At 42.5% G+C, this 72089-nt stretch overlaps 2 protein-coding genes and 1 pseudogene across 5 annotated transcripts in view; 2 read left to right on the top strand and 1 right to left on the bottom strand.

Annotated features, from left to right (window-relative positions):
• The first annotated feature begins 29206 nt into the window (after window positions 1–29206).
• LOC113605806 (up-regulated during skeletal muscle growth protein 5 pseudogene) lies at window positions 29207–29905 on the top strand (annotated as a pseudogene).
• A 10491-nt stretch (window positions 29906–40396) lies between these two features.
• HEBP2 (heme binding protein 2) lies at window positions 40397–46102 on the top strand. The gene is made up of 4 exons (XM_027085241.1): window positions 40397–40530; window positions 41101–41236; window positions 41981–42161; window positions 45568–46102. The coding sequence occupies exons 1-4, from the start codon at window positions 40432–40434 to the stop codon at window positions 45764–45766; spliced, it is 615 nt and encodes a 204-aa protein (XP_026941042.1). The 5' UTR covers window positions 40397–40431; the 3' UTR covers window positions 45767–46102.
• Window positions 46103–58603: 12501 nt separating this feature from the next.
• The window catches only part of NHSL1 (NHS like 1), a 238658-nt gene continuing 225172 nt past the window's right edge, over window positions 58604–72089 (bottom strand). For 2 of the 4 annotated variants that reach the window (XM_027085198.1, XM_027085219.1), the window contains 3 exons: window positions 66653–69901; window positions 65986–66118; window positions 58604–61385 (listed from right to left, as the gene is read on the bottom strand). In XM_027085198.1, the coding sequence (XP_026940999.1) occupies window positions 60650–61385; window positions 65986–66118; window positions 66653–69901 (4118 nt within the window). In that variant the 3' untranslated portion in view covers window positions 58604–60649. Of the gene's footprint in view, window positions 61386–62982; window positions 63084–65985; window positions 66119–66652; window positions 69932–72089 lie in introns of all 4 variants that reach the window. The other 2 variants (XM_027085228.1, XM_027085210.1) reach the window with 2 other exon arrangements.

Genomic DNA, 72089 nt, shown 5'->3' with positions numbered 1-72089 from the left:
TTGTATAGTAATGGGGACTTAAGCTATTTTCCAGAAACTTGGAGTCAGCTCTTGTCCAGTTTGGGCCAGCTAAGACTGGTTGGAACCACTAGCCCTAAAACTGGGCCTGTGTAGGCATCCACTGAATGACCTTTTGATGTCAGAGGGCCAAATACTCCACCCTCAGATCATGCGAAACATCTCCATTTTTGAACATGCATCCCGTTAAGAAGCATATAACACAGATACACTTGGGCAGAACAGTGATTACCTCATCCTTCCCTACCTATAATCACCTTTCCCCACACCAAAGTCTACCCTGCTTCTTTACTGCATAAACATATCAAGCCCCTCACCTTCAGGGCGGCAAATCTGAGATTTCTCCAGTCGCCTCACTTGGCTGCCTTATGAATAAACCCTTTCTCTGCTGCGAATCTCAGTGTCTCGGTTTTTGACTTGCTGTACCTCTGGAAAACAAACCTGGTTTGTAACATAACTAGCATACATATCTGCAGATCCTCTTAATATGAGGGTCACACCAGACACCCAAGTTTCTGCTCCATACTAGCCAGATACCATTCAGTGTCACAACCCACAGAACTTAAAGCAGATGTGGCTCAATCCCACATGGGTCCATCAGCACCACTGGGAGGAGGGAAGGTCTATGAGGTCTCCAGTCTCTCTTTAGAACACATACTTCTCTCAAGAGTTGAGACCAACAACAAGAAGAGTATTATGACCCAAGAGCTCTCAGGGTTAAATTTCTGTTAAATTTTCTAATTCTCCTTTAACAATAGAAATAGCGTTTCCTATCATCACAGTAGCTGACGTTGAGCACTTACTAAGTATGAAGGATTTTATATTAACTTTTTCATATAATCCTCATGACAGCTCTAAGCTAGGCATTATCCCTATTTTACAGAAGGAGAACCTGAGGTTTAAAGACATTACCTAATTCGCCATTCATGTTTAAACAGTGGATGTAGGATTCAAACCAGTCTTCCCCAGAGCCTGTGCCTTTTACTACTGGCCTATAAGCCTATTCATAAACCTACAGAGTAGAATAGCCTGAAAACATATAAAGTTTATCAAGCAACTGTATCCAAGTAGTATTTATGCATAAATTTTTAAAATTTATGTTAATCTAGAATAGGTAAAAGCCAGTGGGATATAGTAATTGAATATTTAATTCTCATAATGGCACTGGACGGTCTTAAGACTTTCCAAATCAGCAACAAATTAAAGTTTTCTATTAAATAGTCTATTTTATGCATAGATCCAAAATCTAAAAAAAAAAAAAAAAAAAAACAAAACTTGAGTTATCCCTATATACTGTATGTTTGTGTCCCACCAAAATTCTTGTGTTGAAACCTATTTCCATAGTGGGAAGCTGCTGCATAGCACAGGGAGATCAGCTTGATGCTTTGTGACCACCTAGAGGAGTGGGATAGGGAGGGTGGGAGGGAGGCTCAAGAAGGAGGAGATATGGGCATATATGTACACATATAGGTGATTCACTTTGTTGTACAGCAGAAACTAACACAACATTGTAAAGCAATTATACTCCAGTAAAGATGTTAAGAAAAAACAAACTTATTCCCAATGTTATAGTGTTTGGAGGTGGGGTTTGGGGGAGGTAATTAGATTATGGGGTGGGGCTCTCATGAATGGGATTAGAAACCTTATAAAAGAGATGCCGGAATACTCCCTTACCCTTTCTACCATGTGAAGACACAACAAGAAGATGGAGGTCTACGAACAGGAGTGAATCGGCCAGTGCCTTGATCTTGGACTTCTGAGTCTCCAGACAGTGAGAAAAAGTTTCTGTTGCTTATGAGCCATCCAGCCTATGGTATTTTGTTATAGCTGCCTGAACAGACAGTTATCTTCTAGAGTTGTACTTATATTGCTTTTGATCCAGTTATGATGGTAATCTATAATTGCTCTCTTATCAGTAAACTCCCCTTCTTTGCCAATTCTTTTCTAGACAACTCCCTCACCTTAAACAAAACAGTTTTTCCTTGATAATTCCACATTTCTTTTATTTTTAATATATTTATTTATTTTTGGCTGCGTTGGGTCTTCGTTGCTGCACACGGGCTTTCTCTAGTTGCGGCAAGCGGGGGCTACTCTTCGTTGCGGTGCACAGGCTTCTCATTGCGGTGGCTTCTCTCACTGCAGAGCACGGGCTCTAGGGCGCGGGCTTCAGTAGTTGTGGCATGCAGCCTCACTAGTTGTGGTGCACAGGTTTAGTTGCTCTGCGGCATGCGGGATCTTCCTGGACCAGGGATTGAACCCGTGCTCACTGTATTGGCAGGCGATTCTTAACGATTGCGACACCAGGGAAGTCTCAATTCCACATTTCTAAAAGTCAGGCTGGAAGAAGTATAGGACGACTCTAGGCTCCCCACCATCTGCTTCCACACCATTGTCCTGACTCATATCAACCCCCTCCTTTGAAAACTGTTGATCCACTTTGTTCTGTATGTTGTTGTCATTTTTCTCTTGTCATTTAATGTTTATTCCATTTTCTGTCCCAGGATTGAGACATATATGTCTTTGTGTGAACATATGTTCTTATTGCTTGGATAAATGCCCAGTAGTAGCTTTGCTGGATCTTAGGGCAAATGTAGGTTTTCCTTTTTTAAAAGCCAGTGAAACTTTTTTCCAAAGTGGTGATACTATTCAGCATGCCCAGCAGCTAGTATGAGAATTCTAGCTTCTCCATATTCCTGTCAACATCTGTATTGTCAGGGAGATTAACATCTTGTTAATCTCATCCATTCTAGGGAGATATTTGGTAACAGCTCATTGTATCAACAGTTTTAATTTGCATTCCCCTATTGACTATGATGTTGAGGATCTGTTCATGTGTTTATTTTCCACTTCTATATCTCTGTTTTACTCATTTAAAAATTATTGGTTTTCTTACTGTGTCGTAAATGTTCTTTTTAGATTATGGATACAGTCCTTTATCAGATATAGTTTTTGTAAATCACAGACTGTGTCTTGTCTTTTCATTTTCTTAACAGTAAATTTTGAAAAGCAAAAGTTTTAATTTTGATGAAATCACATTTATCACTTTTAATTTTTGGTAGGTCATGATTTTTGCATCTAAGAAATCTTTGCTTAAGTTCATTAAAAAAATTGTCCTGTGTTTTCTTCTAGCAGTTTTTTTATTGTTTTATTTTGTTTTGCTATCACTCTTAGTTTAATTCAGTGATACATTTTCTGTTACCTGTGTTTAATTTACTCCTTTTTTTTCAGCTTAAGGTGGCATTCAGTTCAAAATATTTAATTTGCCTTGTGATTTTTCTTTAATCTTGCTTTATTGAAGAGTGTGTTGTTTAATTTCTAAATATTTGGATATTTTTCAGATGTTTCCATTGATTTCCAATTTAAATCCCAGAGAACATGATTTCAACACTTTTCAGTTTATTAAGGACTTTTATGGCCCAAAATATGGTTTGTCTTATTGACCATATAACATGGTCATGTGTTCTATGTATACCTAAGGAATGCATATTCTACTGTTGTTGGGTGGAATGTTCTATAAACATTAACTAAGTCAATTATACTGAAAGGGAATGTTAAAATCTCCAACTATAATTGTGCACGTGTCTATTTTTTTTTAAATTTCTTCTGTTTTGCTTCATGTATCAAAGCTCTGTTGTTAACTTTTGAACTATTATATCATCTTAACAAATTGACCCTGTTAATACTCCTTATGTTGATATCAATTTATCTGATATTAATATTAATGATATTAATCATTTGGTTAATGATTGCACAGTATATTTTTTTCTATTCTTTTCCATCCAATATATTTGGAGCCTTATATTTAAAGTTGATTTTTTGATCTAGAAACAATAAATGCTGGAGACGGTGTGGAGAAAAGGGAACACTCTTGCACTGCTGGTGGGAATGTGAATTGGTACAGCCACTATGGAGAACAGTATGGAGGTTCCTTAAAAAACTACAAATAGAACTACCATATGACCCAGCAATGCCAGTACTGGGCATATACCCTGAGAAAACCATAATTCAAAAAGAGTCATGTACCAAAATGTTCATTGCAGCTTTACTGACAATAGCCCGGAGATGGAAACAACCTAAGTGTCCATCATAGGATGAATGGATAAAGATGTGGCACATACATACAATGGAATAAAAAGAAACGAAATTGAGCTATTTGTAATGAGGTGGATAGACCTAGAGTCTGTCATACAGAGTGAAGTAAGTCAGAAAGGGAAAGACAAATACCGTATGCTAACACATATATATGGAATTTAAGAAAAAAATAAATGTCATGAAGAACCTAGGGGTAAGACAGGAATATAGACACAGACCTACTAGAGAACGGACTTGAGGATATGGGGAGGGGGAAGGGTAAGCTGTGACAAAGCGAGAGAGAGGCATGGACATATATACTATCAAACGTAAGGTAGATAGCTAGTGGGAAGCAGCCGCATAGCACAGGGAGATCAGCTCGCTGCTTTGTGACCGCCTGGAGGGGTGGGATAGGGAGGGTGGGAGGGAAGGAGACGCAAGAGGGAAGAGATATGGGAACATATGTATATGTATAACTGATTCACTTTGTTATGAAGCAGAAACTAACATGCCATTGTAAAGCAATTATACTCCAATAAAGATGTAAAATTAATAAATAAATAGGTAAATAAATAAATAAGTAAATAAATAAATAAAGTTGATTTTTTGGAGAGAGTTTACCATGGGACCAATCAATGGGCAAAAACAAGCCTGTGGCAGAGTTGCTTACAAAGAAGCCTGAGAAACAACAACCAGACTAGTGGAGAACAGTGTTAACCAAGTTGACTAAACGAGCACTTCAGAAAGAGAGCTTTCAGCAAGAATATTAAGTGGGATGAAGACTGGAAATAGGGCTTTCCTGGTGGCGCAGTGGTTGGGAGTCCGCCTGCCGGTGCAGGGGACACGGGTTCGTGCCCCAGTCCGGGAGGATCCCACAGGCCGTGGAGCAGCTAGGCCCGTGAGCTATGGCCGCTGGGCCTGCGCGTCCGGAGCCTGTGCTCCGCACCACGAGGGGCCACGGCGGTGAGAGGCCCGCGTGCCGCAAGGGGGAAAAAAAAAAAAGACTGGAAATAATCTACAGTCTATTTGACGACTGTGATAACTTTCATTAGACCAATCACAGGGCAAAGGTGAGGGCAGAAGCCACACTGTAGAGAGAAGAGCAATTGGAGAAAGTAAGACATGAACAATGACCATTTTAAATTGTGGAGGTAAGGAAGGCAAGAAGGAACAAGGGCCAAGGAAAACAGTTTTTGTTTTGTTTATTTCAAGATGGGAGATAATCTAATGCTTATGGACTGAGCAGAAATCATTTGAAAGAGAGAGGCTAGACAGTCACTATCTGCTTGGGATGGGGGTGGGGTGGATGTGGTATCTTGTGGTATGAGAGAAGGGGACAGGATAGAGAGGGAGAGGAAGAGAGAGACAGAGGAAGAGGAAGAGAGCAACAAAGTGAGCACGAGAGTGAGCGAGTTGGAGAAAGCAAACAGGATCCCAGGAGGGAGGAGGCTGGGTTGGATGATGGGTTGGAGATGGACCTGGGCAGACAGAAGCTGCTTTGGATGAAAAGGACAGCTCTTCCACAGCAACCCCCCCAGCATGGTGGATGAGAAAAGATGAGGAAGGTTAACGAAAGTGAGAATGGACAGAGTCTTGCTTAATAGTTATTTCAGAGAGAAAAAAATGAGCCCAGGAGAAAAGAGGGGAGGTTGGCATAGGGTTTAAAGAGAGTGGTGAATGTTTGGAAGGAGTAAGAAAAGAGTTAATTGCGTATTTATCCCAGAAGACCGGTCCTCACATCCCTATTAGGTTTAGTTGTCCTCTTCAAGGTTTCCGATTGCTCTTTGGGTATACAGATGCCCAAATGCTTCACACTGACCTCTAAATGTTCATTTGCTTGTCTGTCTTACACACAGTTACAAGTTTCTTTGGGCAGGGACTGCTTTATACGTACACATCATAATGCCTAGAATTTAACAGATACCCAATAGAAATGCTTGCTCAATAAATGACAAAAATATTGCCAAGTAGTAAAAGATCTATGCCATTTGCTTGGTGGTTAATTCCGAATCTGAGGCCCTTAACTTAGACTCCACCACCTAAGAATCCTTCAAACTCCAGTATTCTATAATTCAGTCAGTGACGGACAAAGAGTTTCAAATTTCAATTCAGTACTAACTGCTTATTATAACAATGGTAACAAATATCTATTTGCAGGGAGAACTACCAGTAGGGGTATTAAAAATATGTGTAGGGCTTCCCTGGTGGCGCAGTGGTTGAGAGTCCGCCTGCCAATGCAGGGGACACGGGTTCGTGCCCCAGTCTGGGAAGATCCCACATGCTGCGGAGCGGCTGGGCCCGTGAGCCATGGCCGCCGAGCCTGCGCGTCCAGAGCCTGTGCTCCGCAACGGGAGAGGCCACAACAGTGAGAGGCCCGCGTACCGCAAAAAAAAAAAATGTGTAAAGTATAAGCAAAATATATAATGGTAAGAAATTGAAATATAAGATTCAGCAAACTTTTTAGTTACAAATACTATTTTTAAGGCATGAGACTTAAAATGGGAATACAGATTAAAGTTGGCATTTCAAATCTGATGTCCCAAAATTAAATCACCGGTATTCCAATTGTATATCAAAGAACAGGACTGTTAAATAATGCACATTTCAATTCAAAGGCTTTCATCTGGATAAATTGGGCCATGAACTTACTTGTTAATGCCTTGCCCCTCTGTATTTCAACAGCAATACCCTAGAGTATATAAATATCTTTCTAAATCACCTAGCCTAATTATTGGGAAACTACACAGGGTATTCTCCAACCAAGCACAATACCTATCATAACATCACCCCCCTCCCCCAAAAAAATCCTCTCTCCAAAAAGAATCTAAGATTTTACTGATATATTTTAACAAATATCTGTCCCAAGATAGTCATTCTTAGAAACATGTCTAATGCTGAGACATGTCACATACATTCTACTTATGGAATTTTTCAGGGTTAGAAAGCACACTAGTTTTATGACGTAAAGGATTTTCCCCTGGTTCTAACGTCGATTCTTTGTGAAACACTGGATAAGTCACATAGCTTCAGTTTCCTCACCTATAAAATGAAGGTGTTGAACTAGAACTGCATTGCTCAAGGAATGTTCATTGGAAAACTAGATCTGAAAATAAGTCCCCCCACCCCCCCAAAAAAAACCCTCCATGATCAAATAATATTAAAAAATGCTCTATCCTCAACAACAAAAAAACAAACAACCCAATCAAAAAATGGGCAGAAGACCTAAATAGTCATTTCTCCAAAGACATACAGATGGCCAACAGGCACATGAAAAGATGTTCAACATTGCTAATGATTAGAGAAATGCAAATCAAAACTACAATGAGGTACCACCTCATGCCAGTCAGAATAGCCATCATTAAAAAGTCTACAAATAACAAATGATGGAGAGGGTGTGGAGAAAACAGAACCCTCCTACACTGTTGGTGGGAATGTAAGTTGGTGCGGCCACTATGGAGAACAGTATGGAGAGTCCTCAGAAAACTAAAAATAGAATTACCATACGATCCAGCAATCCCACTCCAGGCATATATCCAGACAAAACTATATTTCAAAAAGATACATGCACCCCTATGTTCATAGCAGCACTATTCAAAATAGCCAAGACATGGAAACAACCTAAATGTCCATCAACAGGTGAATGGATAAAATATACAATGGAATACTACTCAGCCATAAAAAAGAAAAAATGCCATTTGCGGCAATATGGATGGACCTGGATATTTTCATACTAAGTGAAGTAAGTCAGAAAGAGAAAGAGAAAGACCATATGATATCACTTATATGTGGAATATAAAATATGGCACAAATGAACCTACCTACAAAACAGAAACAGACTCAGACTCACAGATACAGAGAAAAGACTTGTGGTTGCCAAGGGGAAGGGGGGGTGGGAGAGGAATGGACTGGGAATTTGGGGTTAGTAGATGCAGACTGTTACATATAAAATGAATAAACAACAAGGTCCTAATGTATAGCACAGGGAACTATATTCAATTTCCTGTGATAAACCATAATGGAAAAAATATTTAAAAACGAATGTATATATGTGTAAAACTGAGTCACTCTGATGTACAGAAATTAACATTTTAAATCAACTATACTTCAATAAAATTTTTTTTAAAGAATTTTAAAAAAGAAATTCTCTATCCTATAGCAATGCACAGAAGGATACTCAAGAATCTGACAGGCAGGGTGAGGTGAAGCTGAAACCAGAGAAAAGAGCAGCAAGGTAGACTTGCCTCTGTCACCATGGAATTAAAAGACTGAACCTGGGGCTTCCAACAAGGTGGACAAAAGCTGAATCTGCAACTCCCATTTTTAATCCTGAATCCTTAAGTGTGGCTAAAGTGTTATCCCAGGGTGGTGTTGGCCCCATCAGTACTAAATGCAAATCGTTTCTAGGGAAAGCATCTTCAATTTAGTATCTCAGGATTCCCATAGATCACGTTCAACCAAATATGAGCTCACAATTTTAAAAGTTACCAAACACACAGGAAAAAATCCATTCTCAGTCTCCTGGGAGAGATTAAGAAAAAATAAACAGACTTTAACCTTAAAGGACATAGACATTTAAATGATGAGATAAAGAAATGAAGTTTTAAGAAATATTTAAAGAAATAAATAATAGGTTACAAAAAAATAAAGGATTCTAGGAATAGACTATGAAAATTTGCCAACCAATTTTGAGGGGAAAAAACCCTAAAGCACCTAGAAATGAAAATTATTGTTAAAATGTAAAACTCAAGAATGAATGTGTTTCGCAGCTGATTAGACTTGGTGGAGGAATTACTAATCAGTTGATAAATGCAAAACACAGCACAGATTTGAAGACATGCAACATGAAAAGAGAAGAGACACTGAGGACACAGCATAAAAAGGTCAAATACATTTAGTAACAAACTCAAAGGGAATGAAAGAAAGGCAATAGGATAGTAATTCGAAATTTTCCAACAGCTAATGAAAGACAAGGACCCACAAATGTATAAAACACAACTTATAAGATTTAAATAAAATGTTATCTTCACCTTTAATTTCACAATGATATTAAAGACCAAAAACAAAAAGAAACTCTTTAAATGCAGCCAGGTAGAAGAGCTAGATCAGTTAGTTACAAGGGTATAGACATTACAGTTATAACTAACTCTTCAACAACAGATATTGAAGACAGCAGCATATCATCTTCAAAATGCTGATAAAAATATCTGTCAATCTGCAAATATTTGCTCAGAAAAGCTATCTCAACAATGAGAGTAAAATAAATGTATTTTGTGTTTTTAAGAGTGCTTTTATTCCTTCGTGAAAGTAAGATGAATAATGATTGCTAAAGGAAAATTTGATGCAAGAAGGATAGTAAGCCAAGAAATTTGTAAATATGTAGGTAAATCTAAACAAGAATTACCTAAAATGAGAGTGTCTTGTTTTCAGACTCAAAAAAACCAAACAAACAAAAAAACACCCAGAATTGAAATGAGCTATGGAGCCATGAAAAGACACGGAGGAAACTTAACTGCATGTTGCTAAGTGAAAGAAGGCAATCTGAAAAGGCCACACACTGTATGATTCCAACTGTATGACATTCTAGAAGAGGCAAATATGAACAGTAAAAAGATCAAGGATTTGTGGGGAGGAGGAAAGGAATAAATAGGTGAATGGCAGGGGATTTTTAAGGCAGTGAAACTATTATTTCATATGGTACTATAATGATGAATACATGTTATTATACATTTGTCAAGACCTGTAGTACAATAGAATGAACCCTAATATTAAACTATGAACTAATAGTAATGCATTAATATTGGTTCATTGATTATAACAAATCTACCTCACTAACGTAAGGTGTTAAAAATATGGTTAATTGGGGGTGGGGTAAAAAGGAATATGGGAACTCTATACATTTTGCTCAGTATTTTCTGTAAGCCTAAAACTATCCACCCCCCCAAAATTAATAAATTAAATTTAAAAAAACAGAACTATAATATCAGATCATTCAAGTTGGGGGTGGGGCTAGGGCTAAGGTGATCCAAGTTCTTTGTATTATTTGAAAAAAATGATTAAGATCTGATTAAAATATTCAGAACCTTAAAGTCAACACTTAGAGAACAGTCATGGTTTTTAACCACACATGGAACACTTAATAAAAACCAACCACATATTTTTATTGTGCTATAAAATTTTAAAGAACTGGTTTCATACAAATATGTTCTCTGAAAACAATCAAGCTTATTTATAAATCAAAAACAAGTGTAAATGAACAATCCTGACAGGTAGGAATTAAATGCATATCTAAATAAGTCTTAGGTCAAACAAAAATATTTGAAATCTATAAATACTCAGAACTAAATAATGAAAGTTATACATATAAAAACTTGGTGGGTGCAGCTAAAGCAATATTTAGAGGGTTATTTACAGCCCTAAAATGCTCATATTAGGAAAAAAGACTAAAAATTTCCAGAGTTAAGCATTCATCAAGAAATTTAGAATAATCAGAGCAGCAAAATAAATTAAAAGAAGGTAGAAAAAACATTTTAGAGTGGAAATTAATAAAATAGAAAACAAAGATAGAATCAAGAAGCCCAATATTGTCTTTAGAAAAGATTAATAAAATTGACAAATCTGTATAATCTTGTTAAAGATGAAAAATATTACAAGGCACAAATAAAACTGGGGATGAAAAAAAAGAACTTAACCATAGACACAGGTGTGATTTTTAAATAATATCAATGATGACAATAAATTTGAAAACATAAAATCGGTCAACTTAGAGAAAAATAAAAATTTCTGAATATGTGAGACATTACCAAGATTCTAAGAGTCAGAGAGATACAAAGAGGTATAATCAGAGAAGTATTGCTCCCTCCTATCCCTATTGCCACGTTCTCATTCCTCCATCCATAGAGATGCTCCTTATTCTTTTCTACAGCTGCAGAGTGTGCTTTTGTAGGGACACATCACAGTTTATTCAAACATTCTGCTGTATATGGGCATTTATGTTGTTTCAGATCCTATAATTTCTCATAAAATTCCAAAAAGAGAATGAGTTTTCAATTGTTATTCAAAAGCTGATTACCCAGATTTTGAATCCTTTATATCCTTTGTTATCCTTTAAACTTTTATTTTTCCTCTTGGTTAAAATCTCAAAAGAGAGAGCATGATCAGGAAATGAAATGTGATTGGGCCATGTATAAGCTCTCCTGGGAAACTGTTGCCTTATTAGAACTCTAAGTGGAATAGTACGCTGGCCATGCAAAGGTAACAGGTTAAGTGTCATTTACATCCATTTCTGATATTAAAGAGATTCTAGTGAAAATGACTGCTTTGATTATTTCCCTATGTTTATATTTTGATTGAGAATGAGTCTCTCAATGCATTATTTGTGCTTATATTTTGATTATAAAGAACAGATAGATTAAAATTAATTGTGATAAACTAGAGTAAAAGAAAAAAAGCAGAGGTAAAGGCCTTGGAGCAGGCAATGGTGGCCTACGTAAACAGAAGCTTCTCATTTCTGGTTAGCTTGACACCTGATTAATTTATTGCCAAAAGAAAATACATCCTCAAATTGTTTAAATCTTTCTATATAATATTATTTAGAATAAACAGGACAACATTTAAGACAACAATCCAAAAGGTCCCTCGACGTAATTTTTATAGAATGGACGTTCCATAATTCTGCCTGTAATCACAAATCCAACAAAGATTTTGTTCTGTTAGCATAAGTGTGTGTGTTTGCAGGGGCATGGACGGGGTGTTTAGCTTTTATTCTTATTTGGACAAACTCATAATTATTGACTGATGTCTATAGGGGAAAGAGTATCAGGAACTTATACGTTGTGACTTTAATAATATAACTATTTCAAAAATGTTGAAATGTTTGTTGAAGGAAGAAATTTTGTGTCAATTATCAGGCTGCACATAGTCAAGATGTATTTGGAATTCATTTCTCTTTGATTTTGAATCGTGAAGTCAAATCTGTCAAGCATTTTCCTATGATAATATTTCTAAACTGATGAGAAGAGTTTAATGTAAAAAAGGACTTCAAAATACGTACTTAAATCAGAGTTATGAATGTTCTAATCCTTCTTTTCTATGTCTAAGATTAGCTCCTGCTTATTCATAAACTGTACTCGACCTAACATATGCCAGTTATGGTATTTGTTCTATTCCAAACTACTTGCTAAATTCCCTGTTCAGATTAAAATTCTCCTGAGAATATTTTTGGATATTTTAAGTGACAACTGCTTAAACTTATTAGCAACATCTTTGGGGGGATTCTGACAAGCTCAAGTAAATGGCAGGACAGTGCGTAGGCCCACTGATTAAGTTCCAGCAACAGTTGAGTTTGAATAAGCAGAGACCACAGAGGAAGGCACTGGCCCAGAGGCTAGACATAGTTTCAGCAGCTGACAGGACAACCCCCAGGGTCCCCTCACATACTGCAGGTGCATGCAATCCACTAAGAGCCTCTCTCTGGTGAGGTCTTCTTCCTGACAGCATTCCAAAGAGTAATATAGATCACACATAAAATGAGACACCAGCACTTCATTCTTTCCAAAGCATTCACATGCCTATGAGATGTCAGGCCTCAACTGAGCTTTAGGAGAATATAACTTAAAAGATAATTCTTTGTCTTCTACCAGTGAAGTAAAGAAAGACAGTCACACAATTTCAACATAAAATATAGCATGTGAGCTAATGAAAGCATGTACATGGCACAGAAGCAGTCCAGAGGAGGTGGTAGTTGATTGTGCCTGGTGATAGAGGCAAGTCAGGGAGGTGTCAAAACAGGGAGGCGTCAAAAAATAACTGATGCTAAAGAAAGAATAGGAGTTCTAATTTTTTCTATGAGGCTCGTATTTATGGTCATACCACATTTGCCATCTATAGGATTGTACACCAAATATAAGGCCGCTACATCTGTTAAAAGAGGAACGGCCTTCTTTGTCATATAAACTTCCTTTGCTTCACAGACAGTGAGGCATTAGATATATCCAGACCTGGCTCCTGGAATTGTATCATCTTGGAAAACCTTGGAAATTTTTTCCCCAAGTTTGCTCAATTCAAATTAACTTCCTAATCTGCAAAATTAGGAAAAATTCTTATAACAAGAGTTATTATAAGAAAAATATATAATATGATAATATATGACAATTTAAGTATCAAATAAATAATGAGGTTTTTCCACCCTGTCTAACCCACTCCCTGTCGTATATATGAATAAAAAAAACTATACATAAATTACATGAGAAATTTTAATCTAAATGTACCTACCTACTAGTTCCTGTTTTAAATTCATCAATTTGATTTCCATACATTTGTGATCATTTTCTATTTTAAATATGCTTAGATTTTCCGTGATTCCAAGTATAGAAAACCAAAGGCCAAATGTTTGAAAATACTCAAGTTCATAACCAGAGAACACAGTAAGCTTATACATTTCATATCCTGCTCCCTGATTTTTCTGAAGGATTGAGATTTTAAAAATACTCTTCCATTGTAGACAGAAATTTTAAAATAGTTGACTGCAGAAGGAGGGAAATTTCTGGGGTGATGGAAATGTTTTATATCTTGTTTTAGGTAGTGATTATAGGAGTGAATAAAACTGTCAAAATTAATCAAACTGAACACAGAAGATCTTTGTGTTCTGTTTTATATTATTCCCTCATAAAAAGTTTTTTTTAAAATCTTCTGTTCAAACCTCCCTTTCCGTAAGTGCTCATATTCTTCCAAAGTAAACGTCATATCAATTTCTTTTTTTATTGTCATACTTGTTGGTTTAAAAAAATCATTCTGGGGTAGCTTCTTTTTTCAGTCCATATTGTTAGTGGATTTAGTCAAACTGTTTATGTCTTTCCTTCCAGATTATCAGGGCCAAAGTTGAACAAAAACCAAGGCCAGATCTGCTGACCCTTAGGTGAACCCCTGGGCCTCCACCGGCTCTGATGCAGGCAGTGATTCGTCACAGTACTGCCTGCCATCTGCTGATTCGTTTTTCAGTCATCCTAATCCAATATGTTTATTTAATTCTTATAATAGCATCTTGAGAAAGTGCAGTGACCAGTTGGCTAAAATTCAAATGTATTTACTAGCTTAGAAATTAAATGTAAAAAAAAAAAAAACCCTACCATTTTACAGGCATCTTTCGCTTAATTCCATCTTCCCTGACCTTGAGTTTTCAAGGACTTTTTCTCCATTACTGACCCAGGAGATGAAATGTGTAACACAACAAAGTCAAACTCCCTTAAGTTCCACAAATCAGGAGAAAACCAAGAAGTCTTGGTAGTTCCTGAAAATAAAAATGGAAAATTTATAATGTTGAGTTCAAGGGAATTAAGAAAGAATAGATCAAATGGTTGAAGACAAGTCAATTTCAAAAGAGAGAGAGGGAGAAGGAAAAGAATTAAGTAGAGCATGGAAAAACTCTTCTCTCCTCAGTTCTAAAATACTTAGAGAAGTTTTAGAAATAGCTAATCAAACTTTCAGACTAATTGTGTCAGCGTTTATAATTAAAATCAAGCTATAAAAGTCCTAAACAGAAAAATCTTAGCTAAAAGCCTACTGAAATAACAGGAAGTGTTCTGCCTTTTAGTGTGGAGAAAAAAAGAAAAGAAAAAGATCATCTACTATGGAGTTGTAAAAAAAAAAACACTTTGATTGCTAAAATCCACACAGGTATAACTTTCTAGAGTTAAATACGACAGCATTTCTGTAAGCAGTTATAGTAAATTCAGGCTATTGGCTCTCTAGGCTAAGCATATCCCAATAAATTGAAGTCATACCAGAGAACATTATTTTATACAACTCTTCAGTGAGCCCCTTTCTGAGTCAACTAACAATTTCCTAACTTATTTTTGAAATACAAAGCTGACTTAAATAAGTGTTATAATATTGGAATAACTGTGGGAATTCAGAGAACATTGTAATTCATTCCTAATTCAGGTGGAGGGCAGGCAATTGCAGGATATTACAACAGGGTGGCTTTCACGTGGGCCTCCAAAGATGGGCAGATCTTGAAACTATTTTGTCTTGCTTGTGTAACACATTCATGAACAATTACAAAGTGTGGATCAGCAAAAAGAAGACCCCTAGTCCCATAAGAAACAACTCAATCCCACTAATTAGAAAAATTACCACTGTTAACACTGACTTTTTTCTATAAGCAGAGACATGGAAATTTATAATAAACATGCAGTTTTCTGACAAGTTTCTCTTAATGCATGGTAAGCATGTTTACATCTTTCTGGTATTTAGTTTCGGGTGATAAGATGTGTTTACCTTAATTTATTAACCAATTATCATTTTGTAGAATTTTAAAAATTTCTAGTTGTTTGTTACTATAGACATCTAAGATTTGTTAAAGCATTTTTCAACAGTATATATATATATCTTTGAGTAGTCATCAAATTCTTTCTTTAGGAAAAATTCCTAGAAGTGGAATTGCTGACATATACTGATATGTTCTTTTCTGTATAATCTATTAACTTGCTCTGTTTTACTGTGTAACCCTCTTGATCTTACTTCTCTGTCCAACTACTGGATCATTTCTTTGATCCCCTTTCAAGCAACGTAACTCAAGAGCTGTTGATATTCACCACATCCAATTCTTCTTCTTTTTCTCTCTCATAACCATTCCAATCAGGCTTTTCCCCAATCACTCCACCAAAACTGCTCTTATCCAAACAACCCATGACACTCCTTCCCTCCATTTTGTTAAATCCCAGAGTAAATCTCATTCATCATCTTACTTGATCACACAGAGGCTTCTGAGATAGATAATCATTCCCTCCTTATAGAAACTTTTTCTTCCCTTAGATCCAGGACATCACACGCTCTTGGTTTCTCTTCTCCCTCACTGGCCACTCACTCTGTCCCCCCATCCTACTGACCCTCATTCTCTTGGTGATCTCATTACATCTCATAGTTTTAAATACAATCTCCCTGCCAATGGATTGCAGCTATTATCTGTGGTCTAGTTCTCACTCCTAAACTCCAAAGTCAAATACACAAACTCACACACATTGCAAACTTACCATGCCCAAAACTCAACGCCTGATCTTTACTCATCTTGCCTAAAAAACAAAACAACCTGCCCCATCCTGTCTTTCCCCTTCAGTGGTCATACTTCTTATTACTCAAGTCTAAAACAGTAATCCTCCTTCCTCCTTGATCTTTTTTCAATCTTATACCACCTTTAGTTCATGAAATCTTATTGACTCTCAGTCTAAAATATATCTAGAACCTCACCACCTCCACTTCTGCTAGTCTGGTCCATTATTTCTCCCCTGATTTAAAGAGCCCCAACTGGTCTCTCTACTTTTGCCCTTAATCCCTGTAACTATTTCCAACGCAGAGGACCGAGTGATTCTTTTAAAATGGAAGTCAGATCTTGTCACTCCTCTGCTTCACCGTTTGACTCAGAATAAAAGCCAAATTCCTACAATGCTCTATAAATCCTGCACTCTGTGCTGCCCGACCACCTCCCACCCATGTATCCTCCCCAACCTTGTCTTCTGTCTTCTACTTTTTTCCTGGCTCACTGCTCCAGCCCCCCTGACCTACTAGCCATTCTGAGAACTTATCAGGCACATGACTGCCTCAGGGCCTTTGCACTGGCTATTCCCTTTGTCTGCAGTGCTCTTCCTTCTGATACCTTCATGGGTCAGTCCCTTGAATCCTTTAGCTTTTTACACAAATATCACTTTCCCTGTGAGATCCTAATTGACTTCGCACTTTAAAAATGCCTCCCCCTTTCAGCGTTCACTCTGCTCCTTCTCTGCTTTTTCTCCACATCATCTATCACCTTCTGATGTATTACATATGTTATTTATGTAATATGTTTCTTTTTCTTGGTCCCCCCCAAAATGTATCCATAAAAGCAGTAATTTTTTCCTGATTCATTCAATGCTGGAGGAGGGTCAACGTTACAGATTCACATTTAATGCTTTTGATCCATATTTCCAACTTGCTTATTTGCTTCTCAAGAAAAGAAAGTAAATAAGTAGATAAGATGGAGAAGGAGGGGCTTCCCTGGTGGCACAGTGGTTAAGAATCCGCCTGACAATGCAGGAGACAAGGGTTCGAGCCCTGGTCCAGGAAGATCCCACATACCGCAGAGCAGCTAAGTCCGTGTGCCACAACTACTGAGCCTGTGCTCTAGAGCCCACGAGCCACAACTACTGAGCCCACGTGCCACAACTACTGAAGCTCACGCGCCTAGAGCCTTTGCTCTGCAACAAGAGAAGCCACGACAATGAGAAGCCCGTGCACCGCAACAGAGTAGCCCCCACTCACCACAACTAGAGAAAGCCTGTGTGCAGCAACGAAGACCCAATGCAGCCAAAGATAAATAAATAAATTTATTAAAAAAAAAAAAAAGATGGAGAAGGAGTTGAGGGCATAGTATTGGCAAAACCACTGACATGCAAAAAAGCAAAATAGTGCACTGGTCTCCAGGTGCTCCTGATGTTTCAAAGTGGGGATACAGGATTGACTTAAAATAGTAACACATCCATGGAACAAAGCAACATGTTAACCGAAAGCACAAAATCAACTCATTCCACATGAAGAACGGAAAGGATGAAATGACAAAGGTGTTCCACACTAGGATACTGATTGAGGCACTGGGACACTTAGTGAAAATTTTTTTTATCACAAATAAGTTTGACAAAGTGCCAAAGTGTATTGGGGAGGGCAGCTGTCTTTGAAAAGGTAATGAAAACTATGGATCCTCCCACGAAAATTAGATGTACCTAAAAGTTTAGAGAGTTCACCACCCTCCCCAAAACCTATCCATAGACCACCATGGGCCAAAGATTGAGAATCCTAATTAAGAGAAAAGAATCCCACTTAACAATCATAACAATCACTTGAATGAAAAGGATGCCTGGATAAAAACATGGGTAGTTGCAATTCTGAGCTGTAACATTTTGAGTAAATATTTGAAGCTAAAGTTTACTCTACTAAAAGAAAGGCTCCAACTGTCATGTCTTAAATGTCCAGTAGAATTAAACATCCCGAAGTTACCTCAGTGAATGTGTAAACTGAAAGTTTCTTATTGCTTGATATAAATAATTTTATAAAGTTCACAAGGTAATCAGAACTAAGACTATGAAAACAGCAAACATTCCATGCAAACAGTCGGAGCTATTGTCTCTCTGGCTTGTGTATAATTTTATCATTTAGTGTCTTTCATCTAAATAATTCACAAAAATGATATTAATGAGTCTTGCTTCACTACCAAATACTCCTTCTCTCTGTACCACAGAATCCAGAAATAATTACAGGAAATTCAGCTTGCGTAGTTCTTGCTCAGCTATATGTCTGGAGAGGGATATGGTAAGGGAAGGGAGAGGGTCGTATTTACATCTAAATACAAACAGCTCTTTATTCACTGAGACCATTCGCGACACTATAATAACACGAATGCGAAGAACTCCTCTGTCTGAAATCTATTCCATATCCGACATCTGATGCCAATCCTTACAGTGATAAAGGCCACAAAAGCAAACCCAGAGGCACTGAATTTAAATATAGTCCTGAAAGGTCTCTCTGGTTGGTTTCTTTTCCCTGTTGACACTCAGAACAAATTTCCCAACAGCCATCAGCCGAATTCATCCAAGCTGGATACAGGCCAAGAAGCAGCAGTATTGTTGAAATCTGGGCAGCGAGGGGGAAGGGTGCCTGGCACATCAGTCGGGTGAAAACATGCGGGAACTGATGGGCAGCAGCTGGAAGAAGTTTGGCCACGCTGGCAGGGGGACATACGAGTGGTTAACCAGTGAACCGAGCCTACCTCTTCCGGAAACCCACCTGCAGGTTTGTACCTATGACTTATGCCTTTTCTTCCCCAAAGTATCTTTGTTAGCTTTAAAACCAACAATGCCTACATTTTTAGGAAAACTTAGTGGCAACATTTTGTATTACAGGTGTGACAAAAATATGAATTCACTGAATGGCTTGGTCTAAGGAACTACCTTGAAAGTTGGTATCTTTTGACAATGATAAACTCAAGTAAAACTTGTCACAAATATATTCTAAGAACGCTTGATATAGCAAATATATCAAAGAACACCGAAGCTAGAAGTCAACAAATTTTTATGCCTTGGTATGACAACTTTGTTCTTTGCTCAGTCTACATTAAAAAAAAAAAAAGAGAGAGAGAGAGAGACTCCCTTTGGCTCTCCAGCTGTTTCTAAGAGTTAGCAGAAGCGAAGGATCTTACTTCAGGAAGGGCAGCAGAGGGTTAAGGACGCTTTGCCTCTCACTAAGAAATGCAGCAGCTGTTTTGCTTTACCTGGGAAATCCCCAAAGAAGTCTCAATCTGAGGCGTCGTTAAGGAAAAATATTGGTAGAAACCTAAAAACTCAGAATTAATTTTACGATCAGCAGGGAAATGTGTGATACTACTGTCCCACCAGAAAGGGGGAAACAAACCTATTTTCTTGTTTTCTGGAAAATCGAGTGGTGAGATTGGTATTTAAATTCTCTAAAACCACTTTTAACAGAAATAAATTATACACATATATATGATATATCCTGCAGCAGTTACACTTTCTATTGGTTATTTCTTTAAAGTATTCCCTGAACAGCAAAGTCCTTGAGAAATATTAAAAGTTTAAAAACCACGTTGAGGGTAGTGAAACAATTAGAATATTTGACTAAAAAAAGACATCCTGGAAGGGTAAGCTGGGACAAAGTGAGAGAGTGGCATATACATATATATACACTACCAAATGTAAGACCGATAGCTAGTGGGAAGCAGCCGCATAGCACAGGGAGATCAGCTCGGTGCTTTGTGACCACCTAGAGGGGTGGGATAGGGAGGGTGGGAGGGAGGGAGAGGCAAGAGGGAAGAGATATGGGGATATATGTATAGCTGATTCACTTTGTTATAAAGCAGAAACTAACACACCATTGTAAAGCAATTATACGCCAATAAAGATGTTAAAAAAGAAAAAGACATCCTTTCTGCATTAACAAAATCCACAATTTGAACCAATATACCATGAATCATTAAATAAGCGAATTAAGGATACCATCATAAATTTGTTCATAGCTCTGTGATCTCTTAACTAGGAAGAAAGAAGAGTTCTTTATCTTAAGAAATTGTCCTAATCTGCGGTATTAAATAAGCTTTTCAGTGCCACTCAATATTTGGACAAAATAACCAATGGACGTACCAATTACAGAAGGGGACTGTAGCATCTCTGTTTTCACAAATTTTTGCAACTAATAGCATTAATAGCATAATGGTAAGCAAGAGGGTCTATTACAGAAAAACTTTTAAATAGAATATTAAGTATCTTCATATTCTATGCATACTGAAGTTAGAGGGTTTAAATAGAGTATTTAAAATTTGATGCCCACAACTGTTTAGAAACTATTATCATCCACGTTACTGAAGAAGAATGAAGGAAAAATCCGTTATGCAAAATGCCTCGTTTATCAAGGCTGAAGAGTGATTAAGTATTAAGAGATAATAGCTTTAACATTTTAAATGATTCATCTAGTGGAAGAAAATAAACATATTTAAATTGCTTTTTCAGTCCAACTTGATTTTTAAATAACTGCAGTAAATTTATTTGAGTTCTTATCGCTTTTATAATCAAAGTCCTTGTTACAGCACAGCAGATTTTTAGTTAACAGTTCTGATAAACTAGATTATGTGTGAGAAAACAGAAAGAATTCATAGTTCATTGATTCATTAAATTCTCATGCCAACCCTCCAAAAAAGATGTTCTTATTCTCATTTCATAGAGAAGAAAAAGTAGACACAGAAGGGGCAAGTGAATGGTTCATGGTCACGCAGGTATCAGAAGGTCATATTGGAATTCAAGACCACAGCTGTCAAAGCCCAAAGACGATGTTCTGCTTCCCAAGAACACCTTTAATTGTATGCACTTTAAGTTAAAATATCTTAATTCATATCTGAGAAAACAAAATATTTAGCAGTGTAACTATTAAATAAACCATCTAATTTTGAGTCAGAATTAACAACATAGTTGTAAATTCTTTAGGAATTAAAAAAGATTATACGAACAACACTAGATAAGTCAGTCTCTTAACAGGTCAAGACCAGCAAAACATTTGTTATTTCCACCAAAATCAAGGCAAAAACCTCAGCTTTCATAGTTTTATTACTATAAGTTTTATTTTAAATCAGTAGACAAAGATCTTAAGATTTTGTTTTTTAAACACAATTATAAGGCTTTACACTGTTTTCTTTTCCTCTGTAGTAGTGTATACTAACATTCACATGTGTTGTGAATGAACAGAGAAGCTTGTTAATACTTCATTATTTCTCAGTAGCTTTGTGTAAAGCAATGTCTATGCAATTTGGAACAGGACTTAGTTTTTCATATGGCTTTTCTACCTTGCCATTGGAGTATCATTTCATGCTTATTATTTACTCCATCAAGAACCATCATTATTGTGATCTGACACAATAAAATCAATACCTTTTAGGTTGCTTAAGAATGAATTTATCTGCAATTCTTGGGCTTCCCTGGTGGCACAGTGGTTAAGAATCCACCTGCCAATGCAGGGGACACGGGTTTGAGCCCTGGCCCGGGAAGATCCCACATGCCGCAGAGCAACTCAGCCCGTGTGCCACAATTACTGAGGCTGTGCTCTAGAGCCCGCGAGCCACAACTACTGAGCCTGTGTGCCACAACTACTGAAGCCTGCACACCTAGAGCCCGTGCTCCACAACAAGAGAAGCCACTGCAATGAGAAGCTCGTGCACCGCAACGAAGAGTAGCCCCCCACTCACCACAACCAGAGAAGAGCCACGCACAGCAACAAAGACCCAACACAGCCAAAAATAAATAAATAAATTTATCTGCAATTCTTTTTCTTGAGAGAATTCCAAATTTCCATATTTATCTTACAAATATTGCAAAAACACATTGAGGAAATTTCAAAATCTCAATCATCATAAGCATCAGCTATCCAATCGGATTTCAAATGTTGATTACATGAGTATTGAGCACATAACAATGTCAGATTTTACTCCAGAATTAAAGAAGTCAGTTCCATATAATCCTTCTGTGGCAATAAAACATCATCGGTCTAATTCTAAACAAAATAAGTACATAAATAGTAAGCGTTCTCATTCAAAGAATGAGTGATGGACCTGCCAACTGAAACTTATCCTAATATTTTTACTTCAGTGGAAATAGTGTAGGGTACCCTTGTGTACTTTTGACATTCTGAATTTATACTTTATCACGGAAGTACACCTTACTTCATGCAGGCTCAAGCTCATTGGCATAAATGAATGATTAGAGTGATTTTTACAGTCAGTAAATGATAAGGAGAATACAAGACGAAGACAGAGATCAGCCTTAGAAATGCAGCGCTCTTCTTTCCCCATCTTCTAACTCAATTCCGTTCCCTAACTCCAGGGCACCCAGAAGATAAGTTCCACCAAGGAAGATGTGGAGCCCTTCCTGTGCATCCTTCTTCCAGCCACTGTCCTGCTCTTCCTGGCCTTTTTGCTGCTTTTCCTGCATCGCCACTGCCAGGCCTCTCGGCCCCAGGGGCAGGTTTCCAGCCTCGACCTTCCAGAGCACCCGCCTGCAGGAGAGGTGACCGACTTCCTGCCAGGCTTACTCTGGAGCAGCGAGCAGACCTTCCCTTACTCCCCACTGCCCGGGGAGGCAGCCCTTCTCTCGTGTTCACCACCCTCCTATGAAGAGGCCACCAGGAACGCCCCTGGAGGAGAGGCCCTGGATGCAGGCCTTCAGTATAAAGCGGGTTCACCTGGACTGGATGTGCCACTATAAACCGCTCTTGTAACCATTAAAACAGCTCTCCACCCTTCAATGAGCCCGCCTGAGCAGGGGGACAAGGGCCTCTGGACCTAAGAAGCTGCAATTCACTGGCCAACACCTGGATGAATGGGGATGGAGGGAGCTTGACAAACGTCAATCTTGTTAATGCATTTTCAAGTTCCTTAGGGAAAAGTCTCCCCAGGTCGTTCTAAAGATGACTGGGCTCTTTTATAACATATAACGGCCCTGAGAAAAACAAGAAAGTTCCATGTGAAGAAAAAGAATTACTAGTGAATATAGGAAGGAAAAGGAGGAAGAAAAAGAATTACTAGTGAACATAGGAAGGAAAAGGAGGAAGAAAAAGAATTACTAGTGAACACAGGAAATAGCCCTGAAAAGAAAAACAGAAAAATGTTGATAAGCCAAAGATAACTGCTTTTGCCACCAAAATAAAACTTTTCTTCCCTCACAAGTTTTTCAGGGCCTCATCATTTCACTTCTGTGTGAAGATGCATGGAGAGTTCTAGAAGGTGAGAGAAACACCTCTAGAGCTGTAGTAGTAAATAATGGTGAAATGTTTCAATATTAATAATAAAGAACAGACAGTTGCAAACATTTTAGTTTAAAAAAAAAAAGCTCTCCGAAATTCTCTCCTCTGTAGTGCTGCTCTTGCTTACTTTCTGATTTGCTTCCTAGAATGAGAGGATTGGCTTAGTTACATGTGAATGTCTCACACTAGAATACTGTGGGTTGTCTGTGCTGAACAAAGGGTAGCTGCTCTGACACATTATCTTGGGGGACACAGTGACAGTGTGTGTCCTCACCAAGCAGCAGGAACAAGAATAGAAATCAGTTTAACATTGGAAGGGAAAAGTCGAAATCTTGGATCCCATGGTAAAGAGAAACACAGGTAAGCTAACAGGAATCTTATACATCGCATAGTTCAAACTCTTGCCTTGCCGATGTCAAAACTGGAGTTCAGAGCTTCCCTGGTGGTGCAGTGGTTGAGAGTCCGCCTGCCGATGCAGGGGACGCGGGGTCGTGCCCCTGTCCGAGAAGATCGCACGTGCCGCGGAGCGGCTGGGCCCGTGAGCCATGGCCGCTGAGCCTGCGTGTCCGGAGCCTGTGCTCCGCAACAGGAGAGGCCACAACAGTGAGAGGCCCGCGTACCGCAAAAAAAACCACCACCAACAAAAAAAACTAGAGTTCAGAGAGGTTAAGTAACTTGTCCAGTGTTAAATACCACCTAAGAGGCAGAGCTGGGCCCAGAAGCCTGGCCTCTCCATCCTGGGCCAGAGCAGCTTCCACGGTGCCAGCTGGTCTCCCAAGAAATTGCAAATGTGTAATTTCAGTCCCCGCTCCTGAATGGGGGTCAGCACTCATAACAGGATGGATATAGCTCTGAGTTTGGAATGGGATACAAATCTCCCTCCATGATTTTCAAATGGGGAGGTAGAGGTGGGTCATGTACCACTTGGGGGCTGTATCAGGATGCCCATAGGGGTGGGTATCAGGATAAGAACCACACATGGTTTTTAAACTCGTACTCATTGCTGTAATTTCAGGGGGGAAAACTATTTTTAGTGTTTTCACAGTATAAACTACAAAACTAAACAACCTTTTGATGGTTCAAAATGAACAACAAGTGACTCTTTAAAGCTTTTTTTTTTTCCGGTACGCGGGCCTCTCACTGTTGTGGCCTCTCCCGTTGCGGAGCACAGGCTCCGGACGCGCAGGCTCAGCGGCCATGGCTCATGGACCCAGCCGCTCCGCGGCATGTGGGATCTTCCCGGACCGGGGCACGAACCCGTGTCCCCTGCATCGGCAGGCGAACTCTCAACCACTGCGCCACCAGGGAAGCCCCTTTAAAGCTTTTTTGACATGAACATTTTTATGCTAGATATGCAACGTGGTACAGTTTTAGAAAAATAAAGTAGGATGCGTTACTTTTCAAACATAATCTGACAGAAATAAAGTAATTTCTTTGAGGGCTGAAGCAAAATATAATCTATTTGAGTGAAAAAAATCAATAATATTTCTTTCAGGAAAATTGTACTGAACAATTCTCTAATGGCCTTTAAGGGAAGTAAATAAACAAATGGAAATGAAAAGCTCAGCAGACAGCCGCCTTTTTTTAATCCTAAGAATCTAGTTCTCTTGGGAGACTCTGTTGAGTCTTTCCCAACTGCCATTTCTTCCTCTTCCCTTGCTAACAGAACCCTGGTTTGGTTCTGGGATCCTGGAACCACCGGTGAGAGGCAGACCAGATCCCGCCCGATGACAGGGGATGCATCACGATAATTAATTATGGTGATCTCAATTCCTTCACTGGTGGCTGATTTGGTCTTTGGGACTGAAGGAGAGATCTACACAGGAGGTGAGGCTTGGTCTAAAAAAGATTGCCTCGTATTAAAAATAAACGCGTGGAAGGAGATACTCTTCCTCTTTGCTGGATGTTATGTATCTGCATATGATGCTTAGAGCTGCAGCAGCCATCTTGCAACCATGAGGCAAGACATCAGCCAGGACTAGTATTGAGGATAGTAGAGTAGAAAGATGGAAAACACCTGGGTTGATGATTGTCAAGCAGCTGAATAACCCTGCAGCTATCTATATTTTAATGAGAGAATACCTTCCCTACTGCTTAAAGCCATTTAAGCCATGCTTGTTACTTGTAGACAAAAGCATCCCAATTGCCACAATTTCAAAGGCTACTCAGGAAATACATTGCCATGTTTAAAAATGTTCTGATAGACTTATTTGAAATAAGTAGTCAATGTTAGGACTCATTGAAGATGTTGTCAATGATGTAGCTAAGGAAACATTTTCTCTTGTGGAACCAAACTGAAGAATTGAAGAAAATAAACTACAGCTGAACTATTGCCAAACTACAGTCCCCTAGGCCAAATCCCACTTGCAACCTGTTAATTGTACATCCTGAGACAAGACTGATGTTTACCGTTTTTAATAGTTTAAAAAAAATCAAAAGAAAAATATTTCATGACACATGAAAACTATATGAATTAGAATTTTGGCAGCTAGAAATAAAGTTATTGGAACCCAGTCACGCCCACTGCTACATCAAGAGTTGGGTAGTTACAACAGAGACTATATGACCTTCAAAGCCTAAAATATTTACTATCGGTTCCTTTAGCGAAAAAGTTTGCTGAAACCTGCTGCACACCAGTGGACTCCAACCCTAGTTCCATGGTAGAATTACTCGAGGAACTGCTAGAAATACTGATACCAAGACCCATCTGGACCAATTAAACAGAAATAAAGCCAGTGATTCTAATACGAAAGCAAGGCTGAAAGTCCTTTCTCTAGGTAATGTGGGTGGGTACAAAATACAGGTGAGCTTCCATGTGGACAGATGTACGGTAACAGGTTTAGAGAAAACTAGATCTGTAAATCTAGCTTTGAACCATCATTTATAACCCAGCGTTCTCTGTAAACCCCTTCCTGAAGCCGTCAGCCTAATGTGCATCTGCCACCAATTCAATTCACAAAGCAGGACTTGCCAGCAGAATATTAGAAACAACAGTGTCAACAGTGCATCCTTGTGTAAATGTTGACACAACTGGCACCCATGGGTAGTACTAGCTGTTAGCACTCCGAGACAGAGAGTGGAATTAAAAAAAAAAATCCAGGGATGAAAGAACTAGACCTTTAACAGCTAAAAAGTATTTGGGGAAGCAATAATTGTAGCCAGAAAAGATTAAGAATGGGAGGGAGTATAACAGGAACAGTGACCAGTATGTGGACATTTTCACTAAGTTCTACACGGGACGAGAAAATATCACTCAGGTAACATTTTATACAAAGGAAAAGGAGTCCCGTTTCTGGTCTGGCATGAAAAGAGCTTGAAAGTCATTCCTCCATCCTAACAACAAGAAAACGCTGAACAAACTGAAAAATCAACAACTCTTCTTAAATCCCTCAGAGAACTGAGGTCACAAACCGCTGTCCCCCAAATTAGGCAGAAAGCAGATACAAAGAATCACAACTTACCTGAGCAGAAATCCGCAAGCAGAAACGTCCTCAGGGACCAGCGCCAGGGTGGGGAAAGCTGAACTGTAATCGAAAGATTGCTGGAGGCTCAGAGTACACAAATCTGAGAATTAAAAACTCCAGAGGGGCCCAAACTCAGTTACTCTTGCCTCTAGGAGCCCTACCAGATTCTCACAGTGGAGCTCTGGGAAGAAAACCTTCCGTGCTTCCAGCAGGAGGAGAAGAGGAACCATTTTGAGATACCTCAGAACGCGCCGATCTTCTTAACGAGGTCTGCCCTCAGGAGAAACTACTTCACCAGGCCCTAGCCTGCTGGGGTTTTATCAGAGCCTAACTCCCCTGGGGGGAGGGAAATTCCCAGCCCCAGCTGGTTCTAGTCTTACTCTGCGGAAGGGAAATACCCAACTCCAGCCCTGCTAGTTATCTTGTTCCAATTAATGGGGGAAAAGAAAAAGCAACAGAGAAGCACTTGTGAAGTTCACAGCCCAGCGGCATAGGCTCACTACAAAACTGAGACCTAATCATAAAACTATAAAACGTTTTCCCTTGCCCCACACCAAACTACCAGCCACCACATTATTAAAGGCCTATTTACTGCAGTCCCTTTTACCTAGTACGTTGAGTTTACCTTTCAAGAAAAAATTGTAAGTCATACTAAAAAGCAAAAAACACAGTTTGAAGAGACAGAGCAAGCATCAGAAACAGATTCAGAGATAGCAGGAATGTTGTTGGAATGATCATACCAGGAATGTAAAATAAATATGATTAATATGCAAAGGGCTCTAATGGAAAAAAAATAGACAACATGCAAGAACAGATGGGCAATGCCTGCAGAGAGATGGAAATTCTAAGAAAGAACCAAAAAGAAATGCTAGAAACCAAAAGCACTGTAACAGAAATGAAGAATGCCTTTGATGGGCTTATCAGTAGACTGGACACAGCTGAAGAAAGAATCTCTGAGCTTAAGGAAATGTTAATAGACACTTCCAAAATGGAAAAGCAAAGGGAAAAAAAACTGAAAAAAAAAATCAAAGCAGAATATACAAGGACTGTGACAACTACAAAAGGGTTACATACAAGTAACGGGAATCCCAGAAAGTGACAAGAAAGAAAAGAACAGGAGAAATATCTGAAGCAACAATGGTGGCAAATTAACCTACATTAATGTCAAACCACAGATCCAGGAAACTCAGAGAATATCAAGCAGGAATAATGCCAAAAACAAAGCAAAACAAACAAAAACTACACCTAGGCACATCATATTCACACTGCAGAAAATCAAAAATAAAGAAAAAGTCTTGAAAGAAGCTGGCGGGGGGTGGGGGGAGAGAACCTTACCTATAGAAGAGGAAAGATGAGAATTACACACAACTGTTCCTCAGAAACCATGTGGTCCCAAAGACCAAATCAGCCCCTGGTAAAGGAACTGAGATCACCATCTTCTGATGTTAGAATAAGGTATCATAAGCATCAACAAACTCTTAAGCCCCACCGTATTCTTAGTGCAGTGCAGGGCTCTCAATGTAGAGTTAAAACTTACCTTCTCCTTCTCCAATTCCCCAGCGTTTTCAGACAATACACAGAGTTGGATGTTTTGAAGGGCCAACATTAGCATTCATCTTCTCCATCTGGATTCGGAACAAGGTGAGGCCAAAGTTAAATTTTCTCACTTCAAACACTGAATCTTCTTGGTTCTAAATTATTCATTAGTTACTCCTTTATCACATTCATAAGACCTGTCTCAGAGGGTTGTTAGAAGGATACAATGTTAAAACACACATCTGCCAAAAAGGCAGAGTCAGTACTAGTGCCTTTCTGTATTTATCATCCCCTATAATACATCATGTGTTCTTACCCTCTTGTAGGGAAACTAAGACATCAGGGCCTGCCTGTCCATTAGCCTCACCTGGCACCATGCTTAGAGCTCACATTATTTTTAGGGGCCCATAAAAATATTTTAATTTCTTTTACAATCAGAATTTTAAAAGTTAACTTTGGGGGTCAAAGATTATATTCATCTTTATACCAGCACAGTCGTAAAATATAATTTTTGTATTTTTCTACAGAGGAAGGGACCCACCAAGGCAAAAGTACCTTGGGCCCGTCACAGTTATAATGCAGCCCTGGGAGAGAGGCTATCCCAGTTCAAAGCAAGCCAGCTTCAGGCAAGAGAAGAGAGATCTGAATTTTTTCAGAGGAAACACCTGTGCTCTCTGTCTCCTCCCTACACAAACCCAATGGTTCTAGCCACAATTTCCCTCCCTCTCTCCTCTCATTTTGTTAACGTCATCATAAAAGTAAACAAGTAAGTGATTTCAATAAGTTTTCTCCTATAGGCAGAATGTATAAGAACGCAATATGTGTGTTCGATAAGCAAGGGATCAGGTGAGTTCAAAGAACCAATTTCAGTTCCTAATGAACAGGTCCAGAGTTTTTACTCACAAAAGACCATACTAATAACTACTATTTATCAGGATACAACATGCAAAACATTGGGCTAAGAGATAAACAGGCATTATCTCTTGGAATCCTCAAAAATCATATGAGGTGAATACCATCCATTTGTACAAATAAAGAAACAGATTCAATAAGGCTGAACCACATGCCCAAGGTCACACACCAGGAAGTAGGAGAGCTGGGATGGAAAGCCAGACTCTTAAATCTTGAAGGAGACACCTTCTTCTGATCTGGTGGAGGGATGGCTTTATATGTTGAAGGACGCAAGCTATAGAATTCATGACTATGGCAGGATTGAAGCCATCGTAGGCCCAGAAACTGACACCCAATTCCAGTTCACTGGTATTAAAAAAAAAAATGTCAACACTTACACTCTCACAAGTAGAATGAACCATGTACAGACCACATATGCAGGCTTTGCTTTGGTTATCCTGTATTTCAAGTGCAGGTCCAAAAGAGTTGCAGATGTGAAAGCAACATTTATGGAGTCCAACCTGTCTCTACTGCATCCATTATGTTCTCAGCCCTAGAGAAGCTAATATCAACTCATCAAATGATATTCCATTTGTACAATAAATATGAACCTGGAAAAATTCCCCATGTTTCTAAACATTAAATAAATAATAAAAAACAAACTAAAACACAAAATGTATGTAATATATTTAAATATGAATTTATATTAATTTCTTTTAAGAGCTTTTTGAGAACATTGGCTACCTAGTTGTGGTGTATTTGGTTGTCTACTTTTACTTCAACGCATGAACCTTTTAAAATCAGTGTGGATATCCCTCTCTGTTTTTACAAACACCACAGTCTCAGAAGTTATATCAGCCTCACATTGATTAGAATTTATGTTTTAATTTTTAAAGACATTCCCAGCTTTAGACCTTAGCTTTCTTACCCTCAACCCCACATTCAATCAATGCCTCTTCATTTTCTGTGGCCCATGAGAAAGGCGGTTCACAAGTGCTTCTAAAGACACTCGATCACCGTCTGTGTCTGATAAATTCGGACTGGCATTCATTCAACATTTATCAAGCAATTACGTGTCAGGCACTGAGCAAAGTGCTAAGTGTAAATGGAGCTTTGTGGGTTGTTTTGTGTCTAAATAATGGATGAGTATTAAAATTCTCACCAAAGCTAAAGAAGAAACCAAGCAAAACAAAACATTACATTTTCTGTTAGAATACCAAGCTGCTACCCATTTTATAGTTATCATATTTGAGATCATGGTAACTATAAAAAGACCAATTATTTAATTACATTGTGGGTACAAGAATGGCCTCAGTTTAAACAATGACCTGAATGTAATATGTGGAGACTAGGACCAAATTTTATACACTTCTAAAACCCACGAACACCTACTACAGCACTATACACAGATGATACGTATAACTCTTCCAGTTATTATTCCTGAAAAAATGTCACCTCAAACAGAGTGGCATAAAAAATAACCATTTTATTAGATTCTGTGGATACTGCTTGTGTCTGCCCCATGACCCCTGAGGCCTCAGCTTGGAAGAATGGAGGCTGTCTGGAGGACAGGGAGTTGGAGCCATCTGAACCCTTGGTCACTCACACGTGTGGTGGTTGATGCCACCTGTCAGTCAGGACATCAGCTAGGAACCTATACATAGCTCTCTGTGGAGCTGCTTGGGCTTCCCTTCAGCATGGTTGCTGAATTTCTAAGAGTAGGTGTCCTTAGAACTAGGTGGAGGTCTTTAATGACCTAGCCTCAGAAGTCACACAGTCTGCCCAGTTTCAAGGAAAGGGAGCAGAGACCTCATTCTGTCAATGGGAGGTGCGTCAAAGTCCCATAATAAGAACAGCATGTTGGATGGGAGATAATGCTGCAACTATCTTCAGGAACTAAAATCTGCCACAAGTATGGAATAATCAATGAATGACCAGACGATATCTTCAGCAATTGGCATCAGTACTTCTCTCAAATATTTGAAATCTTCTTTGACGACACAGTGTGATTGCGCTTTCACACCCCCTTGAAGTCAGTTAAGGCCCGATGACTTGCTTTGGTCAATGAAATATGAATGGAAGTGACTAATATAACTTAGTGCAGGAAGCATTTACAGTCAATCCTCATTAATCACAGATTCCATATTTACAAATTCACCTACTTACTGATATATATTTGTAACCCCCAAATCAATACAGCACTTTCTGGATCTCAGGTGGATATGTGCGTGCGTAGAGTGTTGAAAAAGCTGAGCCACTGCTGCACGTTCCCAGCTGAGGTCGAGCAAGGCTAAGCTCTGCCTTCTACTTCGAGGTCTTATACGGTAAACGAGTGTCCTTTTCACAGTTTATTTAGTGCCATATTTTTCACATTTTTGTGCTTCTTGTTGGTGATTTTGCTATTTTAAATGCGCCCCAAGCAGTGCTGAAGTGCCATCTAGTGCTCCTAAGTGCAAAAAGGCTGGGATGTGCCTTTCAGAGAAGATATATGTTATATACACTTCATTAAGGCGTAAGTTACAGTGTTGTTTTTTGTGAGTTCAATGTTAGTGAATTAACGGTATATATTAAATGAGTTATCTTTATACAATAACACACATAAAATGAGGTTATATATTGATCTGTTGATGAAAATGTTGTAACCAGAGGCTCACAGGAGCCTAAGTCTGTATTTCTTCTAGAAGCGATGGTTCAGTATTGACTAGTTCAATGTCCGTGGTGATCTTATAGAACATATATACCTGCCGTGAATAATAAGAACCAGCTGGAATTCCTGCTGCAGTATTCTCCCGTGCTTGCTCCCTGCTGGCAAGAACTTGGAGGCCCCTGGTGATACAAAGGTGCCACAAGTGCTGTAAATCTTCAAATATCTTCATAATGTCACATAAACATCAATTAAATATGAGCTGATAGAAAGAAAAATTTTACCTTAATTAATCAACAAGAAAACTAGCTAGATTATTTGACACGAGTATAAAACTTGAGCCTTCTGAATTTCATTGTTTGTTCTAACTGAAATTATATTAGTTTAAAATAAATCCTTTTCTTTCCTTCCTTCTTTTATATGACTAATTATCACCTTGTAAATATAGATAATTCAGCTTAGTCACCTGCTGTTACCTTCATTAATTGTATATTCCACACCCTATAAAATGAATGTCTCCAAATTTAGCCTCAGTTTTTCTACAAATAAAATGCTCTTGCCGTCAAAAAGCATCAATAACTGTAAAAGGTGGTGCAGTTGAAAAAGAACAACAGATTTCTTAAGCAACAGTGTAAATTACTTCTCTTTCCTCTTTAAAAAAAAGAAAACCTTTCTGTAAAGTAAAATTGTATTCTTAGCTTTGCAAAGTTACCTACACAATGGATCACATCTGTTACATAAGTTAAAATAATAAGGCTATTTAAAAAAATAAGTCAAAATTCACTATTAAGCCTTCACTAAATAATTCAAATTTAGCTCAGCATAATAATAGATTTGCTGTAACACTAGAAAGTATCAGGTATCTGCAGGCCACAGCATACCTGTTTGGGCCAGGAAGGGGAAGGAAAGGTAAAAACATCAATTGCTTTAAAAGCAGGAGGCCCATACAACAGGGTACTATTCAGCAATAAAAAGGAATGAAGTACTGATACATGCTACAACATGGATGACTCTTGAAAACATTACACTAAGTGAAAGAAGCCAGTCACCAAAGATCACATATTATATATAATTCCATTTATATAAAATGTCCAGAATTGGCAAATCCATAGAGACAGAAAGTAGATTAGTGATTGCCAGAGGCCAGGAGGTTGGGAGTGACTACTAAATTGTACAGGGCTTCTTCCTGGAGTGACAGAATGCTCTGCAATTAGTGATGATGCCTGTATAACATAGTGAATATACTGAAAAACAATGAACTGTATACTTTAAAATGGTGACTTTTATGTTATGTGAATTATATATCAAAACAAAAAAATGTAAAGCACTAGGCATACCCACTAGGATGGCTATAATAATAAAGCCAGGTAATAAGAAGTGTTGGTAAGGATGTGGAGAAACTGCCCATACCCCACTGGTGAAAATGTAAAACCACTTTATTTACTTTACATTATTTTTTAAATTTTATTTTCTGGCTGCACCATGTGGCTTGTGGGATCTTAGTTCCCCAACCCGGTCCCTGGCAGTGGAAGAGTAGAGTCCTAACCACTGGACCGCCAGGGAATTCCCATGGTGCAGACACTTTAAAACCCAGTTTGGCAGTTCCTCAAAAAGTTAAATATACAGTTAGCATTTAACCTAGCAATTCCACTCCTAGGTATTTACCCAAGAGAAAGAAAACGTGTGTCCATATAGAAACCTGTATACAAGTGTGTAGAACAGTATTGCTACTCATAATAGCCAAAAGTTTGAAACAATTCAAATGTTCATCAGCTGATGAATGAATAACAAAATGTTTATCCAACTGAATATTTTTCAGCCATTAAAAGGTATGAAGTACTGATACATGCTACAACATGGATGAACCTTGAAAACATTTTGCTAAGCAAAAGTAGCTAGTCATAAAAGACCACGTTCTATATGCTATGTTTGTGTCCTCCAAGATTCGTATGTTGAAATCCTGATGCCCAATGTGATGGCACTGAGGTGGGGCCTTTGGGAGGTGATTAAGTCACGAGGGCAGACCACTCACAAATGGGATTAGCGCCCTTATAAGAGACCAGGGAAAGCTCCTTGCCTCTTCCACCATGTGAGGAGACCATAAGTAGTCCCACCAGGAAGAAGGCCCTCACCTGACCTTGCTGGCACCCTGATCCTGGACTTCCAGCCTCCAGAAGTGTAAGAAGCACATTTCTGTTGTTTATAAGCTACCCAGTCTGCAGTGTTTTGTTATAGCAGCCCAATGTATTGAGATACTGCATGATCCCATTTATAGGAAATGTCCAGAATAGAAATAAGGAGCAGATTAGCAGTTGCCTAGGACTGGGTGGTGGAGGATTGAAGAATGATGGCTAAAGGGGCATTTCTTTTGGGGGGTTGGCATTTCTTTTGGGGGGTTGAAATGGCATTTCTTTTGGGGGGTTGAAAATGATGACAATGTTCTAAAATTCATTGTGGTTGATGGTTACACAACTGTGAATATACACTAAAAACCACTGAATGGTATGCCTTAAGTGGTTGAATTATATGGTAAGTGAATTTTATCTCAATAATTAAGTGGGTGAATTACATGGTAAGTGAATTAAGTGGGTGAATTATATGGTAAGTGAATTTTATCTCAATAATTCTCTTAGAAAAAAATACAGAATAAATCTAACCAAAAACTTTCAAAATCACTAGGGTCTGGCCACTGTCCCTTCTCTCTCTCCCATCCCACCTTCCCAGCCTGTTAGGTCTGGTGGGATGACTCAGAGGCGTGGGGGTCATTTGGGTGGAAGAGGACAAGAAACCAGTACAGTTGAAGATTTTCTCCAGGCGGGACTGTGGTCCCGCCCACTTCCTCTCCCTAGGGTCCCTGACGGCTATTTGGGCCCTAAGCTGCCGTCTAGGTGTGAGTGGGGCTGCCCACTCGCCCCGGGCTGGGTCCCCGGATCCAACCCGCGCACGAGCATTCGGCCCACCAGGGTGCGGACTGGGGCGGCCAAGATCAGAGTCAGTAGGAGCATTCCCCCTCCCCGCCCCCACTCCCACCTTTCACTGAAGGCACCCAGAGGGCGGGCCTTGCTCACTTCCCTTCCCAGGAGTAGACGGTCAGCAGAACCAGTTCCAAGCGGGTGGGGCCGTGGGAGAGGTTCCCGGACTGGTTACACCAGAAACCCCACTGGCCCCCTGCCTGGTCCTCTGCCTCCGGCTCCCAGAGTGGAAGCCTCTGTGTACCTGTTAATTAAAAAACAAGGGCGGGCCCACGCTCAAAAGTCACCCCCCACCCACCTAGGTCCGCCCCACCCAAAACCTCACCCTTGCTTATGGTCCACCCCCGTGCCTAAACTCTGCCCCCACAGCCAAGGTTTTTTTTTTTTTTTCTCTTTTAGATTGGGGTTCTGTTTTACCTTGCTGATTCATTGTTGATTCTTTTATATTTTTATTTTTTCTAATAAATCTTTTATTTTTCTAACTTTATTTTATTCTTTATACTTTGTTAGTGATCTCTCCTTTAGGCTTGTTCCCCCACCCCCTTTTTTATTCTTTTTTCTGTTGTGGTTTTATTTTACCTTGTTGCAGTTGTTTCAATTATAGTTTTATTTTTCCTAATACATATTTTTTACCTTTCTAATTTTATTTTGTTTTTTATGCTTTTATATTGTACTGCTCCTCTTTTTCTTTCTTTCTTCTTCTTTTTTTTTTTTTGTATTTTTTTTTACCGTGCCATGAAGCTTGCGGGATCTTGGTTCCCAGGCCAGAGATCGGGCCCGAGCTCCTGTGGTGGGAGCACCAAGTCCAAACCACTGGACTAACAGAGAACCTCAGAACCCAGGGAATATCAATTGGAGTGAGGCCTCCCAGAGGCCCTCATCTCAGCACCAAGACCCAGCTCTATCCAGCTGCTTACAAACTCCAGGGCTGGATGTCTCAGGCCAAACAACCAGTAAAACAAGAATACAGCAGCTCCCATAAAAAAAAAAAATGAAATGACAAAAAAATTTGTTACAGATGGTGGAGCAAGGTAAAAACCTACAAGACCAAATAAATGAAGACGAAATAGGCAACCTCTGAAAAAGAATTCAGAGTAATTATAGTAAAGATGATCCAGAATCTTGGAAAGAGAATGGAGAAAATATATTAAATAAATGTTAAAGCAACATTTAACAATGCTCTAGAAGAACTAAACAGCCATAAATGTTAAAGAATAAACAGCCATAAAAGGGGAAATTGAAAGTAACACAACTATAGTAGGGGACTTTAACACCTCACTTTCACCAATGGACAGATCATCCAAAATGAAAATAAATAAGGAAACACAACCTTTAAATGACACATTAAACAAGATGGACTTAATTGATATTTACAGGACATTCCATCCAAAAACAACAGAATACACTTTCTTCTCAAGTGCTCATGGAACATTCTCCAGGATAGATCATATCTTGGGTCACAAATCAAGCCTTGGTAAATTTAAGAAAATTGAAATTGTATCAAGTATCTCTTCTGACCACAATGCTATGAGATTAGATAGCAATTACAGAAAAAAAACTGTAAAATATACAAACACATGGAGGCTAAACAATATGATACTGAACAACCAAGAGATCACTGAAGAAATCAAAAAAATACCTAGAAACAAATGACAACAAAAACACAATGACCCAAAACTTATGGAATGCAACAAAAGCAGTTCTAAGATGGAAGTTTATAGCAATACAATCCTACCTCAAGAAAGAAGAAATATCTTACATAAACAACCTAACCTTACACCTAAAGCAATTAGAGAAAGAAGAACAAAAAAACCCCCAAAGTTAGCAGAAGGAAAGAAATCATAAGATCAGATCAGAAATAAATGAAAAAGAAATGAAAGAAACAATAGCAAAGATCAGTAAAACTAAAAGCTGGTTCTTTGAGAAGATAAACAAAATTGATAAACCATTATCCAAACTCATCAAGAAAAAAAGGGAGGAGACTCAAATCAACCGAATTATAAATGAAAAAGAAGTAACAACTGACATTGCAGAAATACAAAGGATCATGAGAGATTACTACAAGCAACTATATGCCAATAAAATGGACAACCTGGAAGAAATGGACAAATTCTTAGAAAAGCACAACTTTCCAAGGCTGAACCAAGAAGAAATAGAAAATATAAAGAGACCAATCACAAGCACTGAAATTGAAAGTGTGATTAAAAGTCTTCCAACAAACAAAAGCCCAGGACCAGATGGCTTCACAAATGAATTCTATCAAACATTTAGAGAAGAGCTAACACCTATCTTCCTCAAACTTTTCCAAAATATAGCAGAGAGAGGAACACTCCCAAACTCATTCTACAAGGCCAACATCACCCTGACACCAAAACCAGACAAAGATGTCACAAAATAACACTACAGACCAATATCTCTGATGAACGTAGATGCAAAAATCCTTAGCAAAATACTAGCAAATAGAATCCAACAGCACATTAAAAGGATCATACACCACGAACAAGTGGCGTTTATCCCATAAATGCAAGGATTCTTCAATATACACAAATCAATGTGATACACCATATTCACAAACTGAAGGATAAAAACCATATGATCATCTCAATAGATGCAGAAAAACTTTTGACAAAATTCAACACCCACTTATGATAAAAACTCTCCAGAAAGTAGGAATAGAGGGAACCTACCTCAACATAATAAAGACCATATATGACAAACCCACAGCCAACATTGTTCTCAGTGGTGAAAAACTGAAACCATTTCCTCTAAGATCAGGAACAAGACAAGGTTGCCCACTGTCACCACTATTACTCAACATAGTTTTGGAAGTCCTAGCCACAGCAATCAGAGAAGAAAAAGAAATAAAAGGAATCTAAATCAGAAAAGCAGAAGTAAAACTGTCACTGTTTGCAGATGACATGATACTATACATAGAGAATCCTAAAGATGCTACCAGAAAACTACTAGAGCTAATCAATGAATCCTGTAGAGTAGCAGGAACCAAAATTAATGCACAGAAATCTCTTGCATTCCTATACAATAATGATGAAAATTCTGAAAGAGAAATTAAGGAAACACTCCCATTTACCATTGCAACAAAAAGAATAAAATACCGAGGGATAAGCCTACCTAAGGAGACAAAAGACCTGTATGCAGAAAACTATAAGATACTGATGAAAGAAATTAAAGATGATACCAACAGATGGAGAGATATACCATGTTCTTGGATTGGAAGAATCAACATTGTGAAAATGACTATACTACCCAAAGCAATCTACAGATTCAGTGCAATCCCCTCAAACTACCAATGGCATTTTTCACAGAACTAGAACAAAAAATTTCACAATTTGTATGGAAACACAAAAGACCCTGAATACCCAAAACAATCTTGAGAAAGAAAAACGGAGCTGGAGGAATCAGGCTTCCGGACTTCAGACTATACTACAAAGCTACAGTAATCAAGACAGTATGGAACTGGCACAAAAACAGAAATATAGATCAGTGGAAAAGGATACAAGGCCCAGAGATAAACCCACACACATACGGTCACCTTATCTTTGATAAGGGAGGCAAGAGTATACAATGGAGAAAAGACAGCCTCTTCAATAAGTGGTGCTGGGAAAACTGGACAGCTACATGTAAAAGAATGAAATTAGAACCCTTCCTAACACAAACACAAAAATAAACTCAAAATGGATTACAGACATAAATGTAAGGACAGACACTATAAAACTCTTAGAGGAAAACATAGGCAGAACACTCTGTGACATAAATCATAGCAAGATCCTTTTTGACCCACCTCCTAGAGTAATGGAAATAAAAACAAAATTAAACAAATGGGACCTAATGAAACTTAAAAGCTTTTGCACAGCAAAGGAAACCATAAAAAAGATGAAATGACAACCCTCAGAATGGAAGAAAATATTTGCAAATGAAGCAACTGACAAAGGATTAATCTCCAAAATTTACAAGCAGCTCATGCAGCTCAATAACAAAAAACCCAATCCAAAAATGGGCAAAAGACCTAAACAGACATTTCTCCAAACAATATATCCAGATTGCCAACAAACACATGAAAGGATGCTCAATATCACTAATCATTAGAGAAATGCAAATCAAAACTACAATGAGGGGCTTCCCTGGTGGCGCAGTGGTTGAGAGTCTGCCTGCCGATGCAGGGGACACGGGTTCCTGCCCCGGTCCGGGAAGATCCCACATGCCGCGGAGCAGCTGGGCCCGTGAGCCATGTCCGCTGAGCCTGTGCATCAGGAGCCTGTGCTCCGCAACGGGAGAGGCCACAACAGTGAGAGGTCTGCGTACCGCAAAAAAAAAAAACAACTACAATGAGGTATCACCTCACACTGGTCAGAATGCCCATCATCAAAAAATCTACAAACAATAAATGCTGGGGAGGGTGTGGAGAAAAGGGAACCCTCTTGCACTATTGGTGGGAATGTAAATTGGTACAGCCACTATGGAAAACAGTATGGAGGTTCCTTAATAAACTAAAAATAGTACTACCATATGACCCAGCAATCCCACTACAGGGCATATACCCTGAGAAAACCATGATTCAAAAAGAGACATGTACCACAGTGTTCTTTGCAGCACTATTTACAATAGCCAGGACACGGAAGCAACCTAAGTGTCCATCGACAGATGAATGGATAAAGAAGATGTGGCACATATATACAATGGAATATCACTCAGCCATAAAAAGAAACGAAATTCAGTTATTTGTGATGAGGTGGATGGACCTAGAGTCTATCATACAGAGTGAAGTAAATCAGAAAGACAAAAACAAATACCGTATGCTAACACATATATATGGAATCTTAAAAAAAAAATTGTTCTTATAAACCTAGGGGCAGGACAGGAATAAAGACACAGACGTAGAGAATGGACTTGAGGGCACAGGCAGGGGGAAGGGTAAGCTGGGACGAAGTAAGAGAGTAGCATGGACATATATATACTACCAAATGTAAAATAGATAGCTAGTGGGAAGCAGCTGCATGGCACTGGGAGAACAGCTGGGTGCTTTGTGACCACCTAGAGAGGTGGGATAGGGAGGGTGGGAGGGAGACAGAAGAGGGAGGGTATATGGAGATATTCCTATGCATATAGCTGATTCACTTTGTTATACGTTAGAAACTAACACAACACTGTAAAGCAATTATACTCCAATAACGATGTTAAAAAAAAGAAAAAGAAAAAGAAAACAAGGGTGGGGAAGGGAGAACGCCCCCCGAAGAAAGCCTGGCCAAGCAGACCCTGCCATCGGGTCTCCTGGGGGACCCGCATGGGAGCGGCCGGCCAGGGTTGGGATCGCGGTAGCAGCGCCCCCTCCCGGCCTGGGCCCCGCAGTGCCCCGCGGACTCGGGGCTCCTGCAGTGTGTAGAGGGGGCCGGGCGTCTACGGGGCGGGGACTCGGGGACACGCAGGCGGGGCGGTCCCGAGTGGCCCCCTTCCGGCGCAGCTCACCGGCCTCTTTCTCGGAGTGTCGGCGCTGCCCATGGCCGAGGTGCTGGAGCCCGATCCCGGGGCAGCCGAGGGCTCGGAGGCTCTCGCAGAGACGCCGGGCTGGGAAGCCCCGGAGGACGCGAGTCCCCAGGTAGGCTCCACCCGCGGGCGCGAAGAGTGAGGGCCGGGGGGGGTGGGCAGCGTGGGGCTGTCCTCGAGGTGATCTTCAATGCGGCCGGAGGGTCCCATAGGTTTAACTTAAAAGCACATTTTTAAAAATGGTCAGAGTCCCTAGCTCCATTCCTGCACAAACGGGAAGATGCGGTCGGTAAGCCGTAGTTACCCCCAGGCACTGGCCACATCTCAATTTCTTTTCTTTGTGGTTAAAAAAAAAAAAAAAATCGACCACGTCCCAAAACCTGCGATGGGACCCTCCGGGCGGGGGCGGAACAGTTGCTTGCTTTTAACCCGAATCGAGCCGACTCTCCCTACCCGTGCTTGTGGGGCAGAGGCCGCCTGCGTCTCTAACCCAAAGATGGGAGCCGCGGGGGAGGAGCCCTGCCCGGTGCTGGGAAGCCAGAACCTCCGGCCGGACCCCAGGGGAGCGCAGCCCCTGGACTGGCTGTCCCAGGTGGACCCGAGATCAAGGTACCTGTACTGTTGCATCTCACGTTCTGCCTTCTTAGAATTGCTTCCCCAAGTTCCCCCTGTTCCATCTTAGCCTGGAAGTTATGAGATCCGACACTACAGACCTGCGAAGTGGGTCAGCACTTCGGTTGAGTCTATGGACTGGGATTCGGCCATGCAGACTGGCTTCACAAGGCTGAACGGCTACATTCAAGGCAAAAACGAGAAAGGTGAAGGCACTTTACCTTGTAATTATACACACTATTGTGGTTGAGTGCCCTGGCTTATTGAGTTTTCGCTGATTAAATAAATACCTTTTAGAATAGAAAAATAACCAGATCGTCAAAGACTTAATGTTTGAAGAGGAGGACTCTGCTCAGGACCCGGGGCGTCTAGAGGAGTGTAGTACTGGGCAGTGCTTTTTAGCCTCTGTTCTCCTTGTTTGTGGTTCTGCTGGATGAACTGGGCCTCTGTGTAAGTAAGCATTAAGGCCTTTTCATGGCTAATGCTTTGAGATAATTTGGTGACTGACTGGTAGAGTAAGAGACATTAGGAGGCAGGAAGGGTCAAAGAACACAAGAGCCAGGGTGTCAAGATATATCTTCTGGTTTGGCTCTCATGCTATTTATGTTTTAGCAGGTCACTTAGCCAATGGGACCTCTGTTTCTGAATTGTAAAAGTAAAGAATGAACTGGACTATGTTATCTCTCATTTCCCCTTCTATCCCTAAAACTATGGAATTTATTAACGAAAAATATTAATAATACAGAAAGTGTTTAATGTGGGCAGTGGATAATTGTCATTTTGCCCTTATTATTTTTTTTAAGATGAAAATTATCTTAAAGTTTAAATATTTATGTCAAGTAAATCAAGAAACTCAGGTCAAAAAATAAGTTTTTAAATGTAGTCATAAATACACTAAATCTGCTTTCACGGTCTCCTTTGCATTTAAATATATATTTTTTGTGGCACAGAGATGAAAATAAAGATGACCGCTCCAGTGACAAGCTACGTGGAGCCCGGTTCAGGTCCTTTTAGCGAGTCTACCATTACCATTTCCCTGTATATCCCCTCTGAACAGCAATCTGATCCCCCCAGGCCTTCAGAGTCAGATGTCTTCATTGAAGACAGAGCTGAAATGACGGTGTTTGTACGGTAAGTGGTAGATAATTTATAGCCTTTCTGACTGTTGGTTTTACTTGCGGGCACTCATAGTTTAGCTCCTGTGCAGCTTAGCTCCTATGCTTTTCCCCCTTCCATAAAAACAGGTCTAATGCATTTTGTGGTGTTTTCCTAGTGACTTAGTTTTCTACGTTACTAAGGGTCCTTCACAAGAAATAACTTGTATTTTATTTATCAGAAGGCTGACGCACACCTTCCACAGATAAGACGCAATACAAACATACACCGGACCTTCCCCCACAAAAGCAAAAGACTGTCCTTACCTGCCCTCTAGTTAAATTTGGAGAAAAATACCTTAAAACAATGCATGGTACCCCTCCTCTCAGCTAGTAGCTTCTGATAGCCTCAAACTCTTCCCTTTGTTCCCCAGCCCAAAGGATGGCAGCTGCTTCCCGCAGTGACTGCCTCTGTTGGTTGGTTTACTGGTTCCTTACTCTGACCTTACAGTGCCCGTCTCAGTAAAGCGACTAATCAGCCTGCCGGCCTCCCCAGCAAGGACTGTCGTAGCCATCGGCAGCACACTCAGCCCCTGAATCTGGCCCATTCGCCTTAGAAAGGGGCGTGATTCCGTTCCCTTCCTCCCCACTGTTACTTGCTCGGGCCCTCACCTTACAGGGACCGCAGCTGAGTCCTCTTTGCTACCCCAGTGCTCGGCACATGCCTGACACTCACCAGATACTCCGACGTTTTTCAGTCTCAGGTTCCACTTCGAGAGCCTCCCAGCTGTTCTCTCTGCCCACCAGTCTCCTCTCCCTGGCCCTCCACTCTGGAACGCCGATCGTTCTCACAACGACAGCAACAAAACCCCAACCTGTTACTGTGTTTAAACATCTGTTGGCTTTGCCTCTTGCTTCCGCGTGACATTCAGACCGTTCCCCGTACTGCATCACCTGCAACACGCGGCCCAACCTGTCTCCCTGACAACTCCCCCCCCACCTCCCGCCCTTCACTGAGTAGGCTGAGTTCCTCCACGTCTCTGTACCTTTGACCTTAGGCGAGTTACTGAGACTTTGCTTGACAAAAATCTCATCTGTAAAATGTGTCTAATCACAGTACCTACCTACTATCTCACAGGGTTGCCATGAAGATCAGATGAGTTAATTTACCTAAAATACTTAGAACATGAGCATGATATTACTACCAGCTCCAGCTCCCTCTTTCTTCTCTTCCTGGAGAGCCTACTTTCATCCTTCAGGACTTAGATCAATTGGTACCTTGTCTGTGATGCCTTCCTCAGTTTCTCCAGTCAGCCAGCCTCTCGGTGCTATGATTCTAAATTCTAATGACCTACTGATAGACTGTAATTTCCTCAAGAATACAGCAACACGTTACTCTGCCCATATCCTTCGGCTGCTGGTGAGGCAGGTGCGTGTGGGGAGGCTCAGTATATGTCTGTGTCCTGAATAAAGCCGTGGATAGATCATTGTAGAACAACGTGTATTCAGAGGACAAAAGATGATTTCTAAGTAAGAGGCTCAAGATTTGATTTCAAGGAAGAAGTGGAATCTGAAACAGATTCCCTTTAGGCAGAACATTCCTTAAGGAAATAAATAATAAATTTAGGAGCAGAAATGTTTCCTAACACATGGTTCAGAATTATCATCATCAGTCAACATGATGGAAATTATAGAACAGATTTATCAATTTATCTTCAACGTTTTGTTTTATATACATGTGCATACACAGATTCCTCTACTTACTCAACTGGAATTTAAAAGGTACTGCAGGCCAGGAATGACTAGGTGCCTGGTAGACATTGTGGAACAGAACAGGCCTGGTTCATACCCTCGAGACCTTACATCTTATCTGAAGAATGGTAGGAATGATCTTTTCCACTGGCAAATTGATAATAAACCTTATTTATGCTAAAGAAGGCATATTAGGAATGTTTTTGTGTCTGTTTTTCCTATTCTCAGCCTTCAAATTCATCATGTTTACATTTCAGCAACTCAGCTAGGTCGGTGTGCTGTCATGATTTAATTTAGGGTATTTTTGTTTATATACTTTAAAATCTACACTTAAACTTCTATTTTCCTACTTTTTATGCAAATCTTTTGACTGTCTTTTCATCCCCATCCTCTTAGCAACCTCCTAACTGGCTCCTTCTCTCCAATCTAGTTTCCATCTCTCTGCCTATATTCTTACCCAGATCTAATCAAGTTACTTTTCTGCTTTTCCAACATCCTTTGGAATAATCTCAAAAGGCCTTAGGATGATGTACAAGGTTCCTCCTTCCAGCTCTGACTCACCTTTCTTTCTTTCTTTCTTTTATTAATTAATTTATTTATTTTTGGCTGTGTTGGGTCTTCGTTGCTGCACGCGGGCTTTCTCTAGTTGCGGCGAGCAGGGGCTAGTCTTCGTTGTGGTGCGCGGGCTTCTCATTGCAGTGGCTTCTCTTGTTGCGGAGCACGTGCTCTAGGCACGTGGGCTCAGTATTTGTGGCATGTGGGCTCAGTAGTTGTGGCATGTGGGTTCTAGAACGTAGGCTCGGTAGTTGTGGCGCACGGGCCCAGCCGCTCCGCGGCATGTGGGATCTTCCCGGACCAGGGCTCGAACCCGTGTCCCCTGCCTTGGCAGGCGGATTCTCAACCACTGCGCCACCAGGGAAGTCCTGACTCACCTTTCTGACCTCATTTTATGCCTCACTATGAAATTGCTTTGTATTTCTGGACTTTTGTTCTTTTCTTATCCCTCCCCTTTCTCTGCCCAGCAAAACTATCCTCCATTCCAGGCCCCACTCAGAGACACACCTTGCCCCGATGTAATCATATCCTCAGTGTTCCCAAGCACTTTGATTCTGTCTCTGTTAAAGCTTTTCTCAGACTGTATAGAGCTGCCAAAATGCCCATCTCTTCCATATAGGGTCAAAACTTATGTTCATCTGTAATACAGTGCCTGCCCTTTTTCTAAGGAGAAAAAGGAAGGGGAAATGTTCGATAGAAAATGGAAAGACTGAAAGGGAGGCTGCTAAGGGGGATTCATTGTGGCTCTCTGACCGGGAGCATCAGTAGTACAGGAGACTGTTGGAAATGCAGGCTCTTGGGCCCCAGCCCAGACCTCCTGAACCTGCATTTTCCCAGGCGACTCTCATGCACATTAGAGCTTGAGAAGCACAGAGTTAGAGCACAAGATGGCATAACTTCCAAATCTGCCCAACAGCTGGGACGTATTGCCTCCTCCTGGGTCCCTTCAGTGCGTGTGAGGTCACACTGAGCCTGGGAACCAGAGGAAGGGGACAGTCAGTTCAGCTGCCTAGAGGGAGGGGCTTTGAAACCGCACTCCATCCAGGCTTCCTTGTATCAGCTCCCACTTTTCTTCTTAGACTGACCTTCACATCAGTATTAAAATCATTTATGGTCATTTACTTTCTCCTTTGTAGGTCTTTTGATGGATTCTCTAGTGCCCAAAGGAATCAAGAACAACTCTTGACATTAGCAAGCATTTTGAGGGAAGAAGGAAAAGTTTTCGATGAAAAGGTTTACTACACCGCAGCCTACAACAGTCCTTTCGAATTGCTTGATAGAAAAAATGAGGTGTGGTTGATTCAGAAAAAAGAACCTTCCGAAGAAAAGGAATGAGCAAATGAGAGGAAGGTACATTGCCGGGGCAAAACCTCTGTTTAACATAGACGTCAACATTACCCATAAGCAAAACGTGTCTAGTAGCTCTACCTGAGAGTACTACTATGAATTGAGCTTATTTCCACTGTGCCTTTTTAATGCTTGAAGCTTTAGATACACAGATAACAGGGGACAGTATTCTATAAACATGTAAATCGATCTTTATTTCTATGAGGCTCCAGGGAAACGTCATGTTACTTCCCCCTTCTTCACTGTATCACAATCATGTTGCCTTATTTCTACTTGGATTTGTGTCAGTTGGATGTTACCTCCTCCAGATATTATCAATAAAAATGTTAAAGTTTATCCTGTGTGGAACTACAAGGCCGTCAAGCCTAGAGAACTCAAGTTCAGTTGGAAACAAAAATCAAAGTGTCTTTTGCAGCTGCCGCTGTTACTTTTTCCGTTGAGCCCTCTTTCCTATCTGCCCTCTGCTCCCCACACACGAGAAAAGCTCTCACAATACTCAAAAGTGTTGCTAATATTCCGTGACAAAAAATAAATGTATGAAGTTAGGGACTTCCTATTTTATTTTGATACTCAAGAGAGGCATGTTTTTTCTGAAGAAATGTATACAAACGTAGACTTTTACAATTCACTTGAGGGGCTTCCCTGGCGGTGCAGTGGTTGAGAATCCGCCTGCCAATGCAGGGGACATGGGTTCGGGCCCTGGTCTGGGAAGATCCCACGTGCCACGGAGCAACTGAGCCCGTGCACCACAACTACTGAAGCCCTTGTGCCTAGATCCCGTGCTCCACAACAAGGGAAGCCACCACATTGAGAGGCCCGCGCACCACAACTAAGAGTGGCCCGCGCTCTCTGCAACTAGAGAAAGCCTGTGCGCAGCAACGAAGATCCAACGCAGCCAAAAATAAATAAATAAATTAAAAAAAAATTCACTTGAATTTTTAAAGTATTTTATGCAGTATTTTTATATACTGAATCAGTATATAAAAATGATTCAGTATTCCAAGAGGGGTTTGCTGCAAAATCGAAGAGGTTGAAATTTGGACCTAATTGTATTGGAACACGCTTGTCCTGGAGAAGAGTGTCAATATCTGGAAGCCTGTCATGGGAAGGTCATAGCTTTACTGTGGGCTCCTAGTGGATGATGGTTGTAGGCACGAAGGAGAAAAGCACCTTGGAGCTCAGTGACTTCCCAATAGGTAAAGCTGCCCACGAATGACATTACTTCCCGTTTCCATCATTGTGTGTGTTCAAGCAGGCACGTGATCACTTATGTGGCAGGTGTGGGTCTCCAGTGGATGAAAGGGTGGGGCCGGATGATGCTCAAGGTCCCTGCAGCCCCAACATTATATGGTGTCTCTTAAAATTAATCTCCCTAACCTGGGTACACTAGACCAACGTACCTAGAGTTAATGGTTTCCATAGCTAACATTCATGGATTGCCTTCTAGGTGTAGCTTTCTAAGCATTTCACCTGAATTCCCACAGTCGACCCTCAGAACAACCCTGTGTGCCACCTTGTGTCATCTCTGTTTCACAGATGAGGACATTGAGGCACAGAGATGTAAGGTAACTTGCCTCCAGCTGGAGCCGTAAGGGCAGAGGCCGATTCCATCCCAGGCAGTCGGACTCCTGGGTCCAGACTGCTAACCACTGCGCCCACTGGCAGCCAGTGTTCTAGAGTGCAGCTTTCTCAGGCCATCAGTGGGCTAGGACTGTGATGAGGGGTCCTTCCTGCGTGTCATGCATGCATAATCAACGTGATTATGACCTCAGAGATACCTTTTAGATTATATTTTTTGATACAAAACAAGCTAGGTTTCCGGTTTTGAAATTATTATATAGATATAATTTTTTAAGTCTTAGACAATTATTTTCCAAAGGTATTTGCTTGCATTGATTATTTTTTTATTCTTTGCATTTTTGTGTTTGCCAAAAAGAAATTAAATTTCTTTCTTAGCTCATTTACCAAAACCAACTGTGGGTCACCTTCTAGCCCTCCTACTAATGAAAGTCCACAGTACTCGCCTCTACTGGTATGAGGTAAATATTTATATATTTACCCCATATAGTTCTATAAAAATAGACATCTCTTATGCAGTAACTTCCATTTTAGATGAGAAGAGCATATGTCTGATTGCCAGGATTTAGTTGTAATCTGAAACATGTTCCATAAAAACGCGATTTTGTACTATTCATTCCAAGGTATCCCATTTTCCCCTCCTGGTCCATAAATCATAAATAAAACATTTTTCAGCCCTCAATTAATCCAGACCAGAGAGTATTTCTCACAGCAATGAATCAGTTATTTTAATTATGTGGCTGGCACTGACTACAAAATATCCCTCAACATTTCTACTGAGATTTTCCTTCTCTTATCAATAGGAAATGCATGTCTAGATTCCTTTCCGAGGCTAAACCATCCACCTTTCCTGTTGGTCTAATTCATGCTCCATCAATTAGGCCTTCTCCCATCTTCAGGCTCTCCCTCCCAACATGCTCCAATCACTCTGCTTACCAACAGGCTCTGATTTGGCTTGATCCTCCCAGCTCCCCAGAATAAAATCCTAGTTCCCCCTAGACCCTTACATAGGACAATAATTCCCATTATCCAGTTTCTCTGGAAAGAGTTGTCCAGAGGCTTCCTTGCAGCTCTAGGCTGTGAGGAGGTATCTCAGGGACCATGACAGGGATTTAAGGTGGGCAACACCCCTCCACCACCACCACTGTGCTTCCCACAGACCCATCCACGTTAGTCTACGTGTATGTCAATTTTTCATGCTTTTAAAAGCCTGAAAACAATCCTTTAAACTGAGTGCATTCATTCATTCCTTTCTAGTCATCACTTAACCCTCTAAAAATCTTGCTTTTCCTCCTAAATATTTCACTGGAATGCCATTTACTTTCATTCGTTCTTCAAGAAGCCTTATGGAGTCCCTCCTGGGTCGCAGGCTCTGCACACTATTCCAGGGGCTGGGCTATGGTGACAGGCAGAAATGCCCCCAACAGTGGCTGTACCCGTCAAATCCAACCACGTCTTCCACTCTCCTACTCAGTCCACCTTCCAGCTGAGAATACAACAGTGAACAGGACACGCAGGGCCCCTGTCCTTGTGAAGTGTTCTGGAGAGCGAGGGAGTGCAAATACCAATGGGGCAGTGAGCTAGGGTGTGGCTGGGCGGAGTGCAGTGGCTGTCACGTGGGCGGGCAGGCCAGGCCTCCGGAGGAAGAGACACAGACACGAGATCTGAATGATGAGAAGGAGCCGCTCAGATGACAGCCTGGGGGCGGGGGAAGCCTTTTGAGCAGAGGTGACGTGTCAAAGGGAGAAGCCCCCTTCAGTATCCAGAACAAAGCTGCACATACTGCTTGCTGAGCAGGGAGCGCTGTGCTTGCAGGACACGGTCTCTCTGGACACAGAAAACGCTGACTTGTACGGAGCTTCTGGAAGTGCAGAGTTCAAGGATTAGCGGACTTTCGGAATCACTTAGCAACTGATTGAGCTTTAGTTGTGGAGGTGCGGTTACCAGAGCAGGGTCGCTGCTGCTGAGCGTGATTTAGGAGCCTGGTTCAGAGGCGAGGTTACTGAAGCGAAGCTCTCATCAATCACTTCTGGTACTTATTTCTGATTGTGGCCAAAGAATGGGCATCTCTCTTCTGGGATTTGGAGTCATGGCCGGCAAGCACGGGGTGGGGGCATGCCACTCAGATCCACCTTCAGGAAAGGACCGCTGCCCAGCTGTGAGGGGTGTGGTTAGCCGATGTCTCCAGCTGTGACTTTCTTCAGGATCCACTGCCGATTTCAAGATAAGGACACACTATTTTCAGGGGGTACCTAGCCTACAACGGAGCGAGGCAGGAGGAGCTGATGGCATGCTTTTTTACTGGCATCTTTCAGCCAAAGACTGAGCAAGCTGGTGGTACAAAGGCCAAGCCACTTCTGTCCGACTCAGGACCCTTCCTGTAAATAGTTTTTGCTCCAGAGCTCCCTGGCGGGCTTGTAGAAAGTGTCAGATCTGTGTTGCAGTCTGACAGCTCCCCTGCCCAATCTTGTTTTTCCTTTTTCCTTTCATTGGTATGACATTACCATATACCTTTTGTACTCCCAACTCTGTCTCAGCATCGAACTGGCACAGCTGGTATCAGTGTGGCCCCAAGACTGTGGGCAGTAAGACAGCATTTGGGGGACTGGGTCATGCACTGCCTGGCTGGTTACGAGTTCCCCATCCCTGTGGACAGGCCGTACATACACAGCTCATGGCACGAGGCTGTCTAGTTATTAATCCCTTAAATGGAATAACTTACTGGTGAAAAGGAATGCAGTGACTGGTGAATGATTCAGGAGCTTCAAACATTAGGACTGGGGTAGATAATGAGTACAAGGACAATAGACTTGAATGGTTGTTACTAAGTTGGACTGTTGTCCTGCAGGTGGATAATGAAAAGTTGCGGTCAGTTAACAAAGAACGTAAAACTACATGTGAGGGCCAGAGCCTCTTTCATAGCTTGCTAAGAAGTCCTCACCTCACGCAGAAGGCCAGCATGAGGACTGGATGGTAAAAGGAATAACCACCAACGGATGTTCGGCCACGCCCCATCTGCTGTGTCAAGGTCAGGACCAAACCTGGAACATGAAATGGGGACATCCGGTGGATGCCCCCAACAGTTTTGACTCCCTAGAAGTTTCTGAACATTCTGGGCCTGTGGAAGAGGCCCACCCTTCCCCCCATTAAGAGCTAGAACTACCCTCTCTCCCTCCTCCTGCCCTAATGTGAGGAAAGACAATATAGAGGTCTTTCCCCCACAAGGCAACAGGTGCCTCTGGGAGCTGTCCCCACCCCATCTCCCGACTGTCAGGCATTTACCCAAGGTTAAGTCACAGCATAACCTGGCAGAGGCCAGGCTGGGCCTGATGAAGGAAGAGATGGACGACGTGCAAAGGTTGCCGCATGGCCTAGCCAACGGGTACTGGCAGGGGTCAGGAGAGTACCCTGGGGACTAGGCTCTGAAGGTGCTCAGTCAAAGGTGCCAGGACACAAGACTGGATAAAGGAAGCTTATTGACGTGGGGATGTTGCTCTGGATACAGGAGTTAACACCATGAGTAGAACTCCAGGGGGTACAGCAAACTCACTGCTTTAGGGAGGCACCTAGTAGCCTGAAAAAGTGATAGAAATGTTGAAATGCCTGAACTGATGGAAGAGGTAAAAAAAGGAAGGACTGAAAAGGCTCACGGAAGGGGCATGCTGGAATGGGTATATCATAGGCGGCAACAAGGCCCATCGGATTTTTGTCGTAGTCTGTTTGGGCTGCTATAACAGAATACCATAGACTGAGTGGTTTAAACAAGAGAAATGTATTTCTCACAGTTCGGAAGGCTGGGAATTCCAAGATCAAGGTGCTGGTCAAATCAGTGCCTGGTGAGGGCCCACTTCCTGGCTTGTAATAGCCATCTTCTTCCTATATCCTCACGTGATGGAGAGGGAAGGGAAGCTCTGGTCTCTTTCTCTTTTCGTAAGGACACTAATCCTACCTTGACGACTCCACTCTCATGACCTTACCTAAACCTAATTATCTCCCAAAGGCCCATCTCCAAATACCATCACCTTGGGTGCTAGGGCTTCAACATATACATTTGGGGTGGGCACAATTCAGTCCATAGACATTGTGTTCCACGAGAAGGCCCAGAAGAGCCATCATTTACCAAGGCCAGTAGCAATGCACTGGTAAGAGAGGTGTGAGCATCACCAAGGACTCTGTGGAGGATCTCCTCTGCAGGCTGGGCTGGCTGGAGAGGCTGGGGTGGAACTTGGCTTGCTGAGAGCAATGTGCGTGATGACGAGACCTTGCAGAGCCCAGGTGGCAGTGCTAACCACAAAAGTAAGGGTGCGTAAATTATATTAAACACCGAAGTCGAAATGGCAGCCAAGGGGGCCTGACCTGTGAAGTCTTACGGAGGTAGTTAATAGAACATGGCATTCCTAGGGGCAAAACAGAGAGGGTAACCAATAAGGTAATTCTTTATAATCAAAAGAGATCAAGGATGGATAAGCAAGGGGCTGAGATCACCTCCCCCCCCACACACACAAAAACCTCCAAGAAAACCCCACAAAACTGTGATCCCTTGCCCAGTTTCCAGACTCAAACCCCATTGACTGGGCCCTTAGGGGAACGGTCACTGCAATAGTTCCGTGTGTACAGTAATGATTCCCCTAGTGTTTTTCCAAAAGGCTGTGGCCATTTACTCAGGTGGCTACACATCGGAGAAAGAAAAATATCCAGATACGCCGGGATTCAAACTGACATTTGATACCCAGAAGCTCAGTGTCATCCTAGTTCTCCTTCCCATTTCAAGTGGGAGCGTGTGGACGTCAGAAAAGAAATGGAGTACTAGTCAAAGTTTGGCTTCTAGTGGGTCCGCTGGGTCTGCAAACCCTCATTGTTATTTCTCCAATCCCTGGATATATAATTAAGATTGACGTACTTGGCAGGGAGGATAAACCCACACTGATTCCTTGACCTGTGAAGTAAGAGTGTAAGTCTCTAAACCCCCTTTCCCTCAGCCAGGGTGGTAAGGAAAGCGGTACTCCCTTGAGCAATGCTCTTTAAAGCTCCCCAGATGAACATCCCTTTCTGGCCACGATGGTGAAACAGGAGCCAGACGTGGAAAGTCCATAGCACACCACTGTGATCTCTGAGAGAAGGGGAAGAAAGGGAAGTCCAGTGAGTCTTCAAGCTTACGGCCTGGAGGTATAGTTTCCAGGCAGCAAAGCAGGAAGGGGGGAGGAAGCCAAACAGAGGCCAGTGGTCTCACTGAGTTGAGGAGACCGGGACCAGTGGGATGGGACGCCAAGGTGGCTAGGACTTGTTGGGCCGAACAAAGGAGAGGAGGAACACACACAGAGCGCTCTGTAGATGCGCAGCGAGTCCCTCTGAGTCTTGGTGGAGCACTAATCTGTGAAGGTGTAAGAAGAAACTATCCCTGCCAAGAAACGAACAACCGGAAAGCAGCAGAACAAATGAGTCACAGATCACATGTGGGGCTGGGAATAGCTTTTGTTCCCACTAGCAAGAGTGGAAATAACTCATAGTGCACGGGGCATCAGGTAGAGTTTTCAAAAGGGTATGGTGTTCGTAGTGAGGGTAAATTGTCTCTAAACCAAAGGCTTCTCTGGAGCTCCCCTAACAAAGCTTAAAAGCCTTGAAAGGATCAAATGGATTCCAAAAGACTTGGCTGTGCACCAGAATAAAGCCTAATACTATTTAAAGGAATACAGTAAAATCTGTCGACGAGCAACCTACCATTCACAGTTCCCACCATCCAATAAAAAAATTACTGGAAAAATATACAAAGAAACAGAAAAATATGACCCATAATTAGGGGGAATCAATCACTAAAAACACGTCCAGAAGGGGTAGATATGAAGGAATTAGCCACTTGGACCATGTGATCTGGCAGACCCTAGGGTACTGGAGGTGTCAGTGGTGAAAAAAATTGCAGTGTGGAATTTATAAGACCCAGTGGGACCACACAACGCAGGTCCCTGGGGTCCTGAAGCAGGGCTGTGCTAAGTGCAGGAGAGAACCGCATGCTTTCTGAAAAGCAGCTTCTGGAGTGCTGTTGGGTCCTGGTAGAGATGGACCCATGAGACACCAAGTGATGATACATCCAGAGCTTCCCATCTTAGCTGGGCCCTGTCAGAAGCACCGCGTCCTAAGGTCTGTGGGACCTTAGGCGGTTCCATCATGAGATGGAAACGATACCTCGAGGAGCAGTCATGTGCAAGAGTGGAGCACGTGAGCAAGTGACATGAGCAGGTGGCCCAGATCCCCATGTCATTACGGTTGCCCCCACGTTGCTCCCTCCCTATGGCTGTTGGGACCTGTAAGATAGGCTGGAGGGGGGTGGGCAGGGACTTGAGCCTGCTTTTTGGTCAGTGGGTTGGCTTACTGTGGCCCGAGCTGGAGATGGACAGCAGTTGCATTACACCCCCATTCAGGGGTGACGTCGAAAGAAAGCTTCGAGAAAAAAAATCTTCTGCAAAACAAAAGGCAGAATTTTTGGTGATGGACCTGGTCACTCACTTCGTGAGAGAGAAAAGTTAAAATAGATATGGAATCTTGGCAGTGGCCAATGGCTTGTCCAACTGGTCAGGAGTTTGAAAAGAAAAAGAATGGAATTGAGACAAGGTCTGCGGGTAGAGGCATATGGTTAGACATCTGGGAACAGGCACAGAGCCTGAAAAACCGTATCATATGTTAAGGCCCGCTAGAAAGTACCCACTGGAAGAGGCACTAAACAACCAGGTAGATGAAATGACTTTGCCCGTTGGTATTAGCTCTTGTTGGTGCCCACCCCAGGGCTGGTACAATGGGCACACAAATATAGTGGCCGTGGTGGCAAAGATGGAGGCTATGCATGGACCCCCCCCAAAAATACAGACTCCCACTTACCAAGGCCAACCTAGATACTGCTGAATCTGAACGTCCAACCTGCCAGCAATACATACCAATGCTGAGACACTGGTAAGGCTGTCGGAAGCCTGACTTGTCATTTGATACCAAGTTGAGTATATCAGACTCATTCGTTCCTGGCAGGCCAGCAATTCATTGGCACCAGGGTTAACACCTATTCTGGGTATGCAGCTTTCTTTCCTGCTCACAGGGCCTTGCCCAGCACCACAGTCTAGAAACTTACAAAGTCTCTGATCCGCTGGCGTGGATTTACAGAACGTGTGATCTACACATCATAACATCCAATCAGGGAGAGTTAGCTCATGGCCGCAGGAGCCACTGGTTCTCTGACACACTGCACCACCTAGAAGCTGCTGGCCTGAGAGCATATTGGAATGACTTGCTTTAGTGCCTGGCTGGAGGCAATACCCTGCCAAGATGGGGCGCCATCTCCCAAACACAGTACACTTACTAGATCAGAGAACCTGTATGCTGCTGTGTCTATAATAGGAAGGACACATGCATCTGGGAACCAAGGGGTAGAAGGAGGAGTGACCTCACTTATCATCAGTCACTCCCAATGAACCACTAGGGATGTAGGACTTTCCACCCCACAACTCTGCAGAGCCAGAGGTCCTTGTTCTCAGAGGTGTACACTCCCCATTGGCAACACAGCAAGGGTTCCATTGAACTTCAACCTACCGCTGCCAGCTGGGCTCTCTGGTCTTTTTGTATCCAGGGACCGGCAGGCAAGAAGAGTCACCATCTTGTCAGGGGCAACTGACCCTGAACTGTAGGCAAGCCTACAGTTGCATGAGGTGGGGAACTAGAGGGCCCACTTGGGGCACCCTTTGTACTCCTTCCCCAATTGTCTATCCACAGGCAAGTACAGCCACCCTGGCTCCCAGGATTTCAGAACACTCTGGAATGAGGGCTTGGTTCACACCATCGGAAAAGCCCCAAGCCCCACAGAGGTGATAGTTGAGGGTGAAAGGAATTTAGAGTGGAGGTGGGGGACGATGAGTGCCACTTGTGTCCTGGACACTATTTGCTGGAAGGTTCTATAGTTGGTCCTATCAAATTCTTTTAAAATCTCTCCTCAGGAAGAGAGGTCCACCAGAGCCCTGGAGGAGCTGCTCTCCACACGCTTATGCGGAACTGGATCCAAACAGTGCAAGTGGTGGAGTGTGGCAGGCATGGAGATGTGCTGTTATATCCCCCCTCAAGAAAAGACTTGCCATCCAGCTGCAAGAAGTGTGCACGGTTGACAGCCTCCAACTATTGGCTTCAAAAGGTCCACCTTAGCTTTCAAGCTGAGGCCATGCTATTTCTCAAGGCAGGCAGGATAAGTGGTCAGTGATTTCACTAAGCTGTGGAAATTGAGGGCACACTCTTCTCAGGGTGGCCTCTTGCAAAAGACCAAGCAAGACACTGATAAAGGACCTAGCTGACTGATCAGTGCTGCAGGGTGTTAGCTCTGCCCGCCCCATTCTCTTTCCTCCCTTTTCCTTTCAAATGTGTTACAGTGTCTACTTCCTAAGGAACCTAAACCAGCAGAAATACAGGCACCTTTCTTTTCAATAGTTAGAATAAAGTCTCTAAGTCCAGAAGTAGCATCTATCAGGGTACAGAAAGAAGAATGAGGCGAACCTTTTGAGAGAGGGGAATAGTGGCAGATCTTAAAGGCCTTGCAGGCCACAGCTAGAAGTTAGAAGCCTATTCCAATTGTAACATCTAGTCTTTGGAACGTTTCAAGCAGGGGAGTGCTTGAATTGTTTTTAAAAGCAATTTTGTAGGGTGAATTGAGGGTGGTTGAAGATGCATGATAAAGGGAAGAAAACCAGTTGGGAGGCTTCTGCAGTAGTCTGACATAATAGTTTGGACCTGAGAGGTGGCAGTGGAACTGGTGAGAAGTGATTGGATTTGTGATATATTTTGGCAATATGGCTGACATGACTTGCTTCTGGTTTAGATGTGGGGTGAAAAGAGAGGCCATAAGGATGAGCCTAGACTTGGGGCCTGAGCCACTGTGTGAGTGGTAACACCCATTGATAAAGGCTTGGATATATTTAAGTTTAAAACACCTCTAAATGCAGATTCTGAGTAGGCAACTGATATACTGATGAAGTCAGGACAGGAGACACTCAGGAGTGACGGGTATATATTACATTAATGTAACACTATGGGATTAGATGCAGTTACCAAGGGAGAGAGTAGCTTGAGAAAAGGCTAAGACCCCAGGCAGGTCACGTCATTCCCCTTCTTAAAAACCTTCATTGTTTCCCAGTACTACAAACATAACCCAAATTACCTGGGATGACATCCCAGGCCCTCTACATTCTTGCCTGAGATGACCTTTCCAGTCTCATGTCCCACTTCGTTTTTCTAGAGACTTCCTATTTTAGCTCCTTGGTTTCCTCTAAACACTTTGCTTCTGTGCCTCTGCTCATGCTATCCCCTCCGTTTGGAGTGTCTTTCGTTTGCCAGCTTCCCCTGTCTGGCAAAATCCTCCTCATTCGTACACTCTTAGCTCAGGTGCACCATAGCCAATCCCTCTCTTATCTTCCTCTGAGAACAGCACCACTCAGCTGCAAAGCAGGTGACAAATGACTTACCCAGTGGGTCTGGAGGTAGACAGCCCGAGGCTGGTGCAGTGACTCTGGCTGTCATCAATGGTCCAGGCTCCTTTCTCCTCCGCCTTCCACAACATGTGGCTTCTTCCGTCCTTATTGGTGCCTCAAAGGTTTCGAGAGTACTGTTCCTCCTCCAGCCTCCCACCCACTCTAGGGATAAAAGGAGGAAGGGGATGGCACCTACCTAAGGAAAGCAACTCTCCTGGCAACTCCTAGACTGTTGCCAGTCTCACTGGCCAAAACCGTGCCACATGGCCCGTTGGATTGTGGGAGCTGGTGGGGTGGGCGGTACTAGTATGTTACTTGGTGCATGGCTAGTCTCTTGCCAAAGACCACGTGAGACAGTGGTAAAGGACCTAGCTGTTTCTGTCCACCACAGGACCCCTTAGGTAAGTGATCTTTTCCCCAGAGTTCCCCATCGCACTGGCTGACTGATCAGGTGTTCTGTTGGTAAAGGGGAACTCACACGGTGCGGGAGGGCGCGCAGCAACGTCTGCCCAGGTTCTTCCTTTTCGTCTACTCTGACAGTTCACTGTGTGTCTTCTTCACCAGGTTGGAAGCACCTTAATGATCTCTCATCCACATTTTTCTTAGAACTCTCTCTTCCTTACCTAGCACATGAGAAGTATTTAATAAAAGGCTTTTTTTTTTTTCAATGCTGAACAAGTGACTACAGATTGCTCTAGTTCTTGTTCTGTGAATGAAGGCTGGCCTGTGTGGAAGGCAGTTTAGGGCAGCTCACTGAAAGAAACTATGTTATAGTAACTGAATAGCTTATTACAGAACCTCAAGAATCGGGTCCATGTTTTATTCGAAAGACCTCCTTCCCCCTACCCGCCCAACAATATCCTAATGTCTGCGAAATCATCCTACTGTACCCATTTCATGACGGCACCCCAGCAATATAAACAATTGTTCAAATTCAATTTATGTGCTGAAAACACATTCATGCAGAAAACTAATCCTGTGTTTCCCCTGTCCTCCTGGGACACCCACCCCAGAGCTGGGCGTGGTGTTGGTGGATGGGAAATAAGATCGAGAACCAGAAATGTCTCCTTTTCTTTCCTTGTCCTTGTGGTTCCCCAAATACGCTCTCATCCCCACAGGAGAAGCAATGGTTTCAATCAACATTTTTCAGAAATAGGAGGGCAGAAATCAGATGAAAGTTGAGGCTGCTTCCAACCAACAGACCAAATGGTCATTTGTTTCTCTCCCAACTCTTAGAAAAACAAGGTGGAAATAGCTTAGCTCTGGGGCTTTAAAGTCTCGGGCTATAGGGGAGAGTCAATAAGTCTGTCCTCATTGAGTTTTTAAGTACATATGGGCATTAACAGTATCGAGCCCCACAAAGTAGCAAAGCTGAAGGTGCCGTGCGTTGCCGGGGTAAGTCTAGATCCTTGTCTCCCTATATTTCAACCATGCTGTGAGAAGTTCTCGCATCTCTCTACACGTCACATCACCTGAACTCTCAGTCGATACCTTACTGGGATTTTATTCAAAAGTCCATAGGACACCTCTTAGAGTTGCTTTTCCCTAGGTCCTTTTGGACGGCACCACCCACAGTGTCTGTGATGGTCTATTTCCTCTCTGTTGGGTCCCCACTTCCCACAGGCACCTTCTGGTCATCACTGCCGTTCTGTTCGTATCCAGTGAAGCACTCAGCAGTTCTGTAACCAGAAGACCTAGCTCACCATTCAAAGATGCACGTACAAACAGCAAGAACAAAAAAGGTTCAAACGTTTGCTTTACAATTGTTTTATTCAAAGCAAATTAAAAAACTTAATATATTTTTCCTTTAAAAATGGGAATTTTAAAAAGAGCTTTATAATTAGTTTTGAGGGTGCTTATCTTACCTTCAACATAAATGATTTATATATTAAATTTGTTTTCTGATATCCACGTACATTCTCATCCTTTTTAGGTAGCTATGAAAAGATTTCATATTCCAAAGCCAATGCCACTTTTCTAAAATTTAGGAGAAAAGATTCTTGCGCCCAATGTAGCAGACGCTTTGCTCCAAGTGGTAGAAAGTCCTTTTGCTCTTGGCCAAATGTCAGGTCTTGATTTCTTGTTGTGTGAAAAGACGTGTTTTGTTTTCTTCAGAGGATGGAAGGAGTCTCAATTCTTTAGGTTTGTTTTTGTCTCAAAGCCGTGTCTAAAATGGGTACCTAATGTTTTACTGTATAAACCTTGTGATGGTTGGGCCTGTGCAGTCCAACTTTTAGATGATATTTTCATACCAAAAAAGATGAAAATTGGCAGCTGCACTGTATTTAGGCTAATAATCTCAGTCCTCTCATCTTAAGTCCTTCTGATGAAGACAAGACTGATTTTATTTAACCAACAAATAAAGGAGTCTATGTACATGGCAGTTGGAAGTGGTCACAAGAATATCACATAAAAATAAATACTTTACACACTTTTCTTCCATGTCTAAAAGTGTTAAAATTCTAACCAGAGAAGATTAGAAGGTAATTAGTGAACTCAACTATTTGTAAAAAATATAAAAACACACAAACCAAATGATGCAAAAAATCTTTTTAATCTAAAAATTCATTTCCCAGGGCTAATTAAGAGCCAAGGCCTGCCAATTTTTATCAGTTTATTTGACCAAAAAGAGCTCTTCAGCATTTTCTTCAAAGTAAGATAATATAGAATAGATTTTGATAAACCTTTCTAAGTGAGGACACGATACGGCAGGCAGTTCAAGGAAAAATAGCATTAACGTTTTCTTTGGTGTAACCAAAAGGATATCCAAAAGTTAGCAGATGTTGACGTTTCAAGTGATAAGAAATCACCAACTGGAAGTTTCAACTCTGGTTTAAAAAAAAAAAAAGTTGTAAAAGGAAAGGCTCCACCCACAGTTCTGTAGTGCAAGTTTTAAAATTTAATTCTGAAAAATAATTTCATTTAATAAGCAGGAAACAAATTCCAGCAGTGTATCACTTACTCCTCTCCCCTTTCTCATCTCTGTTACCCTCTCTGTATGTGCCACTGTCATTTCAGCTCTCCAAGGAGGTCTCAGCTGCTGCTCAAGGAGGAAAGTCATTAAAAAATTACCTACATTTCTACAAACCAGGCTAGAAGTTGTGTGTCTGTGGCTGCACAGCAGCAGACTCCGAGTTACAGCGTTGCCATGTCCACGTATCTGTCATTTTTACAAAAAAGAAACAAAGCCTTTTTTCCCCAGAAAAAAGTACCTGAACCAATGAGTCACTTAGCCCCTTACCAACTTTTGGGGTAACCACTACATGGCCCCCCTTGAAAGCACACCTGTGCACATCCCCACCCGTTCTGTGCGCTCAGAACCAGCAAATCTACCCCCTCTTTCTCAGAAGTAATGGTCCTCTCCCTTCTGGAACTCATTAATTTCCATAAACGTAACACTTTTAAAGCAGTTACCACCTCGCTCAGAAGGCTCCATTACTCTACCTAGCTTAACGCTGTCTCTCCTATTTCTGTACATGCTGTATTTTTTTTTTAACATAAAAAGTGTTCCAAATGCACACACATCCACATCCCTGCACACACACCCAGCATTTAGAGGAAAAAAAAAAAATCTTCCCCAGGAAGCACTTTTAGAAGTTAAGCTTCTACTTGCTTTTAAGCCACAGGGCAAGTGCCAAGTGAGTCCTAAATAGCCCTCCCTTTCCGCTGCGGGGCCGGCCGTGCCGGGCCCACAGCACAGATGCTGAGCGGGATCCGTGGACAAGGCAGGGAAGGGTACCTGTCAGGCTTCCCAGAGCGCTGTGCTGCACATCTCCCCATGTCACCTGGGAGGTTCTTGCCCTTAGCTCTCTTCCCTCTGGGGACCTCCACGCTGTTCTGATGGATCCGTGCCCTCTGCGCTGGGCCGCCCCTCCGTGGGGCCAGGAGCCTGCGCCCCCCGCGAGGCAGCGGGCTGCCCTGCACAGAGCAGGCTGCCCTCACCCACTCCGTCCCCCACCAGTGCTTCCAGCGAACGTCCCCTCAGAGCGCCCAGGGGCCGGAGAGCCCTGCTGTCTACGGGCTCCGTGGCCTCCCCTTCGCCCTCTGAGATGACGGTCATGGGGCTGCTCTGGATCCGGTTCCGCACGCTGTACCGGCTGCTGGCGGCGGAAGGCGGAGTTCGGCTGCGGCCGTACCTGGGGCCAGAAAAGGACAGACTCCGCGGCATCGAGCCTTCGTTCTTGGCCCACTCCTCCTGGGCCCTTCTGTTCTTGCTCGGGGAGCAGCTTGATGGGCTCTCGGGGGTGTCCGGCGAAGGCTCCGACTTTGACCTCTGGAATCTGGGGTCTGTGTTCTTGAGCATCTCGGCTGCGGACATGCGGGCACTGGTGTCCGACCGACTCCCTTTTTTCAGCAGCAGAGCTTTGAAGTTGTCACTGCTGGTGCTGGTCTTCCGTATGCTTCTCTGAATCGATCCCACTTGCTTCTGGGAGGCCAGGCTGGGGGCAGCACCAGTGGGTGTCACTGGCGGGGAGGGAGAATGGTTTCGGGAGTGATCATCATCGGAATCTTTACGGCCAAGGACTTTCCTCTTAGACCTGAGATTTCAGAACGTTAAGATGAAGGTTAATTCCCGGGGGGGCCACTGGATGCCCACCACATCCACCCTGCTTCTCTCACCGCACGTTAAGGTCACCATCTATTATTTTCACTATGGAAAGTACCAAACACCCAGGCACAAAGAATAGTTCATTGTATTACTATGTGTGCCCATGCCCCAGCTGTGATAATTATTAACTTATGGCCACCCTGTTTTCATTTCTACCCTCACTGGATTACTCTGACACAAATCTCAAACATCATATTATCTTACTTTGGATAGGACCATTTCCAACGTTTTTAATCACTGCCATTTCTTACTTAACTCTTCTGTATGGGACTGAGGCTGAGTGAATTTCATGGTGCTGGCACTCGAACGGCCTAATACAGGGTCTCCACCCCCGGGCCGCGGGGTAGCGGGGCCTGTTAGGAAGCGGGCCGCACAGCAGGAGGTGAGCGGCGGGCGAGCGAGCGAGCGAAGCTTCATCTGTTGCTCCCCATTGCTCTCATTACCACCTGAGCCATCCTCCCCCCCCGCCACCCCGTGGAAAAACTGTCTTCCACGAAACTGGTCCCTGGTGCCAAAAAGGTTGGGGACCACTGGCCTAATAGATAAGCCAACTCCTAGAATGTCCTACATACTGAGACAGGCCCCCACCTCAGGTTCTAGAACAACTCTGCAACTTTACACTCTCCATCATTCTAGAGTTTGGCATAAAACCAGCTCTCCTTGGCTCTTACTGGACCATTCGTCAACTCCTAGAAATCCAATTTTCTGGAAAATAAGAGTGAACCTTCCACATCAGATCCTGTTGCCTGACTGCAGAGAACCACTAGCCGAGCAAGCAAACGTGAGGGATGTGGGTAGCATGTGAAAGAGGAGGGGCCTTCAGGAAAAGTAAAACTGTCCTGGGGGAATTTCTTATAACCAGTCTCTAAGAAACTCCTGGCTAATGTGTCTTCTACTGAGAATGCATTAGAGAAAATAAAGCAGATGTACCAAGTGGCCCCTTGCAGGTCTCTTCATACCAACAACTCAGTGTGGGAGGAATCTCTCAGCTAAGTGCAGGTGGACTGGCTATAAGGAAACTTGATATATTTACTAAAGATGTGGTTATACCTCTTTTTCTGCTATAAAATTCTAGAACATGCAACAGGCAAAGGTTGAGAGGATGCTGTCCGAACATAGAGATTAAGAGTTGAATCTGAGCAACTTCTAGCTGTGTGACCCTGGACCAGTTACTCATCTATTTACAAGTTTTCCAGACTTGTAAAATGTGGATGATGATAACAACCTCACAGGTTTGTGAGGATTCAGTGGGATAAAGGACCTCTGGAGTCACACAGACCTGGGTACACCCACTGCTAAAGCTTCCTTGCTCTATAAACTGGGGCATGTTAAACTTTCTCATCCTGGTTCCTGTCTGGAAAAGAGGAATAACAGTAGACAGTTCAGAGCTTATCAATAAAGATAAATGCAGTCATAGCCATAAAGTGTCAGGCATAGAGTAGGTGCCTAACAAGACTTTCAGTGTCATTTAGGGAAATATAATTCTTCCTTCCTGCTCTCAGCTCAGGCTTCAGTGCTGTTTTTACCTGTCCTGCACATCGAGGCACAGGGGAGGATGGGCCCATGATGGCTGCCCTGGGCTTGGTGCTCCCAGGGTCCTCTCTGTGCTCTGGCCAAAAAGAAGCCACTAAAATGGAAGACAGGAAGTGGTAAAAACCCAATTAAGAGGCTGAAGGGGGTGGCCAGGGCTGACATAGCACCAGCCCCTTTAGGACAGCAGAGACTGGCCTATGATACTTTGGTTCAACAGTTCTGTTCCGCTGTCAACAAGAGCGTTGCTCTGGAGTTAAGTTGCTGACCCACTGACGAAAACCACAGAAACAATAACACCTCAGAATTTCAGAACTGGAAAACATTTAGGTGGTTTGGTCTGACCAGAGAAGGTCATCGAGGTCTAGAGAGTGAAGTCATACAGCTTAATACAAGAAGTAAGACCTGATGGAGTACCTTTCCAGTAGAGCACATGACCTCACAATTTATACTGTTTGCTTCCCAAAGACACCTCTGCTCATCTGATTCTTGTAGGTATTGGTTTGTGGCTTTTAAATGTGGCTCTTCTGTTTGGCTTTTACATGGAGAAGGCGTGCTGAGATCCACATAACGAGCCATAGCTATGCTTGATCAAAGCCACAACCTTTAATTGTAGATTTAGAATGAAGACGGGAATTTATAAAAGTATTGTTGTTTTTCAAGAGTAACTGCCCACTAAGATGAGAATTAAAACTAAATATATGAATTCTCTGCATATATGTATGTATATATATACACACAGACTATAAATATGTGTGTGTTTCTAAGGAAAATGGTTATAAAAAACGCTTGAACAATTAACACTGGCTTAAAAACTAATTACTTCAAAAAAAATTTTAAATTACTTCAATGAGGATAAAAACTTCACACCTCAACTGGTGTTCTACATTTTCCATCTGGCTTTAAATCTGAAGTGAATTAATTTGCATTATAAAATTTGAAAGCTGTGTTTCACTTTAGATATTCTTTAATTTAGATTATTAGCTTAGGTACTGAAGGATATAAAATAAAGCCCTAAAAATCACAGACTTTAGATGGCTTCCTATTATGTCTGCTAATATATTATCTATATCTATAACTCCATCTACTAAAAATTAGCCTGCATCTATCTATCTATCTATCTATCTATCTGCCTATCTATCCATCCATCCATCTACTAAAAATTAGCCTGCATCTATCTATCTGTCTATCTATCCATCCATCCATCTACTAAAAATTAGCCTGCATCCTTACTCTCACTCTGTAATCCATACCCTACTCAGTCTTTCCTTCTGTCGTGTACACAGAACAATACAGACTGGCCAATTTCTGCATCTGCAGCAGATGTAACTCGTTGGTAGGAGAAACCACAGTCTTTTAGTGCCTTAAGAAGGTTGCCACAATAAAATACAGAGGAGATCCTTGGTATCTTGTTAGGAAAGTGTGTAGTAATGTGGCCCCACAACAGCTGGGGTTCTCTCTGAGACCAAGTATTTAGTGCACAGAGCAACCAGGCAACACATCTTCTCTGTGGATGCTGTTTTAAATATATATACCTGCATATTTACCAACCCAATGCCGAACGGGAGAAGTTGAGCCTTGGAAGAATTTCCTGACAGTTACACAGTCATTGAGAGCTCGTTAGGTGTCCAGCATGACTCGAGTTAGAAACATCAGCGTAAACCTCTAGACATGTCACTGAAGTTGCTTTCAAAGGATGTGGAATTTTTATTTCCCTATTTGGAGGAATAATGTGATCACTAGCTACCTTTTTATTTCTAATGAGAGCACAGAGAGCGATCAGACAATGTTAAAGAGGCAGTCTTTAGGGTCTATTGGGACATTATACCAGTAGTGGAGTCAAGAGTTAAAGAACATAATTCTTGACAAACACCTTAATTCATCAGCTTGGTTTTTTCCCCCCTAAGTTAGATGTTTACATGTTGCACGAGGAATCGCAGGTAGGGACTGCACAGCCTCTGCTTTCCATCTCATGCAATAACAGTCTTTTCAGTTAGATTCCAAGAACTGGGAAAGCACTGCTGACACAGGTTACTTACACAGAGAATCAAATGATTTTACAGGATGTTTAGTTTCAGGAGGAAAAAAAGGGACCTTGATTCAGGGACCTTGGCAGCACAGGGGCATTCATAAGAATTATCTGAAAATACTATGGTAAAGAATTTTAGAAGGAAGTAAAGGGTTTATACAGCATATAGTTTAAAGTCCTTGCACGAACACAATCATATCCATTTTTACAATGAAACCGTTGTGGGAGTACTCAACTGTTTATGGCCAGAAAAATGAGGTAGTAAATAAAACTTTAGTGCTAAGTCATATTCACTCTTCAAGGTGATCACATGTAAAGAGTACAACAGTTCAGGCAGTTATTCTGAAAATTTTACTCTACATTTTTTTTAAACCCAATAACTTCTTATGCCAGTAGATGGCACTAGCAGTATATAGTAACAAGCAAGTTTAATTCCTTTTGCTCCTGCTTAAAAAAGATGCACTTTTACTGAAACATTTCAGTAGCCAAAGATATTACACTATAAAATCCTAGTTTTTCTGTAAAATGAAAATAATAACAGCAATAAAACCAAACACTGTTAGGAAAGAAGAAGTCCCGTATGGCTAGTCTGTACATCTTAAGTCCATTAGAACACAGCATCCCTCATCCTGGACTGGACCACCGGCTACTCTAACCCAACTGCTGTAAATATCCAATCAAATATAGCGACACTGCATTTCTTGCTAGTAAGAGAAGGGCCAACCAAATGGCATCATCACGTTGAGCCTCTGTCCCCCATATGATCATAAAAATCAGTGGAACTAAGTAAAACAGAAATTGGAGTCAAGGCAAATAAAAATATAGACACAAACTAAGAAATCAATAATCAGGTTAATGAAGCCTAACTGGGTGACAGCAGAAACCTCAAGAAAGAAAAATACATCGAGAAACGATTTGGAAAGGGGGACTCACAAAGTAGGTGCAAAAAAGAGGAAGGAGTTTTGGATACCTGTGAATAGCTGCAAAAAGGTCTTCCGTGGTCCGGGGTCTACTGGGGGTCATCACCTCATCACTCCCATCTTCCTTACAGAAGTCACAGGCCTCTGAGGAAGAACCGGCTGTGTCAGCCTCCGGTACCCCAGCTGTGGAGAGACAAGCAGGCAGACACAAGATGCACAAATGACTTGAATTTCAGTCCTTAGCCAAGCTCCCAAATATACTTCCCTACCATTCTGACAACGGGAGAATCACAGGGAGAGGCAGCAGGGCCTGTAGTTTGATATTTTACAAAGATTTTTACAAAGATGGGGAAAATGACACAAGCATGACAGTCACAGCTCAGGCTTTTCTGTTAAAGTCTAGATAAACTGACTGAATCTCCCTTAAATTTTGTTAGAACATTTCTTTGCAGCTCTCCAGGGGATTACTCACTGCTATTTAATACCCAGCCTGCTGCCGACCACTCCACCCCCTCTATTTTCTGCGCTTCTGTAAGCTCTACCCTTAGATCTAGGTTAAAAAAAAAATTTTTTTTTTCAGAGAAATGCCAAGTTGGTAACCTAAGTACGAGGCAGCGCAGGGAGTCCACATACTGCTGGCTTGAACGTGAACGTGCACCAGCCCTGTTCGCCTCAGCTGCATATGGTCAGAGGGGAACAAGAGAAAACCAGACTCACGCCCTGGGTCCTGCAGAGACAAACAGCTCTCCACGTTGTCCCCGGCGTCCGCACAGCGCTCGGCGCCCGGCTCCTCCCGCGAGGGGGCTGGCGAGGCATCAGGCTGCACCATGGGGACATTGGCTTCCACTCTGCCCGGGGACTCAGATCTTGAAGCTCCTCCCGCAAGAACCGAGCTGCCAGAGTCGGTCTCATCGGAACCAGCCCCGGCTGCACACTTCTCTTGTGCCTCTCCTCTCGTGGGGCTGGGCGACGCTTTGCTCACGTTCTCTGCGGGCTCCGCCGTGAAATCTCTCTGCGGAGGTGGCACCACCAGAAACAGTTTGGGCTTCTTGGAAACAGGGGGGGGCTTCCTGCTGGGCGACGGGCTGGGGGGTTCATGGGGCGGGGCGGTCCCGGGTCCGGCCTCTGCCTCCCCGGCATGGCCCGGGCTGCGGCTCGGGAGGCCACGCTCGGCTACACTGTCCCGGTGACCCTGAGTCGGGCTCTTGGCAGGAGTCGGGAGCGAGCTTGTCGCGGAGGCAGGCTGGCTTTCACTCTCCATTTCATTTATGCTATTTCGGGATTTCACGAGAGCAGATGGCTTTACATGATACTGGGGAACAACCGGAGTTCGTTTTTCCTGAGATGCATGTTCACGTAACTGTGCTACCTCGGTTCCTGAGTTCTTCCTCACCGGCCGCAACTGCACCATCTGCAACGCCTCCGTGGTGATCAGGGGCATGGGGGGTCTACCGCCCTCCTCCTTGGTGGAAGGCTGCCTGCAGGCCTCCCGGGAGGGCTCTGGCTGGCCAGCTTTTTTGAAAGAAGGCCTGGCATCTTTCATCAATTTGGGGTCAAGCGGTGGGGCAGGCGGGGGCACCGAGGGGGGGAAGGCAGGTGGTGGAGGTGGCAGGGAGGCAGATGAGTGCAGAAGACGGGGGCTGAGTGCTGTAGGTGTCGGAGGAAAGAAGGCGTTGGTGGGGGGACAGAAGGGCGTGAGAACTTCTGGCGGTGGAGTGGGGAAGAGGGGAGAGTCCGGCAGAGGCGAGCCCTCGGGGAAATCTGCCGGTGGAGGGGGAGGAGGGAGGAAAGGAGACTTGTCCCTGGGACAGGGAGATGGGAGAGGGGGCAGAGGAGGCGCAGCAAGGGGAGCAGCCAGCACCGAATCTAGCCTCTTCATGGTTCCGCTTCCTTCCGTAGAAGTGCTGGAGGAAAGAGACGTGGACGAGGAGGAGATGGATACTGAAGATACCAGAGAGGACTTCCTTTCTGGCACCTTGGGCTTGGGCTTCCCCCGCCCATTGGCTGGTGACACTGACTTTAAAAACACAGGCACAGGGGTGAGAGTCGTGGGTGTGTTCGACTGGCTGGAATACCCACTGGATGGAGAAGTGACCCTGTGTGACTTCTCCGGCGATGTGATCTTTGGTTTGACTGCGCCATCGGGCACCGGGGCTACCGCGGCCCTGGACCCGTCCGGGAGATCGCGGCCTGGCCCGTTTCCGGGCGACGCTGCGCTGCCAGCTGGACCCGCCCCGCCCGGGTTCCCCGGGTCCTCCTGCACGCCCGTGTAGTCAATGTAGTAACCCCACGGGTCTGTGTACTCGGACTTGACGCTGCTCGTGTCGCTCTGTGCCGGTGTGACCCCGGCCAGGGCGTAGACGTTGGGGGTGGTGGCGGAGGTCAGGCTGCTGCCCGCGCTCACTGTGCTCTGGCTGCGGGAGCGAGGCAGCCAGGGCTCTTCGAAGTCACTGCACGGGCTCTGGGAGGGCGAGCTGCCGCCCTTGCCCGGGAGTTTCAGCTGCAGCGAGTGCTGGAGCGAAGCGATCAGGCTCTCGTTCAACACCTGCCCGTTCGACTGGACGCTCTTCTTGGGAATCCTGCGCAGAGAGTCTGTCCGAGAGGGTGGCAGGGGAGGCTTCTTCGCTTTCTTCAGAGAGATGTTTCGAGAAAGGTTTTTGTCTTGGCAATTCGACCGGTCCCCTTGGTTCTTCCGCGCTCTTCCATCAAAAATATTGACCACGCTGTGCCTCGGCTTCCCAAAGCCATCGCTGCTATTGCAAACATTCCCAGGTCCGTGTCCAGAGTTGGTGCGCAGAGAAGTGTAGTAGCCATCGTGGTCCTCTGGATACACGGCCCTGGCATCATCTTTGTTGGACGTCTGGTCCAAACTGCCACTGCTCATGTTACCTACAGGAGTGGAGTAACCAGGAGTTGCCAAATGTGGCTTCCGTGGGGACGCACGCCCACTACCCGAGGCACTGTATTCCCAGGGCTCCGCGCTGCCGCCGTGTCCCCTGCCTCCTGAATGACTGGACTCACTCTTGCTGTTCAGATCCTGGGGGTGGACCGGGAAGCTCAGGTTGTTTCTACAATTATAGGCCATGGCCTGGGACCCATTCTCCCGATTTGCGGGCGTATTTAGAGAGACCGCAGAATCACAGAGGGACAGCACAGTGGTTGCACTGGACGAATGAGGATCTGAGGCCTGTGAAAAAATGGTGGGGTGCCCCTCAGTCCAGTTACCACGGGGAGAATGATGATCATCTTTCTGCCTGGAGAGGAAGTGGTCTCTGGATTTGATCTTTGTGTATGAAGACGAACTGGTAATTTTACTGTCCAGCTGCCCTAAGCTCTGAGCAGTGTGAATCACAATAACCTCTGAAGAGGAGGAGAGTGCGGCATTTGGGATGATACTGGTGGAGTAGGTCGTGTGAGGAGAGACTACGCACGCCGGGCTTGTTACGTTTTCACCCTCCAAGTACCCCAGCTCCTGGGATTTGGGCCTCAAAAGTGTTCCAGTCCCTGGGGCAGCTCCTAGATGTCCGAAGTCTTTGTCTACTTGCAGGTGACCCCTCTGGTAGGCGAGAGTTTCGTCTGCGTCTTCTGCAGGGTGCAGGGCACCCAGCCGTGGCTCCAGGGACTGAACGTTCGTCCTCGCTCCAGACCGGGGGAGACTGTGGAAACCAGTGTCACTGTTGAGACGAGAAGGGAACACGACACCCACAGAGTCGCTCAGCACAGACATGTTCCCAGAGGAGCCTGGGAAGTGACTCATCTGGGCAGCAATGCCTTGCCCCTTCTGCGCCCTGATCCTTCTCATCGAAGGTGGTACGATTTTCACTTCCTCAGTCTGACAGCTGGAATCCCTGGTTTCTGAGCGCTGCCCAGCAGATCTATAGCCATCGAGCCTTCCAAGCGTACAGTAGTGGTCTGGGGTGTCCACTGAGTGGCCACCGACATCATCTTGGCCAGTGCCCCCCGAAGCTGGAGATAAAGCAGAAAGAGGCTTGTCACCTAACAATAAAAATCAGTATCTTAGTTCATTACCTTGATCTCTCACCCTCTTCTGACTCTGTTCTGTTGTACTTAAAAGAAAAAAAACCTTTTCTATTTGGTCTGGTTTCTTTTTTCCTGTAAGCACCTAAGAGAAGGTTTAAGTATTGACAGTTACTGATAGCCCCTAAAATGAAAATCCTTATTATGAATTTTGGGTACTTCTCTTAATATATACTTCAAATCCTCCTATAGATTAAGTGCTGCATATAGGATTCTCAGGTACTGCCTTTGAGATCAAAGCTGAGTGCTTCTTGGACGGTTTACTTTTCACATAACCTCCTTTTTGTAAAGGTAGCCTTTCACCCACCTGGTCATTGAACAGAACAGCCATCAGGCAGTGACTGTCTTTTCCAAAGACAGATGAATGTAGCAGTTCAACAATAGGGCTACAGAGATACCATTTATGAGGGATATTGGTATAAAACATTGTTAATTACATTAAGTTTTATGTCAGAAGGAAATCCTAAGAAAAAGAAAAATGATATACAGGCCCATCTGTGTTTCAAACATTTCATTATCCATGAATAACAACGCTCTTCTCTCCATCTTAAGCCATTATCATCTGTCTGCTGATGACATTCAAAATTCAGTAGCAATCTGTTGTGTTCTGGTGGGGAAAAAGCAGCAGGAACAGATCCAGTGAACACTTCCTCAGTTTAGGATTATTCATTTCTTGGAGCTTTACAACCAAACAGAAAGAATAGTATGTTTAAAAAGAAAAGAAGCAGCAGCAGCACGAGGCAGCGTTTACAGAGAGGGAGGAAAATGGATGAGAAAAATCCTGAAGTGTAGGTAAAGGTTTCAAGCTACCTAGGAAAGAAGAGAAGCTTAAAAAAAAAAAAAAAATCATGAAGCCAAGAACTTACTCAAAGTATAAATAGAAAAAAAATCAATCCATGCATAGTAATCTTTAGGACAAATTAAATCTTGAAAAATAATAGCAAACCAGAATTCTTTCTATGTTGTTATCATCCAACAAGGACCAACTGGCATCCCTGTTTACCTGGACAGGGACACTGGTGATGATGGGATTCCTGAGATCTCCCTTCCTACCCCACTTCAATTAACCATCATATAGCACATGTCCCTGACTGCACAGCACAGCTCATCCAAGGAGCAAAGCATAATGCTAAAATGGCAGCAGTGGTCTTGTATCAAATGCACAGGAGATGTTACCCTGCAACGAAGGCTCCCAGCATAAAGCTCTTTCCTTCACTGTGATGATGGAGAATCACTTTTGTACCTGTATCTTTGGCAAAGAAGATCTATTTCCTCCTCCTACCCTCTGCCAAGTATACTTACTGCACACACACACTCACGTGCACATGTGACGTTCTGCCTCAGAAAGAGGGGAAGTGGGCAAAAGGGCAGGAACAGAAGAAAAACCCACTTTAAGGAAAGAAAAAAGGTGCAAGTTTTTGCAGTTTAGTATTTTAGAAGGTGGGGGGTTGACTTTTAGTTCTGTATCAGTTTGCACCAGTTCAATTCCAAACATTCAGCATACCTTATTATGTTAATATCTTTTTCTTTCAAATTTGCAGTAGTTTTTACATGAGGTCAGTGGTAGATTTTTAAATGTCTTTAAGGGCCATAAACAAAGTCTTGATTCTTTCAGGTAACAATTTTGCAGGTGAAACCATTCTAGGCTTCTGAAAATGGGACTACAGCCATTTCTTTACCACCTAGAGCTCAATACTATTTTTTAATTAAAATAACAATGCTTTGGGCTTCCCTGGTGGCGCAGTGGTTGAGAGTCCGCCTGCTGATGCAGGGGACATGGGTTCGTGCCCCGGTCTGGGAAGATCCCACATGCCGCGGAGCGGCTGGGCCCGTGAGCCATGGCTGCTGAGCCTGCGCGTCCGGAGCCTGTGCTCCGCAACAGGAGAGGCCACAATAGTGAGAGGCCCGCGTACTGCCAAAAAAACAAAACAAAACAAAACCAATGCTTTTCTAAAGACCTCTAAAATATACATATAAAACAACTCTGATATTATTTATCACAGGGACCACCAAAATTCTATTCCCAAGACAGATCCTCCAAAATTTTCACAGTACAAAAAAAGTGTGACAATATTACAGGACACAGATGAATGCTATCTTCATTAAACAGCAAAAA

Source organism: Aethalodelphis obliquidens, unplaced genomic scaffold (genome assembly GCF_003676395.1).
Source record: "Aethalodelphis obliquidens isolate GAN/ISIS:26980383/991018 unplaced genomic scaffold, ASM367639v1 scaffold3, whole genome shotgun sequence".
NCBI classification, from domain to species: domain Eukaryota; kingdom Metazoa; phylum Chordata; class Mammalia; order Artiodactyla; family Delphinidae; genus Aethalodelphis; species Aethalodelphis obliquidens.
This window is presented reverse-complemented; position numbering and strand designations above follow the sequence as displayed.

Excerpts from the sequence above, each read along its gene's own strand:
- HEBP2 (XM_027085241.1), top strand. The coding sequence starts at position 40,432 with ATGGCCGAGGTGCTGGAGCCCGATCCCGGGGCAGCCGAGGGCTCGGAG. Across the intron at positions 41,237-41,980 it reads TCAAGGCAAAAACGAGAAAG|AGATGAAAATAAAGATGACC; the intron begins GTGAAGGCACTT and ends TTTGTGGCACAG. Across the intron at positions 42,162-45,567 it reads GAAATGACGGTGTTTGTACG|GTCTTTTGATGGATTCTCTA; the intron begins GTAAGTGGTAGA and ends TCTCCTTTGTAG.